Genomic DNA, 66305 nt, shown 5'->3' with positions numbered 1-66305 from the left:
GCTTGACCTTCTTTTATCCATTGAATTACTTATTTTTTGATTATGCCTCAGTACTGTGATTCATGTATGTGATTCTAGACTCAAATAGAAAAATTGATATGTAGTGAGAATATTATAACATATCAATTTATGCAATTATTCATTTATGTTATTATTTTTTTATATAATTAATAATTAGGGCCTTTTATATATATGCATTCAATCTAAATCATGCAAAATATAGATTAGTCAATAACTAGCTATACTATGCAAATTCTTATGATTATTTACGGATTTAATCCTCCTTTTTGAGCTAAAAATGCTCCTAATCTTGTGAATTTATTGCATATTCAACTAAAAAGGGATGATATGGAATAAAGATGGTAGAATTGAACCAAAAATGGATATTGAAGGCATCAAAAAGGGAAGAGAAGATTTCAAGGCAGCTTTGCAGGATTCACTAAATGTGCCCACGTTTAGTGATTTGATCAACACAGATGAAGAAATGAAAAACGCGATTTTCGCAAGAGAAAAAAAGAATGATTTGCTGAATTTGGGAAAGGACTCCTTTAAAGACGTGATTGATGATTTATTAATATTTTTTAAATCAATCATGTACTTATTCCCCCCTACGTCTAGATTCGTAGGAGACTTTTATTATAAATAGTGGGGGTCTCTCCACTTGCAGAAAAACTTTGAATTGAAGAGACTACTTTGAATTCAATATACAACTTCATTTTCATATTCTCTCTTTAGTTTTAATTCTTTGCCCAAGGTTAATGGAATTCCACTTCTTAGTGTGTTCTTCCATTAACATATCCGGCTAAATTCTTTATTTTTCGGTTAAGGTTACGATAATTGCTTGATTCGTAATTTTTGTGAGATCTAATTTGCTCTTTTCACACTTGTTAAATAAGTATTCATGTTATTTTCTGTGCCGTTATTAAAAACATCTGATTTATGAATAATGTGGCCAATTGTTCATCATCAAGAATGTTTGGTTAGATAATTGAACTTTACAAATCCGTGTAATTATTTATTTAGTTCAAGACTAGTAGCACCGTAGCGTAATTAATTATGTGAAAGTAGTTAGTTATGTTATGGGTAATGTATGATCTAATTTAAATGAATTATCCTCGTACGAATTTGTTAATTAGAATCAGGTCTTTCTAATTCTTAATACTATTAATAGATTAAATCTTGTGGACGTTCCTAGGGTTGTCTGTTAATTAGGGATCTAGCCAACGGTCATACATTGGCTGACGAAAAGGTAAGAAAATGTAAGGTTGTTAGGTCGTACCAACAACCATAACTGATTTATTTATTTATACAAGTGTTATTTTTGCATCAATGATCAACTCACAAGAATCAAGCATGATCTTGACCTTAACCTGAAAAGCTCTCTCTCATATTCTCTTTAGGTAATTTTAATTGTTTTGTAGTTTATTTTAGTTTGTAATTGTTACTCTCTATCATCAAACATCTCCCCCCACTATTTTCTTTTTCTTAAAGAAATCGACTTAAATCGGTCCCTAGGGAATCGATCCTACTCCCACTTTTGTAAGTGTTGTAGAAATTATTTTTGGTGATTTTGGCACCCATCAAATCCATACACTTGTGAAACCACAAAAAATAATTCCTACAACACTTGCGAAAGTGGGAGTAGGGTCGATTCCACAGGAACTGGTTTAAATCGATTACTTAAAAAAAAACAAAATAGTGGGGGGAGTGTTTGATGATAGAGAGTGATAATTACAAACTAAAATAAACTAGAAATCAATTAAAATTACCTGGCAAGAATATGAGAGAGAGCTTTTCCGATTAAGGTCAGGATCATGCTTAATTCTTGTGAGTTGATCATTAACGCAAAAATAATACTTGTATAAACAAATAAATCGTTATGGTTGTTGGTACGACCTAACAGTCTTACCTTTTCTTACCTTTTCGTCAGCCAAGGTACGAACGTTGGCTAGATCCCTAATTAACATACAACCCTGGGAACGTCCACAAGATTTAATCTATTAACAGTATTAAGAATTAGAAAGACCTGATTCTAATCAACAAATTCCTACGAGGATAATTTATTTAAATTAGATCATGCATTCCTCATAACATAACTAACTACTTTGACATAATTAATTATGCTACAGTGCTACTGAGTATTGAACTAAACAAATAATTACACGGATTTGTAAGTTCAATTAGCTAAGCAAACCTTCTTAATAATGAACAATTGACCACATTATTCATGAATCAGATGTTTTCAATACGGCACAGGGAATAAGATGAATACTTATTTAACAAGTGTAAAAAGAGCAGATTAGATCTCACAACAATTTATGAATCAAGTAATTACCGTAACCTTAATCGAAAAATAAAGAGTTTAGCCGGACTTAATGGAAGAACACACTAAGAAGTGGAATTCCATTAACCTTGGGCAAAGAATTAAAACTAAAGAGAGAATATGAAAATGAAGTTGTATATTGAATTCAAAGTAGTCTCTTCAATTCAAAGTTTTCCTACAAATGGAGACCCCCTCTATTTATAATAAAAGTCTCCTATGAATCTAGACGTGGAGGGGATAAGTACATGATTGGTTCTAAAAATGTTAATAAATTATCAATCACGTCTTTAAAGGAGTCCTTTCGAAAATTCAGCAAATCATTCTTCTTTTCTCTTGCGAAAATCGTGTTTTTCCATTTTTCATCCGTGTTGACCAAATCACTAAGCGTGGGCCCGTTTAGTCAATCCCGCAAAGCTGCCTTGAAATATTCTCTTCTCTTTTTGATGCCTTCAATATCCGTTTTTGGCTCGATTCTACTATCTTTGTCCCATATCATCCCTTTTTAGCTGAATATGCAATAAATTCACAAGATTAGGAGTATTTTTTGGCTAAAAAAGGAGTATTTTTGCGTAGTTATCAAATACCCCCACACTTAGCTTTTTGCTTGTCCTCAAGCAAAATCAAAATCAATTATGCATTCAAAATCCCTCCAAACTTGAATATTCTCAAGGCAAATTGTAATTACGTGCGAAGTAAATGACCTATTTTATGGAAAGGATAATTCAACATGTATCCAAATAAGTTTTCACATAATAACTATTATAAAAATCAATCATATAGAACTAGTGGACTATTTTCTCTCCACTTTCCATTCTCTCAAGTGTATGTATGGTTCAAGTGTTTCTCTCGACACTTACTATGACAATATTTCACCATAAGCTTGCCTATACACCACATTTCCACCACTTTAAAATATGCGCATACATGGATCAAAAGGATTTTGATTTTGGTTGTAATGGGGCAACGGTTTGGGGGTAGGATAAAAGGATAATGAGGTTAAATTCCAAAAAATCAATTAGAGTACCAAAAAATTTGAGTGAACAATAATTCGAAGCTCTCAAAGTTTACTCATTTACCCTAAAAGTTTTTCGACAATTTATTGAACTATGCCTTTTTTATTTCTTTTGGAGAGTTAATACATTTTTTTTTTATCTTTTTCTCTTTTTCTTTTTGTTTCATTTTTTTTATGGCAAGAAAATTGCTTCATTTTTTTTTCTCTTTTTTGCCACTTGGTTTTTTTTTTCTTTTCTTTTCTTTTTTTCCTCTCCATTTTTTTTGTGTGATAGGCATAGAACAAGAAAATTGATGTCGGCTCCCACAAAGTGATGAAGACCACAATTTGGAACCCCCACAATTATTTTGAGATATCATGAAGATTACAATGGTCATTTCCCATTTTGAGAACTTTTTCTTTTGAATGTAAACCCATTTCTCTTGATGCTCTAATAATTCTTGGAAGGGTCAAAATCAAGGGTTTAAACAAACGACGGAATATGTTTGTGTATAATGGCTTGTATCAACAAAATAGGTCAAAAGGGCTCAAACGAGTTCTCTAAAGTTTAAATGTGGTGTGGTGGTTAATGAAGGTCGAAAGTGATTTCTAATGTCTTTATCATATCCAAATAAAAATGCACATTTATGTGGCTTCGATGTGGTTCAAGGCAAATTCTAGGAAGACAAAGTCATAGAAGTATTTTTCTCTCAAGAAAGAATGAAATTTAACATGAATATATTAAGCTCAAAATCTCACGAGATGTGTTTTAGTCCACTAATCCTATATCAAAAGATTTCAGCTCAAGTCATTTTGGTAAAAGTAAGTTTCAACTTGTGAATTATCCTTAAATATAGAACATGCATTCTTTTGCACATAACGTCATTAAGCCAAGAATAGTCCTAGATTGAAAGGGTTTCATCATGCCAAAAATTTTCCACAAAAATTCGATGAAAATTTCCTCATTTCAAGTCAACTTAAAAAAGAAAAGGAAGAGTTTTAACTAAGTTCGTCCCTCAAAACTTTCATCAAGTATTTCCACCAAGCATATCAAAGTTTTTCATCAAGCACAAAAATCCTGCCAAGCACATTCAACAAGCACAAAAGAAAATCATCCACCACCAAACATCAACGAAAAATTATCAAGTATAAGCTCAACAACCACACCCCATACTTAAAATTCACATTGTCCTCAATGTAAACATTGACATGCAACTCAAAGATATATAAAATTAAAATTGAGAGGGTTAAGGAAACGTCCCTGAGTGCATGCCATCAAGTGGTCAAGGTGTTGGTGGATTGTCATTTCGTCTCGCCAACGGTGGAATGGTGGAAGCTTTGGAGAGATTTCTTGGCGGCGGGTGAGAGCAACTGTGAGAGAGAAGGAATTTTGGTCAAAGCAATTGATAGAGATGAAGACTTAGTTAAGGGTTTTGCCCCACTTTCCCCTTTTTATTTTGATATATATTTTTTTTTCAATTTTTTTTTATTAATGAAAAGATAAATACATAAAAGTAGGTGTGTGGAAGTGTTTTTGATAGCCTACTTTGTCTCACTAAACGTGGGCATGCTTAATAACAAATCTATTGTTGCGGGTGAGCTAGACAGATTAGGATGATCCTTTAGACGTGGGCACGCTTAATGAAATCAACAAATTTATTCAATTTGGGATTTCAGACAGATTTGAATGCTTCATTAAATGTGGGCACGCTTTGCAAAATTCAATAAAAACACTAATATTGAAATGAAATGAATCGAAAAAGAGGAGAAGGGATAGAAATTCATCGCAGTGCACCAAAGATGGTGTGGACCGAGGAAAACATTGAGGTTCATGAGAGAATTCTTCCTCGAACTTATTTTGTCATGAAAAGCTTTGTTCTTATAAGTTCTCAGACTAGATGTGGAGTTTTTATAACCATCGAATTTAGTTTTTTCTTGCACCAATGGACTAATGAAGTCTTTCAATTTGCATTTGCTGGTGCACAGCTCCTTGAGGAACTTTGCATAGTGAGGTATTCTTTTGATTGCATGGATCAATGGAATGTGTACCACCACTTTGCTAACAGTTCAAGTATTTCCTTCTTCCCCCCATCCTCCTTTTTGGCAAATCTTTCTAGCAATGGAGATTTGGCTATTAACACCTTGTGATGTTCATTGTCGGTTGTTTTGGGCTTGTTGGTTTGCTTTTGAGAAATTTTTATCTTTTGATCTGGTTCACCTTGCTGGACATATTAACACCTTAGTGTCGTTTTTGTTCATATTTGGTTGCAACTCTTTTTCACTATGAAAGACAAAAACACTAGCATTTTGTTTGGGGTCAATAACAGACTGGGAAGGTAATTTACCTTGAGATTTCAATTTACTAACATATGATGCCAGTTGACTGATTTGGTCTAGATTCTGAATGCTCATTTGGGTCTGCTGTTGGTACTGTTGGGTCTGCTGTTGGATTTGCTTCTGGTTGTTCACGAGTATCTTCATCATATCTTCGAGAGACGGACTTGGCTTAGAATCGGATTAAGGTGGAGTCCAGGTTTGAGATCGACAAATGTAGCTAAGACTGGGGTAATCTGTCCATCCTGGATCTGACACGTTGAAATGAGGATGATATTCTCTTTATGGTGGTCCAAAAAGTCCTCCAATAATATTGGCATGCTCGATGGTTTCTTCTTGAAGCATAGGGCACAAATCGGTGGGTTGTGCCATAGAATTACATATTTGACAAGCCTTCACTCGTTGGAATTCTTCTTCGGCAACTCTTTCAACAAGGGATAAAAGTTTATCTAAACGATCATAAATGGAAGATTCGTTTACCTCATTAATCGGTAGATTATCGTATCTAGTCCCAAACATTTGAGTGTTGGCCCCCATGATTGCAAATAGACTGTGTGATATGGTTCACTCTAGGTGTCCAAGATCTCTTATGCTAACTCTAGCTCGAAAGAAGTTGGTGTCTTTTGGACTTGTTGCTTGGTTTCAAAATCTCCGTCCAATCTTCTCAATCTCGAATCAGATTCAAATTCACCTGGCGAGAATATTATAGTATTAAACCAAGTAACAAAAAAAAATTAAGAAGAAATAAACTTAAAAAACGCCAGTCCCCGGCAACGACGCCAAAATTTGGTGGGTGCCGAAACCACCTCTTGATGTGTCTATAAAACATCTCAAAATTTTAAATATTAATATTTTCAGTAACAATTTTATTACCACATACTCATTAGTTATTCTAAGGTTCTATTTACTTTGATGTATTAGTTTAAATAAGAAAAATAGTATAGCTTAGTATAGTGTTTACTTTGAGGTATGGGAGCCCGATATTAGACCATGGACCTTGTACTAATCACTGTTCTAACTATATAACTCATCGCACTTGGGGAGATGTGATGTGTAATACTGATGACCACAACCAATCTGGTAAGTATGTGGTTTTTCAATTTTGTGCACAAATACTTTTGCTTTTAATACATCTCAAAGAGTTCAATAGTAATTTCTCCATGCTACCCATGTGTATCAATCAAGAAACACATGACTAAATTTTATCTTGATGCATTAATACATCTAAATAAACAACTTATAAGTAATTCAAGGGCCTTTTATCATTTATTTAATTAAGGATAATCTTATCACTCATTTAATCGAATACTCGAAGTAAATTATGTAATCTTAGATTGGATTTTGCGGAGATGAAGCTTCATTCATAATATTAGACCATCTAATATGACAACCGCAAAATGTGATCTTTTCTCTGTCCACATCGATATCATAATATTGCAAGAACTTTTTATAAGAGTAAGGGATATATCAGAATGCAGTTGCCCATACCAAGAACATGCGTACATTGTGGCGCCAAATTATTTCAAGGTGAAACATCTCAACCTTTTGATCATAATAGAATGATAGCATTGCATCCAACCGAATTGTAATCATTGTTTAATAACAATCGGCGAAAGGGTGACATTTCAGACAATACTATCGAGCTTACAACCGTGTACTCTCTTTCACATCTAGGGGTGTTTATATTGATGAAAATTTAGCACATGCTGGTCAAGGAGTATATGCATTTCGTGCCCATGGTTTAATATATCATTGGATGGAAAGTTTTCTCCCAACTTTAAATTATAGATCGAGATATATGCAAATGTGGATAGAAGATACTAAGCATGAAATAGGCGATTGACTCTTAGAAAATTAAGAATTGGATAGAAATATAACAATGAAGCTACAGAGGGTTCTGAAGCAATGTAGTCCCTTTGTTCGTATATTTCGACAAGGTCAACATTCATATTTACCTAAGTGCAGATTCGTCATCAAACAATAAACACCTAATTAACATCAATATGCTCTTCCTACAACATCTCAAGTTGCTGCAATTATTGTTGATGGCGAAGGAATAGAAAATTTGAATAATCGGGACATTGCGATCGAAGCAATGGATAGACGTCTTTTGAATATTAAAGATGTTGTTGGCTATTATGATCCTTTGCAATATCCTTTACTTCTTCCTCATGGTATATATGGTTGGGATATTAACTATTACTGAAAGATATTTAACATGTTGAGACTTTTATGCATATATATTCCAAATTTGATATATGCTTAAATTTTAATAATTTAACTTAATTTAAAAAGTAAATTTAGAATCAATTCTAACCATTTATAGAATTAAATATTTAATATCTTAGATTCGTGAGAATGACACTTCTTTGATACTTCAAGGATGTTGTTTGTTGCAACAGTATGTGGTGGACAATTATGTAAAAATTAAAACTCAGATGCTTAGATAGATAAATCAAGATCAACACATATCCGGGTAGAATTTTACCAAGGCCTTCAAGATTATTTATATAGTGGTGAAACTAATGCAGGTACAACTTTGCTACTTTCTCCATTTGAATTTAATGATTGGTAATGTTACTAAAAAGTAATAAGTATTTACTAATTTAAGTAATGGGGTTTATAAAATAGTGCTCTCATCATCTTTTATTAGAAGTCCACGTGATATGTATCAACGATATCAAATGCCATGGCTTTGATGAAAGTATATCAAAAGCTAGATTTAATGCTCAGTATGACATGTAATCCAAATTGGGTGGAGATGAAAAGGGAGTTGAAGAGAGGACAAATCCCACAAGATCACCCAAATTTGAAAACAAGAGTATTTCGAGGAAAATTTAAAGAATTTAAAAAGGGTATAGTGGATAGAGGTGTTCTGGGAAAGGTCCGTACTGATATGTATTGTAGCACCCCCTTCGCTACAAGGGCTATATCTTCCCTAAACGTCTTAGTTAAAGTAATCCCTGTGTTCATATATATAAATTTGCATTTAATCATCTAATCAATTCGCATACGTAATCCCAACACGTCATAGCAGGTATTAACAACTTACAACATTATATATAAATCAAACACCACAAGTAGTCCACACAGTTAATCTCCACTCCTACGTTCTCTTTATACAAATAAAATACAATTTATACTCTAACTGACAAAGAGGAGAAAACAGCATACTGGCCTGACCTGCCTGAGTATAGCGTATAGAATTATTCTTCAACAATCAGACACCTCAAAATTTACTCTTGAAAGAAAATGTTAGCAGAGGGATGAGCCTGCCACTCAGTAAGCAAATAACTAGCCCTATCTATATATGCATATCAAACACAGCCCAAACAAGACAAACATGCAACACGCATGGAATAAAATCAATTTAATTCCAACATAATCAATTGTAGTACACCACATAGCTATCTCACAATAAAATAATCAATTAAACTCCATTTTTCCTAGTTTGCTTACCAGAAGGTGATATCGTGTTTTTCCCATCAACTCAATCTCACCGTCATATAAATTAAAGTGAACCCCCTTGACAGCCGGCTCATCATTCTCATTTCGCACATAGCATTTTTATTTCGCATCAAAGCTCTTTCATTGCGCACATAGCATTTTCTTTTCGCACATAGCACTTTCTTTTCGCACATAGCATTTTCAACACGTCAAGGGGTATTCACACCACAATTATATTCAATTTCCACCACTCCCTCATTTCCACATATCACCATTCTTGTGAGCAACTAGTAACGTAAAACCATATATCAATACATTCTTATTTTCAGACACCCACAACACAACATACAACAAACATGATATTTCAACGTATTTTCTCATTCCACGTACACAATATCGTTACTTAAATCAGAACATTCATCACTCATATACTTTCAGATAAATCCATGTCAGCATGAACCACAAATTCAAATGATAGTAAAATCACAAATAAAGATACATATATAGATAATACTAATTATTTACTTACCTCAACCTTACAACGTTTCTTTCTACTCAATCTCTAATTGTCAGTCCTTTCACCTCACCCCTGTATCCTATAATGAATTATATCACATACAATTAATATATTGAGAATATCATAATTTCTTTTAAATACAATATTAAATATTATTCGTATAATTTCTAATAATTCTTTAATATTCCACTTCTATCGACGTACAAATCTTTGTTTTTCCTCTTTATTAACATACCATTATTAAATATAATTCTCGGAGTATTTCTATGAACTTTCTATCAATTTCTCGCTATTATATTCTTTAATTGAACAATAATACATATAATTGCGTATTTGGTTAACATTCCGATGGAATTGTACAGATTAGCTATAGTAATATTCAAATCTAATAAATTTAATAATCTAATTTACCAACGACATCATTTTTATATCCAATTCGATATTTAATTTGACACTATTTTAAATAGCCAAACTCGTAAAATACTCCGATTAAATAATACATAACTTAGCATAAACAACATTTAATTAAACGGAGTAATTAAGAAATTAATTATACTAATTAATATGAATTAAAATAGAAATTTTCGTACCGCGGTTTTCAGTTTTTCCGCGAGAGAGAAGGGTGCAACTTTTCTTTAATTGTGTGTGAATGTGTGTGTATTATTGTGCATGTGCCCACCGCCTCACTTCATACAATATATATATATATGTTATTTATGATATATATATATATAATATGATTATTTTATTATTTTATTTATTTAATTAAACTTTTCTCAAAATACCATTTACGTCCTTTCTAATTTTCTTAATTAATATAATTTGCTCTCAAATATTATAACAAACTCCAATTTAACCCGTCCAAGCTTTATTATATTCCAATTATAGAACATAATTTATTTACTAATTAACCAAGTTTCATAAAAATTTACCAATTAATCCCCCAATTATATATTATAATTTTTGGGCCGTTACATGTATGTTATTGAGTACAAAAAACGAGCATTACCATTTGGACACTTGTTGGTCATATTTGAAAATAGTGATAAATTGCGCACTCCTGAAGACTTTGATCAAATGGCAAGTACTGAAATTCCACTAAACAAAGATGAGCCTGCATTATATGAAGCTATTATGAAGCACATGATTCATGTGCCATGTGGTCATTACAATCCTCAGTCTTCATATGTATGAAAGAAGGAAAATGTAAAAAGAAAATTTTCAAATCTAGTTGTGTCATATACTTCTCAAGTAAATAATTTATACCCACTTTATCGAAAATAAGAATGTCTACCTATTCCGTTAAATAGTACTTCTCAAATAATGGTTGATAATGGATGGGTTGTTCCCTATAACCCATGGCTTCTTTTAAATTACGATTATCATATCAATATTGAAGTTCGTGGAGGGATCAAGGGAGTAATGTACAAAGATAAATACATCCATAATGGTCTAGATAGACCAGTTATGGAATTGCACGATGGGCAAATTATGATGAAATTCAACAATTTATTGATGGTAGATGGGTATCTGCACCAGAGGAATTTTGGCATATATTTGAGTTCCCAATAAGCAAGATATATCCTTTAGTCACAAGAATGCAAATACATCTGCCGAACCAACATTAAGCTGGTTACAACACTAATGAAAAGTTAAGTGATATTTTGGCGAATGAACATAACTCCAAAACTACGTTTATGAGTTTTTCAAAATCAATTGTGATCCTGCATAAGCTGAAAAGTATTTATATGTTGAATTCTCGCTACACTTCAGATGAATCCAACATCAAAAGACTTGTGACACTTGGGTCACAAGAAGAAATGACAAAGAAGTGTCCGTTGAAATAAATTTCTCTCTCAAACAGAATTCTCTTTGCTGGAAAGTTGCCCTACTTCATCCTCCGCCTGCGGCCATCGTTGTTGGTATATCTCTCGGCAACAGCTCCCTCACTATCAGCTTCCCCTCCCTTAGGCCATTCTTTCCACCGATTTAATGCCATTTCCCTCTACCTATGTGCCCTATTGCCCCTGATTTGCCCTAATTCTGCTCGTTGCTCAGCTCATCCCCGTAGCCTTCGTCGCATGCGACTCTCCCTCCCCTCCCTCCTGCAGCTTTTTCCTATGATTTTCTGTTCTTGCTTTAGGCCTTTTACGCGGTTAGATGGAATCAATTTCCCATTTCTTCCCTATACCTACCTTTTTCACCCCTTCCCTTTCCCACCTACCGCAGGTGCCACTCCAGTGCTGGAGTTCACTTCCTACTTAGATCCCCCTACTTCAACTATTTTGTAGCTTTCGTTACACATATCAGCCTTGCCCTCATCTCCACTCCCCTCCAATGACCTGCCGACTCTAGAACTCTTCTCCCTTCCAAATCCTTCCCCCTTTGTTTTCCTCCTTTCAATTTCAGCCTTCATAAACCTCGACATTTCAAACAACTTACATTGCCTTCCTTTTCATCTCAACTGAGCCCAATGGAAAACACTAGTCCCCCTATTTCATTTGATCAGCAACCTGCTCCACCTCAACCACCTCATACCCCAACTGCCCTCCCTCCCAAAAAATCTTACGCCAACATAGTCCAGAATCCCTCTGCTTCACATTTTAATATGATCCACCTCGTGTAGCAAAAAAAAAAAATCTTTCCTGAAATAGTGAACTTCAGCTGCTGGGAACTGCTACTTTGTTCTAGGTGAGTCGGGAATGAGGTAATCCAAAGAAGAAACATGCATTCTGGCAGGAAGACTCAAGTTTGCTCTTTAGGTAAATTTTCACATGGTTTGTCTAATCTCAACTTTTTAGACTTGTTAAACTTAGACTTAGAGGTACGGTGAATGTGGGTGCTATTAATCTTAAGCATGTTTTGATTCAACTTTCACATGAAGATTTTTCTATGTTATGGTTGAGAGGAGAATGTCAATTTGATAATTTTCATATGAGAGTGTTTAAATGGACACCAAAAATTCAATCCTCAAATTGAATCCCCCATTGCTCCTGTCTGGATTAAGTTCCTTGAACTACCCAATCATCTTTTTGAGAAAAGTGCGTTATTTGGGTTGGCTAATTTAATTGGATTACTGCTCCCAGAGTTCCTGCTATTTTCATTAGGGTTGAGGATTTGACTCTGAAACAACCTATTGTCTATGAGAATTGTCCTCCATATTGCTCTTTTTGTAAACATTTGGGCCATGATGAAGCAAACTGTATCAATAAGAATAGAGGAGAACGAATCAAATTGAATGCAGGTAATGAGGAAGTTGTGATTAACAAAGGTAAAAGGCTATCTTTCTCCTCAGACAAAATACTAATGCAGAAGTAAATAGACTAAAACACAAAGAATTACCTAAACAAAATCAACAAGAGGCTAATCCTAGAAAACAGAGAAAAGAAAAGAATCTGGTGCCAGAAGTAGACCTTTATTGTGAAGATGGAAATCTAGAAAAGAATCCACACTACAAAACTTGGCCATCCACTAAAGATTGCAGCACGTATTCTCTAGAAGATTTTAATTTTGAAGACCCTTTGATATCTGACTTGCTAGAGAAGGACTGGGATGCAGATAAAAACCAGTGGTCTTTGGGGGTTCAGAGTTGACCAATAATGAAGCTACTCTCAATAATTTGGGCCTAACTTGTGATATTATCAATGAGAGCACTCCTATAGTTGGACCTTCACTCAAATAGAAGGTTTCTAGACCAAGCCTGTTGGAGTTTCCAAAACCAGAATTATTTTGAGAGGAGTGAGCAGCACTCATGCAAAGAAAGGGAGCCTCTCATTAGAAATGGAAATTGTGCAGATTCAAGATACTCAAGTAACAAATACAGTGGAGGTCCCAAACACTCAGGATTTTAGCGATGAGGAGGAAGAATCAATACCTATTTTGAACAGATTCCAAAGCTTAGAGGACAATGATGCAATGCATAATCTAGTAAAACTCAACCACCTAGAATAAATCATTCAAACTCTACATATTCAAATCTCAGTGCAGAGGTGAAAGAAAGTTCCTCTGATCCTCAAGGAAAACGACAAGACTCCTCAGAAGTTGAAGCCACTAACATTACTCCTGAACCTGCATTGCTAGACCTAGCCGCCCTGCCACAGGAGCATATTTCCACAGGTTCAACATCGAACAAGTTGAAAAGAAATAGCTCTCTGGAAGAATCTAATCTAAAAATCACAGAAAATGAAAGTAAAGGTAAAAATGAAGAAGGTAATAGTGTTTCTCATAATCTCCCAAAGAGACATACACGATCCACATCCTCATTATCTCTTCATTCTTAATGGTTAGAATTTTGATTTGGAATATTCAAGGTATTGGTAAAACTCAAAAACAAAATATTTTATTCAATATGCTTGCTGAACATAAACCTCGTATCATTATTCTGCTTGAATCGTTTGTCCAATTAGATGCTCCTTTCTTTTTTCGAAGGATTAGTTTTAACTCTATTTTCTCTAACTCCAATAACAAAATCTGGTGTTTTGCTCAGTTTGGTTTGAATGTATAGGTAGTGAAGGATAACCTTCAATATTTACATGTTAGAATTAACTCTAGATTCTTGCTTGAGAAAATTTTTTGCACTTTCATCTATGCTACATGTTACAGAACATGCCTATAGGAAGATCTCAATGATTTAGCTTCACAAACAACTCCATGGATAGTTGGAGGTGATTTCAGCACTATCCTTCACACTGAGGAGAATCAAGGGGAAACCATTAGTAGTTTGGGACCAATAGACGATTTTAGAGACATGATGTTTGAGAGTAAACTTATAGATGCTGGCTTTGAGGGTGAACCTTTCACGTTGACTAACAAGAGAGTTTGGAGGACGCTTGACAGAGTTCTTTACTCCAAGGAATGGTCTATATTCAATACTATAAGAGTTACTCATCTACCTAGAAGACTCTTTGATCAACATGCTCTACTCATCTCAACTACTAAATCAGAAAATAGATGCGCATCCTCTTTCAGATTTCAAGCAATGTGGACCATGCACCATAATTTTCTTGCAACAGCCAACTACACTTGGTGTCTTCCGATATAGGGTTCAGGAATGTATAAACTCCAGCAAAAGCTTCATAGACTGAAGGATCATCTGAAAGACTGGAATATGCAGACTTTTGGAAATGTTTTCACCCACGTTGATCAAGCAAAGTTTGCTGCTAATGAAGCCGAGAAATAATTAGATAGAAATCCCTCAAAAGCCAATCTTATTTAAATTAACAGATCTAATGCTGCTCTGGTACATGCTTTCGCACTTGAATTAGTCTTTTGGGAACAGAAAAGCAATTGCAAGTGGCTTGAAGTAGGAGAAAGGAACACCAAGTGTTTTCATTTGTTTGTTAAGAAGAAAATATTGCATGGCAGAATACACAGAGTGGTGGAAAATGATTAGGAAATCTCCAATCCACTTTTCATACCTTTTAGAAGGGGTTTCATCTTCTTTGTGCTCCACTATCTCCATAGGAAATTAGAGAATTGGTTTTTAGCATCAATAAGGACAGTGCAGCAGGTCCAGATGGTTTCTCATTAGTCATCTACCAAACCTGTTGGGATATCATGGTAAGGATGTTGTTAAGGACTTGTTTTGTGGCACCACACCACAATGCCAAAGAGTAAAAGCTACTTCTATTTCACTTATTCCAAAAAATAAATCTCCTCAATCTTGGTCAGATTTTAGACCCATCTCTGTATGAAATGTGACAAACAAAATCATTTCCAAGCTTCTCTAAGTAGTTTCATTTCTGATGACATCCTTCTAGCCCAAGAAATGATCCACTACCTTGACCAGAAAGACAACAAAAGCAATCTTGTCATCAAACTAGATATGCCAAAGCCTATGATAGAGTAGAAGTTCCTTCACTCAGTGTTGGATAAAATGGGTTTTAATTATAGATTCATTCATCTCGTCAAAAATTCTATTGAAGATTGTTGGTTCATAGTTCTTGTTAATGGAGAGCCCTCTTGCCTTTTCAAATCCTCCCAAGGCTTTAACAAGGGGATCCAATCTCTCTAGCCCAATTTATTTTAGCAGCTAAGCTGCTTTCTAGAGGGCTTGATCATCTCTTCTTCAATAATCTAGGAATTTACTATCAAGCAAGCTGCAAACTTAAAATTTCACACCTCGCTTATGTAGAATTGAGCAGGGGTTCTTACCACTCGTATGTAGTTCTTGGAATGGTTTGAAGAGTAATTAGGCCAGCAAATCACTTATTGTAAAAGCTCATTCATTCACGGGAAAAAAACCAATTTGGCTGCTTAAAGGATCAAACCCGTTACTGGCTTTTCAATGAAGAGTCCCCATCACTTATCTTGAAGCCCCGCTCTACAAAGGTAATAAAAAAGAAAGTTGTGTTTGATCCACTATTAGACGAGGTTAGAAAGAACATCACAGGGTGGGAGAATTGTTCCCTTTCCCATGGAGGGAAGCGACAACTGATTAAACGTGTTCTATCATCTATACCTGTCTACCTTTTGCAAGTTCTTAGCCCTCCTGTTGGAGTCATTAAAAAATTGGAGCAAATTTTCGTCAAAATTTTCTGGGGCTCCTCATTGAACCAAAGAAGAATTTACTAGACAAAGTACCATAATTTATTCTATCCCATCGAAGAATGAGGTCTTGGAATTAGAAATATTAGAGATGTTATTGCAGCATTCTCCCACAAACTTTGGTGGTGATTGAGATAAAATACCTCTTTGTGGGCTAACTTTATTCACAGTAAATAATGTCGAAAGTCCTCCCCTGCTATTGCCAAAGCTATCAAAGAAGATTCCAATCTTTTGCTGCCATATCAGATCAATCTCTTAAAATAACATTTTTTGGAGTTTAGGAACTGGTGATGCCTCTTTTTGGTTAAACCGGTGGCTCCCTAAAGGCATCCTTCAGAACCTCATTAATAAGCAGACTCTATCATATGTTCCGGTCAATCATTTTTTGGACTAATTTCCAATGGGACATCAACAAACTCCTTCAAGAAGTCCCACAATAGATAACTGACCTCATCATTCTTGTTCCAATTAATCCTAAACATAGAGATTTTAAGCATTAGAAGCCACCTCCTCAAGGAGCCTTTTCTACAGCCTCAGCTTGGGATCTTTGAAGAGACCATAAACCTCCAAATTTGTTGTTTATGTCCGTATGGTCTACACTTCTTGGTCCAACTATCTCTATCGTTACCTAGAGATTTATCAATGATTGGATCGTTATTGACAACAAACTGGAAAAAGAAAAGGAATTTCTCTTACTTCAAGATGTGGGTGTTATGCTAAGGAGGAAGAAAATTGTTGTTCAGCTCTTCCTACAGAGTAAAGTGGCTGTAGAAGTTTGGGGCTTCTTCGTTGAAAAGTTCCAATTGACAGTTCCTGGCACTGATAATATCTCTACTTTCTTACAAGCTTGGAAAATCAACCACCACTCTCAAGTTCACATTTGAGATATCTTGTGATCTTGATTTTGTGGAATACCTAGTCCTTCAGAAATGCTGTTAAACATGAGGGGGCTTCTTTTGAAGCTAGTGCAATCATCTTAAAAACATTCACTATACTCGGCTCCTTTAGAAGACTAAATTACTCGAGACAACTCATTGGAAAGCAGACAAATTCTCTGCCTTCTTAAAATCCCCATTCCTTCTAATAAGGTGGTCAACAAATGCAAAGGGGTGTATTGGGATAAACTGGAGAAGGATGGGTGAAACTTAATACGAATCAAGCATCTAAAGGAAATTCAGGCATCTCAGGAGCTAGAGGAATCATCAGGTTCCACAAAGGACAAACTCTTTTGGCATTCTTTGAACCGCTTGATAACATGTTTGACATAGTGGCTGAACTCAAATCTGCATTGAATAGGGATTTCATAATATTTTAATTGAAATAGATGTTCTCTCCATTCTCGAACTTGTCCCTACAGGAGCTTTGTACCTGCAATATTTTCTTATTAAGATCAGAATTCTTATGTTGCAAGTTGAAACTAAAATCTCACATATCAATAGAGAGGGTAATCAAGAAACCTATTTCTTTTTCTATCACAACAATTCCAAATCTTTGAAGTAGAGAACATAACAAGTATACACAAGGTATGATTAGACTTGATGGTAGCAAGCTTTCTTACATTAGATTCTAGCTATGGCTAGCAATGCTTGATGACTATCTTGAGCTTTCCCAAAGCCTCTTCTCTGAAGGAGATGCCCTCCTTCTTTGTAATATCTCTGTTTCAGGGGTTGTCATTTTCCAAAACTACTATTATTGCGCTTAAATGTTGGATACTAGATTTAGATTGCTTCTATTACTTTTGCTTTGGTGGAGAAGTTCTCCCCCCTTCTTTGCTCTGTTGATTCTCCAGGTTCATTCTCTTAGAATTGGGGATACTGCATTTGTATCTTTCGATACTCTTTCCCTGATTGATTGTGCTATTATTTTCTACCCCTCTGTTTGTGTGCTGCATAATTCTATTTATATGGCTTGCAGACAGGATCATTTTGATGCCCTAGAAAATGACTTGCTTGCACATTTCTCCATTTTTACCACTGGAATCATTTGACTCATGTTCCCATTTCAAACTATGGTATTGTTTTATTTTTGTGAATTTATTCCTGCAGGACACAAGTTAAGTACTTCTCCCTTTCATAGTTCAAAGGTTCTGTTGCTATGTAATTGTATAGTCTCTGTCCATGTCTTCTGCAACACACTGCTAGAATTTTTTTTTAATGCACTGTGCTGTCTTGTTCAATTATTTGGTCAGTTTTTGTTATTATGAGAAGATGTTGAGGAATTCTATCTATAATGCATTGTGTTGTTCTGGTAACATTACTTTTGTCTTCTCTTTTGAAGTCCTTTGAACTACTTTATGCGTGGTCCTTGGCTACCTTTTGTTCCTACTTTTCTATGTATATATTGTCAGGACTAATGTTGGACGCAGTTTATATGTTTTTGGCGAACTGGCAGAAACTCTTTGACTTGCCAAACACTGCAGCTCAACACCTTCACAAGTCCTGGAATTTATGTTATTCTTTTGACTATAAGGAAGTAGTACTCCTTATTTTTGCATTCTTAATAGGTTGTAAGGGAATAGTATTCCCTGTTGGGGAATTTATTTAAATAATGCAGAAAAAAAAAATTAGAGATTTGGTGTATTTTGAAAAGGTTTAAAAAAGTGAGTGGCACCGCGGTGGCTTATCGCGGTGCCACAATTTCCATTAAAAAAAAAAAAATTTCCAAGTGTCACTGCGGTGATGAACCGCGGTGACACAGAATTTAAAAAAAAACAAAAAATTTAATATGCCATCGCGATCAGCGACCGCGATGGCATGAATAAACAATTAGAAAAAACAAACAGGTGAAGAACCGTTATCTGAGATAGCGGTTCTTCACTGATATCGAAAAAAAAAAGATGGTCAAACTGCAGCCTGCAAAATTGCAGGCTGCAACAACCAGGTGCTGAGCCACCGCACTCATGCAGTGCGGTGGCTCAGCAATAATGTCTTTTGTCCTTACATTGCAGCTCACACTATTTTAAGTGTGAGCTGCAATGTAAATTTTCATAAAGTAAAGCAGCTGCCTACATTGTTGTTCTTCATCTTCCTCCTCCTCTCGGCAAAGCACCTTGTTCTTCATCTTCCTCCTCTCTGCAATTTTTCTTGTTCTTCCTCTTGGACAGTTTTTTCTTGTTCTTCCTCTCAGTTAATTTTTAAAAATATTTGAAATCAGTATGTCTAATTTTGGCCCTATTGATAACAGTGTTCTGTACGGGCAATTAAACCATCGTTCTGAAGATGTGTCTGAAAATTCGGATACAACATTATCAGTACGATGTGGTGATATAGCCTTTTTTCGTGTCCTCCAACTAGCACCCTGTTATATTCGTGTTTTGCAAGTACTCCAAAATATGGGGTTTCTTGGTGTTTTGCAGTGTGGCATGTTCAAATTGACACCCACTTAATTACTGCATTAGTAGAGAGATGGTGGAGGAATTTATCTAAATAATGCAGAAAAAAAAATTTAGAGATTTAGAGTAAGTTTGAAGTTGTTAAAAAAGTGAGTGGCACCGCGGTCGCTGACCACGGTGCCACAATTTAAAATTAAAAAAAAAAGATTTTCCTTTGTCACCGCGGTAAGCTACCGCGGTGACAAAGATTAAAAAAAAAAATATTTTAATAAGTCACCGCGGTGGCAATTAAAAAAAGAACGTATTTTCTGTGTCACCGCGGTAAGCTACCGCGGTGACACAAAATTATTAAAAAAAAATATTTTTTAATAAGCCACCGTGGTAGTGAACCGCGGTGGCATAAAATATTTTTTAAAAAAAAATAAAGAATGAGCCACTTACCGCGGTGGCATAAAATATTTTTTTAAAAAAAATAAAGAATGAGCCACTTACCACGGTGGCTCATTGTTCACGTTCTTTTTCCAGTACCTAACACCGCGCTAAGATAGCGCGGTGACCATCAACTTTTCTGCTATTTTTACCGTTGCTTTTCCAGTCTCTGACACTGCGCTAAGATAGCGCGGTGATAAATAATTTATCTGCATTATTGTCTGTGACATCGCAATTGTTTATCGCGGTTTTTTTAGCTATATATACCACACTCCATTCCCTCAGTCATTCACATTGAAAAATCGAACGTCAGCTTCAAAAAATTCAACATTCATTTCTTATTCCTTACACTCTCAAAAGCAGCCATCGAAAAATTCATACTCCACCATACCTCGCAATTCTTCTCAAATTTGTTCACTTTTTATTAGAAAATTTACAATTGAAAAGGTGTCTAGTAAGTTATTTATTAAATTTTTGTATTATTTGTTCCTTTTAAATATCTTCTTATATTAGAATTTTTTTTTATTGATGTGTATTTTATTTTGTTTTGAAAATATGGCGGAGCAAAATACCGTTGATATTGTTATATATTTTGGAGGTCAACAAATCAATTCGAATGGTTCTGTAAGTTATGATCGTCCTCCACTCGGATTCATGCAAATTTCTCATAGTACTACATTTGCTGAGTTAGAGTTAATTTTATATGAAGAAATTGGTATGGATAGGAATAATGTTAAATTGCATATATTTTTTAAATACATAACATTTAATTTTGACCAAAGGAATGAGATGTTGTTGGCAATTAAAAAGGATCGTGATATGAAATTCTTTTTAAATATGGTGAATGGATATGTGTTGATTGATATTTTTGTCGAAGCGGAGAAAGTTCTGCAAGATGCTGTACCAGATGACTCAGCTGTTGGTGATTGGGGAACGTATATGTCTATGATAACCCAAGATTTGCCGAGCTTACCAATAGTAACTCAAGAAATGGGGCAGTTTGGTATTAATGAAGATTATGCAGGCCCATCATCGTTTGCAGGCCCATCATCGTTTGTAGGCCCATCATCATATGCAGGTCCATCGTCGTATGTAGGCCCATCATCATATTCAGGTCCAGCTGCATATTCAGGTTCATCGGATTATGCATGTCCATCGGATTATGCGGATTCATCTGAATACAATGATGAAGATGCCGAGTTCGAAGCTGATAGTTTGTTGAACACTGAGCAAGCTAACTCAGAACCAGATAAGGTCGAAGTAGAAGACCAGATTGATCAGAATAATTCGATGATGGTGACGTAAGTATACCTGTTATGATGGATGTTCTTGGTGAGAATGCACAAGAGCATTTTGATTTGAACATGCTTGCCGTGCCTGACAGAATGACCCTATATCCGGTCATTCCATTTTATAACAAATGATAAAATGGGAACTAAAATCAACTTCCTTAATAATTAAACAATGTTTTTAATAACCAATTTTATATTTCTGTAATCATATTGCTATAATCATATTTCTGTAATCAAAGTATTTAATACGACAGGGGTTGTATTTTATATTAAATTTATACTAATCATACTTTGTATTTAATAATCATACTTTATATGAAATTTAATATATACACGTATATATATTTAATAATCAAACTTTGTAATTAATAATCATACTTTATATGAAATTTAATATATACACGTATATATATTTAATAATCATATTTTATATTTAATAATCATACTTTATATTATATTTAATATATACACGTATATTAAATTAAATGTAAATTGCTCTTGTGGAAAATAAAATAAAATCAGATTAAATAAAATAGAAATTTTATAGACATCTCAATTTACATATGCAATATTCTTATGCTTTCCGTATGTAGTAACCAAATCTAATAATGCCCTCTAGTGCCACAACGTGGACGTCTTCTGTTTCTTCGGGGAGGATTATCATCTCTTTGGTCACCGGGTGTGTTCACATCGGTGTTTTCGAATGGAACCGGTGATGTATCATATTGTCTTCGAATTTACGGGTTAAAATTATGTATAAATGTACCATCAAATGATGGCAGATATGGAGCATATGGAGTGTAAGCAGTCGATGGACCTGTTTTCGGGTAAAAGCTCAACGGACTAGCCTCTGTGCAAACAGTAGATGGCCCGGCCTCGACATGTACGCTCGACAGACCAGCCTCTGTGAATGCGTTGCCACGAGCTGTGTCTGCCGGTCTAACTCGAACACTTGGATACCGTGAAATAGAAAAGTTCATAATTTCACGTCTGATCGTACGCGCTTGCACTCGAGTATCTCTTAATGACTGTTGATCATCTCCGGAATTTTCACAATCAATCACTAGCTGCTCCATTCTATTATACTGGTAAACAAAATCAAATTAGCAGCAGAATTAACTAGCTAAAATAAATGAACATAAAAAAATACAAGGTGCTTACCACATATTCACAATCACGGGTGTCAGTTGGTCGATAGCCCGGCGTGTTCGTAGACAATGTGTTATGTGAAATCTGGACCCGAGTAATTTGATAATATCAGTTCATATAGTCGGGAACGGTATCACGACCACCTTCAATAATGGGTCCTTCCACGACCAGTGATTGCACATCGTTCCATTTCGCAATGTAGTCCGCGTGAAACGTTGCCCAGTCCATGTCATGACGTCCCCGCCTGTCTATTGTGTGTAAACTACGTTCACTGATTAATGGGTTTGGGGAGATGTCTTGCACATAGCCAAATTGGCGGAGAACCCTCTCCGGGTGATGCATCTCCACCAGCGAATAATTGATCAATGGGCAGCGTATATTCCATGTTGTGCGCATTGCATAATAGGGCAATGCCTGAAGCTCGAGTGCATTATTATCATACGGAGTCCAAATAAACTACAATACCATATAACACCAATCAATATACTCGGAACAAATGCATCAGTTATATTACTAAAAATAAAAAATAAATCACAACAATATACCTCATTTAATTGCATACGATCCAACACGTTTCTTATTATACGTAGAGCATTGTGTGCCGTATAAGTACGGGATATATGATACGACCACCTAAAATTAAAATTAAGAAAAGTTAGTGAAATTAAATTTTTTTATAACTATATGAATAAATAAAAATGTCCATACCGTTCAGCATATGGAGGGCTAGGCAGAATGTTGTCAGGGTCCATAATGGTCGGCACTAGAGATGAAGCTTCACTCGAGGGAGTGGGTGCAAGTTTTAATATGCGAGACCATGCCCATATCTGTAATAATTGCATGGCACCGCCAATATTTTTTTTCCCTCTTTGTGATGTACATAGCTCTCGGTAGAGATAAGCCAACACTGCAGAACCCCAATTTGAGACATATTGCTCGTGTATATTTTCCATATGGCGCAGATATAACAATGACACGGTGTTCCCCGTAGCATCAGGGCACAATACCTCACCAAGAATGCACATGGCACATATACGTGCCTCCTGTAACACAGCCTCAAACGGGCTATCATAATCACACGTATTTTCTAATAAATATTCATATAACACTGTCAGTTTTATTCTTGACCATCTAAATGCATCTTCATTTGGTATGAAACCCAACCATTGATGACAATAATTTTGCCACTGTTGGGTATTATACCTTGTATCTACCCCGGTAATAAGATTACCTTCCACCGGGAGTGTCCAGATGATGGCGATATTCTGCAGTGTCACGGTTGCTTCGCCCACCGAAAAATGAAAAGTATGTGTCTCGGGACGCCATCTCTCTACTAATGTAGTAATTAAGTGGGTGTCAATTTCAACATGCCCACACTGCAAAACACCAAAAAACCCCATATTTTGGAGTATTTGCAAAACACGAATATGACGTGGTGCTAGTTGGAGGACACGAAAAAAGGCTATATCACCACGTCGTACGGATAATGTTGTATTCGGATTTTCGGACACATCTTCAAAATGATGATTTAATTGCCCGTACAGAATACTGGTATCAATAGGGCCAAAATTAGACATACTGATTTCAAATATTTTTAAAAATTAACTGAGAGGAAGAACAAGAAAAAATTGCCCAAGAGGAAGAACAAGAAAAATTGCAGAGAGGAGGAAGATGAAGAACAGGTGCTTTGCCGAGAGGAGGAGGAAGATGAAGAAAAAAAATGTAGGCAGCTGCTTTGCTTTATGAAAATTTACATTGCAACTCACACTTAAAATAGTGTGAGCTGCAATGTGAGACAAAAGATATTATTGCTGAGCCACCGCACTGCGTGAGTGCGGTGGCTCAGCACCTGGTTGCTGCAGCCTGCAATTTTGCAGGCTGCAGTTTGACCATCTTTTCTTTTTCGGTATCAGTGAAGAACCGCTATCTTAGATCGCGGTTCTTCACCTGTTTGTTTTTTTTTAATTGTTTATTCATGCCACCGCGGTCGCTGACCGCGGTGGCATATTAAATATTTTTTTTTTCTTAAATTCTGTGTCACCGCGGTGGCACTTGAAATTTTTTTTTTTTAATGGAAATTGTGGCACCGCGGTAAGCCACCGCGGTGCCACTCACTTTTTTAAACCTTTTCAAAATACACCAAATCTCTAATTTTTTTTTCTGTATTATTTAAATAAATTCCCCTTCCTTGTTTGTCATTTTGTTGAAAATATTCAGTGTAAGGACTAGTACTTCTTATTTATGGCTTTTCTATAAATATTACGTAGTTAGTACTCCACATTGTACTCTTTAATTTATCCTAATTTTAATATAGAAGGTACTGGGACCCTGAAAAGCTGTCTCCCACCATTGGGTGGTTTAAATTAAAACAATAAAAAAAAGAAACACTTGGGTCACATGTACCATTAATTAGAAGAATATATCATATCCCCTTTGACGGGGAGAGGTTTTTCCTCCGTATTCTTCTCAATCATATTAAGGGACAAAGATCCTTTGAAGAGTTGTTGATAGTAAATGGAGTGACATATGCAACATTTAAAGAAGCTGCTCAAAGACGAGAATTGCGCTCTGTAAGGACGTTAGCTTCTTTAAGAAGATTATTTGTCTCAATAGTGGAGTGCGACAATTGTTGGACGAATTCTATCCCTACATGGTTGAAGACTATGCTTTCTCAACTTCAGTAGATACCCCTGTCCACATGAATAGATTACTACTATAGATAAGACAATTATTACATTGCTACATGAGACAACTTTTTGAATTTGATTTGTCCTCTATCAGGGAAGATAGTGACTCACCACTTTCATGGATTATTCAAGATGAGTTGCCTGTTCATATTCCAATTCAAGATTGGCAATCTATTGATAAGTTGAATGACAACAAAAAATGTGCATTTGATGCTAATAAGAGGACCATTTAAAATGACCAGTCCGTAATTTTCTTCATAGATGGAATGGGGATCTGGCAAAAGTTTTCTGTATCGTGCTATATTTGCATTTGAGGGAGAATGGTCATATTGTTATTGCAACAACACCACCTGGTATAGCAGCGACGTTGTTGCTAGGTGGAAGAATTGTACATTGACGATTTAAAATACCTCTACAACCAACAATGGATAGTTTCTGTAAAATCGACAAACAATCTATTCTGACTGAATTGATTAGGCATGCTACAGCTATAAATCCCCATGGCGAATCGCTATACCTTTGAATATGTATATAAAATATTTCGAGATATAGTAGAAAATAATTTGTTTTTTGGAGGTAAAACAATGATATTGAGTGGAGATTTTAGACAAGTATTGCCTGTTGTGAAAGGAGGATCGCTCCGTGAGCAGGTAGCCTCAAATTTTTCCAAATCCACATTTTGGATGGTGTCAATATCATAGGTTTTCAATAAAACATGCAGTAGTACCAAGACCAAGGACTTTCACAATTTTTGCTGAGACTGGGTGATGGTTTGGAACAATCATATAATGGTGATTTTGTGCAGTTGCCTCAGTCCATGGTCATACCATGGAAAGAATAATATTTTATTCACCGATTGATTGATTATATTTTTTCAAACATGATTGATCATATTAATGACACCAACTATATGGTTGGTAGGGCCATAATCACTCCAAACAATGTTGTTGTTGATAAGATCAATAAAATGCTAATTGGTTTGTTTTCTAATGAAGAAAAAGTGTACACGTCTTGGGATTCGGTAGATGATGATCAACATAATCTTTACAATACCGAGTTTTTGAACTCTCTCACACGAAGTGTTTTACTTCTGCATTGGCTCATTTCTAAAAAGGTGTTCTCCTATAATGCTTTAAGAGATATTGCATCTAAGCTTGGCCTTTGGAATGGAACTCGACTAATATCTACCAATCTCTGCACAGACTTCATAGATGCAAAGATAATGATAGGTCCCTTCATAGGTACACGATATTTCCTACACTAAATACCTTTGAAAAGTGAAGACAACTCCAAGCTACCATTTGTGTTGATACGTGCGCAATTTCCCATCAGATTAAGTTTTACTCTTATTATAAATAAAGCTCAAAACCAGACAATTCCAAATGTATGTATCTTTTTGCGTAATCATGTTTTTAGTCATAGACAATAATATGTAGCACTTTGAAGAGGAGTTTCACAACAAACAACAAAATTTTGGTCAAAAATGAAAAAATACCACCTCAAAATGGTTTTTATAGGAGGAATGTAGTCTGTAAGGATGTTATTCTACCACCCACTTAATAATCGGTATTATACATCCTCCTCTTGAGTGTGATTTTAGTTTATAATTGCATTTTTTACCTTCTGTACCAAAAATAAATTGGTACTTATATATCAAAATGAAGGAAAAGCAGATCGGCCTGAAAACGCGCTAGCGGAAGCGAGTGAAATAAAGAAGTGAGGAAAATGATATTATCAAAATTAATACGATCCAACCAAGGGGTATACCCTTGGTGTTTGCAGGCATTTGATGTAGTATGTGGATTAAGAAATTAAAACAACAAATCTAGACATACTAGGCTATCGATTAATGAACAAATGAGATGCGGTATTTAAATGAAGGTTTACCTCTTTAGTTTGCGTTTCAACCGGCAATCATATATTCAACCATTTGTTCATCCTATGCTCTAATGTAGAACCCCTCTAAAGATGATCAACACCACAACAAGGGAAGATGGCTTTGATCTCTTTGTTAGAAGAAATCAAAATCGGTTGGACGAAGATGATCATAGAGAACTATATAATTATTTAGTGTATTCTTTTTATCAAAATTCTCTAAAACTACACACTTGATCCTAGATCAGTGCGATGTAGAGAATTAAATGGATGAGAAGGAGAGAAAGAGAAAGGGCCAAAATTGCTTGTTGGAGGAGGGTTAGAGATGTGTGTTTTCTATATTATGTTATGTGTAGATGATGAGATCACACATATATATATGCTGGCAAAAAAATGCATAAACCTCCCGTGTTTTAAAAAGTCAGCAAAAAATACTCTCCTATTTTGAAAATAGCTAAAAACCCCATCCTGTTTTATTTTAGTCAAGCCACTTGCCCTTTTTTCAGATTAGTACTAACGGCATTACATTTTTCCCCTGTCTGACTATTATACCCCTTGAATTACAGACTTTTGACCACTACAATCAAAGAGTATACCGAAGAGAGAGAAAAGAAGTTACAAAGAGAAGAAAGAAATTACGAAGAGTAGAAAAATTAAGGTTTCTTGGTATGAGATTGAGAGGGCAAAATCAAAGGAATTTGATCGAAAAACTTGATTTTGTTTACCCTAAATAGGACCAAAAACAACAATTACGGTTCGTAGGTTAGATTTGGGGTTTGTGTTCGAGGAGAAAGTGGAACTGCATAGAGGCTGTTCCTGTTCTTGAAGAAGAATTTATAAGTTTTTATTTTTAAGTTGTTTTGAGAAAAATGTTGTGCTTCTTGTAAGAGTTTTGTGGTTTTTGTTTGAAAACATGTAGGTTTTTTTTTATATTTGATATGGTTACTATTGTTTACTGTTTATTGTTTTTTATTTTATTTTATGTGTATTTTGTTATTTACAGGTTTTGAAATATTTTTTTTGTTTTCTGATCCCCCTAGTTTTTGTGTATTACTGTTTTTGGTCCTGCCCAATTTTTGTGTATTACAATTTCTAATTGTTTGTTTTTGTATTTTCTTTTACTACTAACAAATGTTTAGATATGCTTTATTGTTAAATTTCTGGTGTTAATCATAGAAATATTTACAATTTTTTTAGTAATTCATTATTAATTTTATGTGTTATGGCTAATTAGTTTCTTAATTAATTTGCAAAGAATAGTTTTGGGAAACTATGCAGACTTTTTTGTATGGCTAGGTGGGATTATAGAGTGGGTACCAACCATTAGGTATGTTGGGGGTATAAGGTCTTTTTTCCAGGAGTTGATAAAGAAAGATTATTTTATGATAACCTAATAACAATATACACTAAAGCTGGGGGTAAGGGTAGTAATGTAGTAATCTATTATTTACTTCCTTAACAAACATTACAAATGTCTATAAAGATTGTAGAAGGGGATGAGGGTATTAGAGAGTTATTAAGAAGCCATAAAGGCTGCAATGTTATATCAATTTTTTACATTAAAGAAAAAGCAGGCCCCTTATTATCTATAGATGCTAGTGATAATATTCTTAAATATAAAGAACTTGTGCCACTTCTATAGTATAGTGTTGAGGGTGCAGGGAATGAGGAATGGATTGAGGCTGAGAATGAGAGTATAGGGATTAAGGAAGGGGTTGGGAATGAGGGTGTAGGGGTTGAGGAAGGGGTTGAAGAAGGGGCTAAGGCTGAGAATGAGGGTGTAGGGTTTGAGAAAGGGGTTGAGAATGAGGGGGTAGAAGTTGAGGCTAGGAATGTTGAGGAAGGGGCTGAGGTTGAGAATAAGGGTGCAGAGGCTGAGGCTGGGAATGTTGAGGAAGAGGCTGAGGTTGTAGAGTGTGAGGAAGTAGGGGATGGGACAGGGGTGGAAACTAGGATTGATGCATAGGTTCAAACTGGGGTTGAGGGTGAGGTAGGAGCTGGGGTTGAGAATGAAGTGAAAAATTATGAGCCAGGATCAAATTCTGATTTATCATTAGTTCCTGATTGCCCTTCATGGATGTTAGAGGACTTAGAGGGTCCTTGGGATGATGATATCTTCACTAGTAGGACTGGAAACTATATAAGAACAATGGTAAAAACTCTAAGGTCTATAATGAGAGAAAGAGGAAAAAAAAGAAACCAAGAGTAACAAAATGAGAGGGGTGAAGGGAGTAATAGGGGAGATAGACAGTGGTTTAGTGATTGTGAGGATGAAGCGTTAAAATCTACTAGGGGTTCTGATGATGAGGGGGATGGGTGTCCAGTGTGGGATGAGAAGATGAATATGGGTGAAGTAAACTTGGTAGTGGGTATGAAGTTTGAGTCAAAAGCGAAATTTAGAGATGTGATGAGGGATTAGGCTGTGAGCAGGGGGTGGGATTTGAAGTTGGTGAAAAATAAAAAACACTTGATACTTGCAACTTGTAAAAAAGAGTGTAAGTGGAAGTTGAGGGCATCAACAATCATGAAATGCACAACATTTCAGATAAAGTCTATTAAGGGAGAACATACTTGTGCACATAAAATTGAAAATAAGGGTGCCAATTACATGTACAATGGTAAAAGACTTGAAAGCTTTGTAAGAGACAATCCAAATGAGTCTCTTCAATCATTGAAGAACATAATTGTAAATTGAAGTTTCAACTTATAAAGTGTATAGAGCCAAAAAAATATGCTCTTGAATTGATAAGAGGTGATGTGAAAGAGCAATATGCAAGACTTTATGACTACTGCTATACAATAGTGAAAATAGTCCTGGGAGCTCCCTAATAATGAAGCTGAACAAAGAAGTTAATCCACCTGTTTTACGAAGAATGTATTTTTGCTTAGAGGGATGAAAGATGGTTTCATTGAGTGGTGTAGACCATTAATTGGATTGGATGGGTGTTGTCTAAAGGGGTCATTTAAAAGGCAGTTGTTGGTTGCTATTGGGAGGGATCCGAATGACGACATTTATCCAATTGTTGTTGCATATGTAGATGTTGAGAAATATGATAGTTGGGAATGGTTTTTGAACCTTCTACTAAGGGATATAGGGTCACAAAATGAGAGGGGATGGGCCTTTTATTTCAAATAGGCAGAAGGGGTAACTAGAGGTTATTGTTGAATTGGCACTTGGAGCTGAACATAGATTCTGTTTGAGGCACATGTACCATAATTTTAAAAGAAAATTTTAAAGGCGAGAACTAAAAAAGATGTTTTGGAAAGCTGCTTCAACTTATAGTGTTAACTAACATTTGAAAATAATGGCTGAATTTCAAAGAATATATCCAAAAAAGGGTGTGGAACAAACACCATATGAATGGTTGGCTGAAATACCTCCAGTGTATAGGGCAAGGTGCTTCTTTCCAACTAAGACAAGATGTCATGTGCTAGTGAATAATAAGAATGACTCCTTCAATTATATTATCATGGAGGCAAGAGAATTACCAATAATTGAGATGTTTGAATGGATAAGGAAGAAGTTCATGGCAAGAATTCAAGTCAAAATAGAGGGGATGGAAAAATATGAGGGGTTCTGTGCTCAAATATTATGAAGAAGACTCAAATGCAAAGGGTACAGAGTAGAAACTGCTTTCCTTCTTGGGCAAGGGAAGACAAATATGAGGTAATGCGTTTTATTCAAAACCACATAGTCTACCTCAAGGAGAAATTTTGCAATTGTGGCATGTTTTAACTTGTGGGATATCCTTGCTGTCATGCCATTTCTACAATTGATTATCATAAGCTGAAAATGGAGGATATAATTGATGAATGCTTCAAAAAGGAAGTATATTTGAAGGTTTACAACCACATGATCCATCTAGTGTTAGGGATGCATGATTTCGGAGATTCAAAAATAGGAATTGTGAATCCTCCTGATGTTATAATCATGACGAGAAGGCCAAAAAAATGTAGAAGGAAGAATGCAAATAATGTGAGGGAAACAGCTTCAAAAAGAGGTCTTACCTATACTTGTGCCCTTTGAATGAGAAAACGGTCACAATAAAAGAAGTTGCACAAATTTTTCCTGAAAGGGTACTGCGAGGTGCGAGTGGATCGGCTCAAAAATGTGCAAGCAAAAGCGATTAAAATAAATTGCTTAAATTAAAATGAAATCGGAATGAAACCGTAATTCCAAGGAGTGTATCTTTGGAGTTCCTGGGTGTTCGATGTACTTAATAAAATTAAATGACAATAAAATTAATGGGGCTATGGCTAGAATGAAAAACAAGAGGAACAAAAAACGTAAATCAAGAATTACCCCTTTCTTTGATTTACTACGAACCACATTCATTTTGATCCGTTCACACAAGGCTTCAAATTAGAAGTGCTCTAAAGTTGCGTCCACACCACACCGGAATTGGATCCCTCAATTCTTTTTGCTAGAAGAAAATTAGGGTCACAAACACACCAATTGTGTATGCAAGAGAGGTATTTGGCCAAGTGGTGGAGTTAGTGGAGAGGAAATTATTTTCTTCTGTGTATTCATTCATTAGTCATTCCAAATGACTAATACACTTATATATATTTTGAATGGATGTAGTAAAACATGTCTAGGTTCATTTAACCATCAATAAGGGAATAAGATTCTTTATTCAAAATAAGGGATGACTAATATGCCACTTTCTAAAAGTGAATTTGTTAGTCAATAACTTCCTTTTCTGACAATTTCTACAAACTTAATTAAATCGGCTTGGGCCGATTTTAATTAATTAAAATACAAGACCCAATTAATTAAATCTAATTTAATTAAAGCTCACTTAATTAAGTCCATCATATATTTAATCCAATTAAATATATGAGCCCAATAACCTTTTATTAAATAATATGTCCAACTTATTGAATAATAAGGATAAGCCCAATATAAATTAATCCAATCAATCTATCCTTGGGCTTATCCATCCAATAGATCCCTCGAATATATAAGTAATCCTATTACTTACGGAATTAATTTCCCGTCCCTTCTCGGTGATTTGCATGTGACTCTTTAGGTTTACCTTTCAGCTAGACTTGGGCTAGTGTTCAACACTATTATTAATTAAATCTAATTTAATTAATAATTCTAGATTAATTCTTGATCAAGAAAGCCCATGACCATGGGTGGTCGTTTAGCAACGATCCATGGCACTAGAGACTAGGCGAATTTTAATACCGTCTACCATTTCCGGTCTTAGTCTAGGGTACGGAATTGGGCATCGATTCCCATCCTGGACTAGGCATCTAGGCTTAATAATTGAGATCGCGGTACGCCAAATTGCTCGACATAGAAACCTCTTCTCATATTCAACCAACAATTGTGGCCACAACTTGATAGAGCGTAGACACATCTCCAAGTGCATAAGAGATATCTCTGTCACGTTTTAATAGGGGACAGATCCTCTTCTTGGAACTCACCATTTTCGCTACATACTTTGACTGTACTAGACAAGACCTATGATGACCATATTTTGGACACGATCACCTCTCACTCTAATCTAAGATACAGTCATCGCATCCACGTGACTGTCGTGATTCCTCAAGTTTAAGGAGTACTCTCGTACTATTGGAGCTGAGGACTCAAGTCATACCAACCAAGCCCCCAAGGCTTTCATACGATGAACCTCGCGAGTCAGTTCAGCCGATTCGACACCTAGCCAATCGACCCATTAAGATCGCATAGACGTCTCACGTCTCTCACCGATCAAACATGACACTCATCAAAGGAATGTGACTTTTTTAATGCAAGTCTCAGTAAGACTTTTGATGCCTAATCTCGAGGTCCTCGACTTGGAATATTTCAGACCCAACCCTAAACAGTTTGTTGCATGACCGTCATCCAATTCGCAGTCCAACTGTTGCATGAATGTTAAAATGGTGTGTGGGCATCTATTGTGACGTCCAAGCAGTGCTTGACGTAATTTAATAAGCACAACAAATACGTGTGCCGACGATGAATTCTTACCACATTCATTAGGACAACATTGCTTAAATAAAGATTCAAAGCCTCCAATCTAATTGGCTTTTGGTCACCCATTCCAGCACCCCCACCCCAATTCCAAATTTAAACAAGTATTTTCTTAACCGTCAATTACTCATTTATTATCTAATAGATATTATTTAATAGCTTTCAGTCATTCATATTCTTTTTCTAACTTAAATTATTTCTTTGCAAAATCTCAACGAAGGCAGACAAAGATCCAACACCTCACATGGTGTATCAGGATCAAGAAAACCTAGTACCCTACCCCTTCTATCTTTTGATGAGAATGAGACAATACAATCAGAGGTAAATACTATTTTAATATCATTTTTTGACTACTTTAAATCACTTTTTAACTTTTTGTCTTACACTGCAGGTACCTCTAGTTTTCCCAACCATCTCGGATTCACAGCCTCAAATTCCAATTCAGCCCCATGTTCTAGTTCAACCCCATTTTCCACTTCAGCCCCATGTTCCAACTCATGATCCACCACCTCAAACAGCCCCAAGAAAACCTTTCAAAGTAAGTAATTTTATCATATCAACCATGCTAATACTTATGAGGTTTTTATAATGAAAAAATTTACTCTATAGATACCTCAGCAAGGCAGCAAGACACATTAGATGAGACTACAACTAGAGGATTTAATGTGCATAACCCATCGCATGAGCAGGTATACAGCTTGTTGCCTTAATAACTGATATTACTAGTCTATCTATTCACACCACTGTCTCATTTGTTGTGTTTTAATCTGTTCATTCAGAGAAGCTACTCAATAGCATGTCCAACAACAACACCAAAATCCTCAGGAGTTCATTAGGTAATTTTATAAATAATCCATTGAGTATATAACCTTATAACATTATTACTATGAGTTAAAATAATTTCATGTAACTACAACAACAACCTAAAGCTTTCAAAAAGCAGAAAAAACCCATTTCTTTTTCAAGTAAATTGCTTAAGAGACAACAAGAAGATGCTCCAGATCAGTTCTCCCAATTCAAGAGAAAATATTGTGTAGAGAGAAATCCATCTATTTTATAATTGATCAAGGGTTTGGCCAACTCACATAGGCCAAAACAAACCAAAAAAAACGATAAAAATACTTGAGGAAATGTATGAGTTACCATTGTGGTTCAGCTTTTGTCTATTTATCCAGATTAGCTGCTCCGAAACTAATCAGGTTTTCTATTTTGGGATGTCTACCGATAGATTTTGCAAACTGATTGTTTCAAATTAGGTTGAAATTTTTATAGTTTTTCAATGTATAGTTGTTGGCATGAAAATCTAATTGCTTTGGATTTTGCTGTTTTTGAATTTTGGATGGAAAATGTGGTGATGAATTTTGCTGTTTTTTAATTCTAGGTTCATTAACAAATTTACTAAATATTACATTAACAAATTCACTTAATATTACATTAACAAATTCATTCAAATAATACAACAATCATGCAAAATTAAATAGCTACAACTAGCGCCTTTAACATTTTCTGATTGCCCCCCTAACCGCTTCACTTTGCGAGTGAGGTCTTTGCATATAGAGTTCAGTTAAGAAAATCTCTCTTGCATACCTCTTAAATTTGATTCCACCTCTTCTTCCAATTCTGGCATTTGGAGATTTTGTGAATCTCTAGGGGGGACACTAATTGACTTCAACCAACTAAAATAATTGCATTGTCCAGCTCTGTTATTTGAGAACAATTTTCCTTCACTTTCTTTTATTGGAACAACAACTTTGATAGTTTCATTTCTTTGACAAAAGCACTTTGAATATTCATATATCAAATCCATAATTTCTTCTCTTTTTGAAGTGAATTTCCCAGGATAGTTCATTCTACACATAAATATTCCAAAAAATAAATAATTTTATATAATTAATTTATAAAAATTAAAATGGAGAAATGAAATAAAAGAAAAAAAAAACAACTTAATACATGCTTTTGAAGGGGGAGAAATGACAAAAAAAAAAAAAAAAGTGAAAAAGACCTTAGTCCCTTATATAGAGCCATAAGGAGGTATTTTAGTCCAAAATAATCAAAAGTTTGGACCTAAACCGCAGAAAGATAACGAAACGCACCATCCGCGCGTTTCTGCCACTTTTCATTAATTCTTTTACAAAACAAGAGGAGATTTTTTAACCTATTTCTAAAACATAAGGGGATTTTTAATTTTTTCAACAAAACACAGGAAGTAAAATGCATTTTAGCCTATATATGCTTTGTACGGAAATATGAAAATGTGTCTAGATACATTCTACTTACCTACATGCCAACCCATTTATTATGTTATGATCCAATCATGCCATATAAAAAAGCGCTCTAGAAATGGTCAAATTTGCACTTTCCAAAAGTGCAACTTAATCAACCCTAATTCCAACAATAAAAGTCAACCCTTTGGCTAATGAGCCTTAATTTAATGGATTGAGTTTTATTTTAATTAAATTCAAAAACATTCAAGGCCCAATAAATTTAATTAAAATCCAATTTAATAAAATTTAAATTAAATTAAATCTAATGTCATTTAATCTAATAAAACAGACAAGCCCAAAACATCTCTAATTAATAAATGTGGCATGATTTTGTTATCAATCACTATTATCGAAAGTGGTGTGCGAATGTCCGTGAATACAAGTATGCGAGCCGGTCAACTGATAGGTAATTCTATTGTGTAAATTACATTATATCATACAAATTATACATTATAATGTTTAACATATTTCATTTTTTTTCAACGCAGAAAAAAGGAAAATGTTGCATGATTTTGTTTCAATGTTTATATTTGTGTTTTTGTAAATATTTTTAAATTTACATATCTTGAATCACATAATTATTTGAATGATATATGTATATATATTTGATTTTTTTATTGTACTTTATGTTATGTACTAAAATATTATTAATTTTACAAAATATTTTCTTCATGGAAATAGTATGTTAAGCACACGCGTTACGTGTCTCTACCACTAGTTCAAATAAAAAACCTTTTAATAATTCAAATTCCATTCAATTAATAGCAATAATAATGTTTCAACAAAATTTACAGAGAAACACACAAAAATGTGTTCAACAATTTATAAAATGAATACAAATGTACAATTTATAACAACAATATAAAATGCTTTAATTTGTTCCCCACAGTTTATAAAATAAATAATTTTATAAATTCATCTGGTTGAAAATTAACAATCATCTTTTTTTTTTTATAAAACAAAATCATAATTTACAAAACCCCAAATCCAATCTTCCCCTTCTAGGTTCTAGCGCAATTTACAAAACCCGAGCCAACTATTTTTTATTCAATTTCAATTGAGATTTGAGGGTTTTCGTCTATCCCGTCACGTTACTTGTAACTATCATGGGAAAATTGTTAGAATAGGTGACCTGAAAGTCAATTGGAGACTTGCATTAAGAATTGCATTCATTTGATGAGTGTCGTGTTTCATCAGCGACAGACGTAGGACGTCTATGTAATCTTAATGAATCGATTGACTAGGTGTCGAATTGACTGAACTGACTCGAGGGAAATGTCATATGGAAGCCTTGCAGGCTTGGTCGGTATGACTGCAGTCTAAATTGTCTAAGTGTTAGAATTTTTAGTTCATAGAGATTTTCCCAATCAGTCAATACCTCTTATCCATGAGAGACTAAATACTTATCTCATTTGGTTGTGGAAGAGAATGTTAGTATAAAATTTTAAATTTTCTTCAATAAATTCAAGGTTTTTGTTCAACCTATTTATCCAAAAAATTTAAGTCTCTATTTTGAAAGTACTTTTACGCCCTAAGGTAGGAAACGAAATAGGGTTATGTTTTTTGTTGATAAATGGCCAAGCAACTACAGACCATCTGTAGCAGTAGTGTGGTTGATGATTTTCGTAAAATCAAGGACTCGGAATACCCGGTGGCAAGGTGGTCAAACCAAAGTATGAATTTATGGTGATTTAATTTTATTTCATATGTATGTTGGGACTGATCAATGAAGTACTACTTCTACTATGAAAAAAAAAATATTTAGGAGCAAAATTGATACTATTTTAAAGGTCAGGGCGCTAAAATAAATATAAGGTACACGAAGTGCAAATCTCGACAAAATACAACATCAAAATTGGCTATTTAAGAAAACATGGTATAGAACTTGCAAGACCCCCTATACTGTGGTACCTAAATCGCATTTTTCTCAAAATACTAGATAGTTAATAGTTGAGGTACTGTGGAAGTAATCCTGATTATTACTTTTTCAATAACCTTAATTTGTTTTCACATTTTCCCAAGTTATGAAATGAAAAATATTATGATTGATGAGGTCACAAATCGGTAACCAAAATCGAGCCCAGTTCTTAGCCCATCAGACCTAAAGTATAAAACAGGTAAGGGGGGGATAGACATGCCTGCAAACGACGGCCCAAAAGGTGTGAGGCTCATAGGAAGAACTTGTTGTCTGGAGGCCCACGAAGCGCAAAACACTCTTAGGCAGGTAGCCCAGGCAAAAGGAGGCCATGAAGGGCAGGACATTTTGAGGAAACCTAGGGGGATAGACTCTTGGGACAGAGGGACTTCTCTCCTCCCTAGTAAAGTCCCTTGACAAAGTTGGACTTGCTACAAACCCTCCAGCTAATAAGATTAGCCTAATAAGGAAGCTTATCCATTAGAAACGGTTTACCTAACCCCTGCAGAGGCCAGATTCCCTCACTTTTGGGAGACTTTGGCTACAAAACCAAGTTTAGGCCCTCAAAGAGGGGGACGTGTTTTTTACATAGCAGCACTCTCACCCTCTACATTCACTATCACTCTCGAATTTTCATGATAGCTTTCTACTTTATTCTTGTGTTGACCTTTAATTCAATATTCTTATCCCAATACCTCTTACTAACTTGGCCATTCGAGTGTTAGCATCTCTTTTGAAGGCCCCCGTTCCTAGAATTCCAAAAAACTTGCCCCATCGAAGATCTAAAGTCCATACTCGACTAGACCCGTGCTTTTTTGCACATATCAAGTGGAATCGCTTGTGTGAACACAAAACTAAGACGTGAGGACTAATGGAAACACCTAGTAATATTACGAACAAGCAGAAGGCTTTGGAAACACCCGAAAATACTTAGGCTCTCCAGGTGGTGGTAAGCGCACACCTAGCCACACTGGGGGACCAGCGACTGCCGGATCCTCCAAGTTGACTGACCCCTTAACGGAGCCCCCGAGAGACAACACTTCTTTAGACACATCCTTAGGAGCATTGTCTCCTAGACTAATAGGAACCACACAATATATTATGAATTTGGTTGTATGAGAACAAATATTAGCCGCAGTGGTAACCACTCGTGGTGGCCCCAACGATGGTAGACAATTAGGAGAAGGAGATGCCCCTAGCTGGAAGGACCAACGGCCCTGGGGGTGCAAGGCCAGCCCTTGCAGCCCCCTGAAGAGGTCCTTCCTCAATGCCTCACCCCCCTGGAGTGCCTTTAGAAGGGGCTCCAAGACGTCTAGTATTTGTTCAATATGTGACCAAAAAGCCAATTGGATTGGTTATATTTCATTCGTCAATCTTTATTGAAATAATGCTGAATTGGTGAATACAGTAAGAATTCATCAAGTTGGCATTATATTTTGTAATGTTTACCATCTTTATTGAATGTGGTTTCAATATCACAACAAAATGCCCACAGGTCGAAAGGTTAAACCCGTGGGTTGGCTGCCATAGGTTTGGAAACTATGAAACCAACTGCTGAAGGTCGATTTCAAACATTCCAAGTCGAGGACCTCAAGATGGGGCATCAAGGGTCCTATAGAGACTTACACTAAGTATTGCAGCCATGTTTTGTTGGTGGGAGACATAGGTCGTCTATGTAGTTTTAGTGGGTTTAGTTGGCAAGATAATGGACTGACTGAACTGATGCGTGAGAATTGTCATATAGAAGCCTTGAGGACTTAGTCAGTATGACTGGGATTCTCGATTTCGATAGTACGAGATTAGTCCTCGAACTTGAGGAATCATGCCTCACGTGCATATGAAGACTATATCTTGGATATAGCGAGCGGTGGTTGTGTCATGAGGCATGGTCATCCTAAGCCTTATTCCATACAGTCGGAGTATGTAGCAAGGATGGTGGATTCCAAGATAGAATCTGGCCCTGTCATTATCATGATAACAGTATCTTCTATACGCTCTGACACCTGTTTATGCCCTCAAAATCTGTGGCCATGGTAACTGAATGAACGGGATAAGTTTCTCGGTTCAATTAGTAGGGTAAATGAGGACTCGAGTTATAAGTATAGATGCCTAGTCAAAGATGAGAACCAACGCCCAATTCCATGCCCTAACTGAAGCCGACAGACGGTTGAGCTTAAGACCGTACTCGTATAGAATTTAGAGCCTAAAATTTAAATAATTAAAATTTTAAGTTAGCCATTAAAATTAATTAGATTAATTTCATTGGGCTTGGTCCAATTTATAAATTGAAAGTGAGAAAATGGGCTTGGATCTTTTAATTCGAAACACTACCAAGAACATTCCAAAGAACCTCCTAAAGCCAATTAAAGATATGGAGTTTAATAATGGACTTGTAATTAAATTAGATTCAGTTAAATTCCATTAGACATGGGTTTGATTTAGTTTTAATTGAGCATGATCCATTAAACACAAGTCCAAGATCTATATGTGTGTATATGACTAGGTCGTATATATATATATGTATCACACGTAAAATCCTAGCCGACGAGAGCATACACACAACACACACTAAATCTCTACACTCGATTTTCTCTTTTCCTTCTCTCTCCATCTTTTTTCTGTGGTCTTGGAGATCAAGAAAAATCAAGAAGATTACAATATTAACTCAATAGCGTTCCTTTTATCTCTTGCTCTTCTTTGGTTTTTCTTGCTAGCACGAGAAAGCCATATCCTCCTAGTGGGAGCGTAGATCTTTGGAGGATCTCTACGTAGAGATTTACATCTGAGGAAGGGAGAATGCTTGAAGCCAGTTCAAGAAATCAACGAGGGTAATATATTCGGTTTATTTTCTCACTTCTTTCTTGTCATTCTTGGCCTATGTATGCAATTAGATTTTTTATTAATTTTGATTTTTCTCCCAGACTGATATGCTTCCTACAAGTGGTATTTTTCTCCAAGACTGATTTTTGGTTCGGTGTTTAGGCCTTGAATCCAACATGTTTTATGTGTTTCGACATGTAAACATGTTTAATCTACTTTGGAAGCATGAGATTTGGTGATTAATTGAATATCTAGATATAAGATTTTATGTGTTTAACTTTGCATTTAATTTGGACATGAGAAATTTATGATTTGGGATTTTCTAAAATATAGTGAATTTCTTGTTCTTTCAGAAAATTGCAGGAAAAAAGGGAGTTTCAGAAAAAAAATTTAAAAAAAAGAAAAGAAACATAGCAGACCTTTTGCTGCCTGTAGGCTAGCGCTAGCAAGCATGCACGCCTGGGCGAGAGCACTGCATGCACAACCTTCCCAGTACGCCTGCTGGCAGGCGTGCCTGAATGCACTCCATTTTGCATGATAACACAATTTCGAAATCTCTATACTCTTCTACACTCTCTTCCTCAACTGTCACCTAACTGAAGGTTTGCCCCTACGTATAGTGCCGCAGTACACTCAATTCAACATGAACACGCAGGTTGGAAGGCTGTACATTCTTTTTGTACTCTCTTCACAACATTCTCAACTAGTGGGTAGCAAACTATGCTCCAAGTTTTTTCAAGTGCGCCTCTCATAGCTCTATTGTCCCTCAAAACAGTGCCTTAAATACTCCCGTTTGATTTGAAATGAATGAAGTGCGGAGTCTATGCGCACGCTTCGCCCTCGCTCCCCCACTCGAGGTGTTGCCTTCCTCAGCAAACATGCAACCCGCCATTACGGTTAACCACATTCAGACCAACTCGAAAGCACTTGGGTCTTTGCCCAAATTGTCGAAACCACATCGTCTGTGGACTGGACTTCTCTCCAGAAAGTCCTCTCTTTACTCAGCATGAAGATGGGACCATTTAGAATTTTTGTTCTCAATCTAATCTCACCTGTCGCTCATGGTGCCAATGGAGCCCGATGCTCCCCTCACTTCTCTACAGGGTTGTCCCCCTCGAAAATCCTTATATCAAAGAGCCCATATATGGTACCAGGATCCCCTCGAAGAACAATCACAATTCAGCTCAACCTGTTCTCCTGATGAGCACCCAACACGGCTTAGTGGGCTGCCCCCACTCAAGCTCTAGACAAGTTGCCACTTTTCTTGTATTTTTTGATTCTTATGCCCCCTGGTTCTCGAAGAGTGTCGTCTTTCTCTAGACGCACCATCATCTTCCCAAAAGAACTCCATCTAACATTTTTGCTCTGCCAAACACAATTGTTTGGATCTCATACACTAACAGCTGTCCCGCAAAAGGGGTCTAAATGTTCGCTTCTCGCAATACCAAGGGTGGTTTGTTCAACACCTCACATTCAACTGTGCTTCGGCACCTCAACAATAAGCTTATCCTTCCCTGATGGAAGGTTCCTCAAACTTAAAGCGACACTTCATCCACTAATCTCAACTTAAGGTGATATTCGTCCACTAATTGGCCTCATTGCCTTCATCGTCGCCTAACTTGCGGCAGTTCTACATGCATGATTGCTTAATTGCACAAACGTAGCCTCGCCGTCCACCCAACTCATCGGCTTGTTCTCCTCTTGCTCAAGTAAGTCAAGATGAATTCTGAAATTTGATTATCATTCACCTAAAAAAAATGATTTTGGAACATGGTTGAAAGCTCAAGGAAATATATGCGGCGCTCGCACAACTGCCAACTAACAACAACAAAGTTGGACTATAGCTGCTCACTCTCTGAAGCAGCACAAACACACACAAAAGGACGCTACCAAATATATTCTCTACGTCAGAATCCCAAAAATCATTCCATCTCACAATCGGCTTACTAAAGCATTTTAAAGCCTAAGACAACAAGCCTATACATCTGTGTTGCGATTTGGTCTAATCTTGTCTTAAATTACAGTCTCAACCCATCTCGACTTTGGCGTAGAGCTCTTGTGCCAATCCACATCTTGAACTAGGCACAACTCCCATTTGGGAGCCTGGGATTATCTAGGCTTTGATACCAACTGTCACGGGCGGACTCTTTTGTCTAGCAGCAGAATGTATTTTTCACCTTGCGGCGTCTCAGGTTGCATCTAACCTTAGATCAGCTTTCGTACATCTTGAGTCTAATTGACACTGAAACTCGCTAGCACGACATCTAAATGCCTCCTTGTGTGGCACCTCATGCCCATGCACTCGCCTATCCAAAATGTCCATGTTCGTCGAGGCTCCAGGCTTGCACGCCTTTTTGTGTTTTCATGTTCGGTCCCAACTAACTAGTCTACCGCCGTGCATCTCGCCCACAATTTAGGATCCTACTAATGCATTCCTCGATAGCAATGAGCCTCCTTGCTTCGCCTCAGCATCATGTGCTCCACATGCGCCCGCAACTCCCATTCCATGTCCGACGCTCAGTCTGTGTATCCTTGGTGCATGCTTCGTGATGGTAGTCTTATATGCCTTGCTTGAGTAGGATCACATCATAAGATTGAGGTCCATTCGATATGCCAACATCTCGCATTGATCCCACACGGCATGTCCGACATGCCTTCTTGCCTTTCAGCTTGACTTTTCAAATTACCTACAGTGCAACGTCGTCCCACGACCATTCATCAAAGCTAACGGACTCCCGCGCACGGCTAGCACCCAATAGCGCATGCCACGAGTTAGTTCACAAGGCATTAGAGTGTTTGCATAGATCACTCATTCAGCCTAAGGGTGTAGCCTCTGATTTTCCGTAGCCCGTGGGGCAACCTTGCGCTCACATGGAACCTCTTGGCTGCTTTTGTACCCAACATAAGTCATCCTGGCCCTACACTGGCCATCAGTTCCCATACCTTTTGGGGATTCTAAATAGTTTCCATCCTGGCCCTACTCTTCAAGGCCCTTACGTGCCCCCAAGAGAATGCTCATTTAGTGCCTCGCTGGACGGGGAGGGCTGGCTGGAGCTCACAAATCTTGCTCACCTTATAATAAGCTTAAAAACAAATTTTCTTGTTCCAGCCGTAGACATTGAAAGGCCAAATAGAACACCTTTTTCTCATCCCCCTTGTCCGATGTTCAAATCAGCTGCTTGAAGTATTGTGTAGCTTACGACTCCTATATCACAACTTTAGCATTTTAGCCCTACCTGATCATCCATCGTTGAGGAATTGCCTTCACTGTCCCACCACTACACTGACAGAGTGCGAACATCATCGTCGTTTCCTACTCAATTAGAACCGTCTAACTCTGAAACATCTTGTAGATGTAACCAACACAGCAAGGATCTCTCCATTGAACAGTTTTGCAAATATCCAAAGATAAAGCACTCTGCTTCACTCATTTATCTCCTGCTCGTGCACAAGGTGGTGCTTGACCGTTGCTCTTATATCTCTGTACCCAAACATCCATAGAATGACTTCATACTTGGCGGATAACATCCTCACACATCAAGTTCCCACACGAATAGTATGGCAATCCCCAATCGATAAAAGTCTCTTCTCAATAGCCGTTGATGCACCTGAGTGCTTACTGACATCCTCTAGCCACCCGCATGTCTTCTTCAAGTTACTGCCGACCATCTTGGCTGAGTTGCGGTCAACCACACAAAGGCAGGACTTGAAGTCCAAAAGGGAGGCTTTCATAATCCCCTAGAGGGAGATAGGGACGCCACTGTCAAAGAAGACTTTTTCTAAGGGAAAGAAGGAACTCCCTCACCTGTAGAGACCTCCTATCTAAGAATGAGTAGGCGGTCTCCTCCTCCTTAGAGTAGGGGGGACTAAATCATAAGGTCACAAAGCCCAAAATCAAGCCCATTTCTCAGCCCATCAGGCCTAAAGCATAAAACAAGTACGGAGGGGGCCCATATGCCTGCCTCCTAGCGGCAAACCCAAAGGGTGTGAGGCTCACGGGAAGTGTGACATCCGTAAAATTGTTCATGTAATTTGGAGACTAATTGATAATTATTAAAAATTTAGATTTAATTAGTAAATAAATTATAGATTGAATTTGGGATATAATAAAATTTGAACGAATTAAATTGGAGTTCGTAATAATATTTGGGGGCAAATTATATTAATTAAGAAAATTAGGAAGGACGTACCAGTAATTATTAAATAGAATTTTAAAAAAAAGGGTGGGCAGTGACATGTGTTGCCACCGCCTGACCAATCATTAAATAGATATATATGTGTGTGTGTGTGTTAATTGAAAGAATATTGACAATTTAACACACAGACACTCACATTTACACATACACACTTTCGGGGAAAAGGACAGAGGTATGAAATCTGATTTTAATTTATATTAATTTATATAATTATATTATTTAATTAGTCCATTTATTAAATATTGTTTATATTGAGCAATATACTATTTAACCAGAATATTTTACGGGTTTGACTATTTAAATTAGTGTCGTATTAAATATCACATTTGATATAAAAATGATGTAGTTGGTTAATTAAATTATTTGATTTTTTAGATTTAATTATTATTGTAGCTAATTAACACAATTCCATCGGAATGATTAACCAAATATGTAATTCTATGTATTGTTGCTTAATTAAATTATATAGCAATGATTAATTGATAGAAAATTCATAGAAATATTTGAAAAATTATATTTAAAGAATATTATGTTATTAAGAATGGAATATGAGGTTTTAATGATAATCTCATTTACGGATATTATTAAAAATGATAGTTATAAATATATAAGGGGTTTGATTATATGAATTCTTATGAATTAGTTGATAAATTAAATATATGTTTTAAGAAGTTTAGAAAGTGTAGTTATCTAAAATAAAATGGATCATGGGTTTGGACTTTAATATAAATAAAATATTAAAAGATTGGGGAAAATATACGAACATATATAATATTTTATTTAGAGCTTATGATATTCTATATATATTAATTATACATATAATATTCTATTATAGGACGTGACGATAAAGTAGAGGGTTGAGCAGTCTCTCGTGGAATCGAAGTATTTTGGGATTTAAGGTAAGTATAGCTAATTGAATTTATATATATAATTATATGTGTAGCATTGTATATATTATATATATTGATTTCTTAGATGTGATTATGAACCTGAATTTATATTTATATACGTGGATTTCGTATATTGATTGTTTATATAATTAGTCGTGGATTATTTGTTAGAATTACCATAATATCGGTGACATTGTTACTATGTGTTATGTGATTATAATGTAGGGATATGTGGAATATGATTATGTGATTATTGTATAATTGATTGTTGTATGAAATCAAATTGGGAGTTATTATTGAGGAAATAATTATTATAAAGAATAGAATTATGATTGTGAATTGAAATAAAAGATGATACTTACCTAATTGGGAGCACAGTCAATGATTTATGATAATGTGACTGATGATGACGTGATTGATGATGTGATATGAAAAATATATGAATTAAGCTAGGTACCATGGCGCGTAGGTTACTGGGGTATTTCAGGCAGCGGGGAATATCCTGTGCTGTTAGCTACACACTGGGGTGGTGTGGGGATACCATGCTTGTTGTGATGTCCTGTGCTGATATTGCTACACACTGGAGTAGAGAGTGTGTGGATATCACATACAATGCGTATCCTGTGCTATATATGATATGATAATGAGATGATGATAGCCGGCGAAACCATTGATTGATGTACTCCAATTAGAGTAAGTAGGGCCCTTAGTTAATAAACAATAACGTCAAATATTATGTCTTGGGTTGATTTACAGTTGTGGGTATGTATTACTGCTTATATCAGATGTTGCTATATGACGAATGACTGTTAGTCGATGTGACTTCATGTACTTGTATTGTTGCCTGTGTATATATAGACTGATTAGCTATACATATTGAGTAGGCAGCTCATTTCTTGCCACGTAGTTTTCAGGAAATAGGTCACAATGACTAGCCACATCGGACTTTGAGCCGTACAGTGGTCTTTATTAGGTGGGTCAGCCGTCACATCTAAAGCCGGAATTTTTGGCTGTTGGGTTGTTAAATATTTTAGTCTTTTATCAGGTTTGTGTTTAAAATTGTGGTAGTACTTTCCTTGAGGTTATGTACATGAGGACATCCAGTGAGGGTAAATATAAATTTTTAGTGGTATCTATTATCTTTTGTGATATATATATTATATTGATAAATACAATTTATTTTAGGGGTTGAAAAGGATTTACTTATAGATTGAGTTCTAATTAAGAAAATAACGAAATAGTGATAATTAAACGTAGTGAGTAGGGGGTGCTACAGAAAGAACTTCTTGTTTGGAGGCCTGAGGAGCCCAAATTACTCTTAGGCGAGTAGCCCAGGCAAAAGTAGGGCAGGATATTTCAACGAAACCGAGTAGGATAGATTCTAGGATGAAGGGACTCCTCTCCTCCCTCGTAAAGTCCCTTGATCGAGCTGGACTTCCTCAAAACCCTTCGACTAACAAGATCAACTTGCTAAAAAATCTTATCCATTAGAAATCTTTTATCCAACCCCTGCATGAGGCCAGACTCCCTCACTCCTGGGGAACTTTGGCTACTTGACTGGACCCGTACATTTTTGTACTCATTAATACTACTACTCAATTTTGTTTGGTAGTGGAAAAAATAATAATACTAGGATCAATTTTAATTCGAGTAAACATATTCAATTCAACTTTCAAGAGATACAAAAGCAAAAATATCTTAGGATCATAAATCAAAATGGTACATTATATGAACATCCCTTCATATTATGTCAAAACATACAAATACTTCCTACCCTATGCAAAATTATAATTCCAATTCCACAGTGGTGTTAGTGATGAGTGTCAGATCCACTAAAAATATTTTTCTACTAAAAACTTGTGAAAGCGATGAGTAGGGTCGAATACACAGAAATTAGGTTCAAATTAATTCCTTTTAATAAAAATAAAAATAAAAGATAGGGGGAATTTTGATTAAAAATCTAGATTTAAAATTGAAGAGATGAAAAGAGTTTTTCAAAGAGGAGTGAATATGAGAGAAATATTCCAACACAAGATCATCGTTAATTCCAAGGTTGATCACAAATGCAAGGATGACAATCATTAATGATTGATAAATGAGTTATGGTTATTGGTATGACCTAACAACCTCATATTTTCTTACCTTTTCGATAATCAAGGAACGTCGGTCGACTAAATCCCTAATCAGTAAACAATCTTGGGAACGTCGTCAAGATTTAATTTATTGATAATATTAAGAACTAGAAAGGCCCAATTCTAACAATAAGTTCCTATGATGATTTATTTAAGTTAGATTGTGCATTCCTTACAACATAATCAAAAACTTGTTCATAATCAATTATGTTGTGGTACCAATAATCATTGAATTAAACAAAAAATTATGGATTTGCAAATTCAATTGGTTAGGCAAATTATTCTTGAAAATGAACAATAGGCCCTATCATTCATAAATCAGACTATTTGTAATAAAAACACAGAGAAAAACACCAATAAAATGAATGAGAGTAAAAAGTATAAATTAGATCTCACGAAGCATAGGAATTAAGCATTCACCAAGTCTTTAACCGGAATGAGAGAATTTAGCTAGACATGCTCATGAAAGAACGCATGAATAGGGAAGTTAGAATTATCATAAAAACGATGAAAATAATTGAAGAGAAGGCTGAAAATCCAATAGTCCAAAAATGTATCCATTTTGAATTACATCACATATATATATATGCTACTAGTTACCTTATTTTACTAGTACTAAAAAAATAGTTTCCTAACAAGACTAAAAACACTAGAGGAATTAATACTATAGTCCTAAAGACATTCCTTCAGCAAAAGTGATTTTCCTTCCGAGCTTTATATAAACTATGGCGTATCCCTTAGCCTGTCGAGGGAGAAACCAACTAATAATCACATTGTTCTACTGTATTACGCTTTACTTAATGAAACTTACATTTACCCAAAAAAAAAAAAATGATTTTCCTTCATCAGAAAGACATTCCTTCAGCAAAAGTGATTTTCCTTCATAAAAAAGACATTCCAATCAGCTTCAATTTTTTGCCAAATTCGAGTCTTTGAGCCTTTTTTTTTTCAACCACGATTCTGCCAGTTAGGTGTGGGCTCGCCAAACTTTTTCTTCTATTCTATCCATTTTTTTGTTTTTGACCCCTTACTTCTCTTTCATCCCATTCTTCCTTAATAGATTAATGCAGTAATATAACATTTTATTAGGAGCATTTTAGTAGCAAAACGATGGCAAAATATCAATAAAAAATGACATAAAATGCACCCTCATCAAATATCCCCACACTTAACCCTTTGCTCGTCCTCGATGCAAAGAAATAAGGATAAAAAAGGTTCAAGAATTTCATTTCAAACTTCATGGATCACAGACGAAAGTGTTCAAGCAAAAATCTAGTTAAGCGTTCAAAGAATGACACACAGCATGATAAAAGACAACTCAACAAGTTTCAAACAAATTTTCACAAGATGATTTTTATCAAGAATTAAGCATGGAAACAAGTGGACTATTCTCTCATATATCCCAATCTCTCAAGTGTTTTTGTCTAAGTGCTATGCTCAAATGTTTGCTATGAAAATGCTTCACCAAAGGTTTGATTATGCACCAAAATCTCCATCACTTATAAATATGCACATACGTGAATTAAGAGGTCTTATATTTTGGTTGTAATGGGGCTTTGGTTTGGCGGTAGGAAGAATTAGAAAAAATGAGGTAAAAATGCAAGGAACTAAATTAGAGCAGCAAATAATAGATGTAAGAATTCAAGCTTTTCAAAATAATTCATCTCATGTTCTAACTCCATGCCCAATTTCTCATGACTTGAACTATGCCTTATTTTAGGGAGAGAATGCTCTTTTTTATCTTCTTTTTCTCTTTTTTTTTTCTTTTTTTCTTGTCTTTCTTTAATTTTTCTTTTCTCTTTTTTTTTTTGGAAGGCATTTTTCTTTTCTTTCTTTTTGGCATATTTTTCTCTCTTTCTTTGTCTATTTTGCAATTAAGCATAGAACAAGATCACCATATGACATGCTAGCTCATAAACTTCCTTGGCACAAAATATAATCAAAATAATTGAGACATCCCCACACTTAATGTCAAAACCCATACTTATAGTACATCCTTGTTTCCTTAATGCTCTACGAGTTCTTAGAAGGGCCAAGCAAGGGTAATAAAAGAACGATCGAGTTTGTTTATAATTGAGGTTTCATGTCAAAGAATTAAGGCTTATAAGGCTCAAATGTGCTTACTAAAGGGAATTTCATGTGGGTGGTCATTTAGGCCAAAGGAGTTTTTATCCTAGTGCCTTTATCGTTTTCAAGTGTATGCAGAAAGATGTGGCATCAACATGGTTCAAAGGAAGTTCCCGGAAGACATAATCATGAAGCATTATCTCCCGAGAGAAGAAAAAATTGCAGATTTTCATAAGTGTATAAGCTCAAAATTCCTCCCAAGGTAGTTTATGTCCACCAATTTTTCACATTCAATTTTCAAGTCAAAAATCACCATTTTGCAAAAATAAGTTCTTAGACGTAAGTTGTCAAAAATTATTAGATGCACATTCCTATCACACATCACCAAATTATTGCTTGATTAGCCTAAATATTTGATCATGAAGCTAGCATGAGGACAAGAATAAAAAAATTGGATTCTCATAATCACTCAACAAACATGGAAGGGGTAGCAAGCATCAATTAAAAAATTATTCTTCAAGATAGCAAAAGGAGTTCATTCTTTCCAAGACATCAATATTCCAACAATTAATCCACCAAGACTCATGTTTCTATCAGAACAAGCATCAAAACACCCCCCCCATTAATTCCACATTATCTTCAATGTGGCATGCATGCATATCTAGGATGATGAAATAAAAGGGAAAGGAAATAGAACGTCCCTGATTGCATGACGTCTGGCGATCGGTCAAGGTGTCGGGGGGTGCCGCGGTGTGAGGCCGATGTGCTCGAAGAGACCCATGAGATTGTCTTCATTGCGGGCCATGCGATGGGCTATGTCTGTCAAAGCGCGATCCTTTGATGTGCGGGGATGGCTATCTTGATTGCTGTTATCATCCTCAGCCTCCTCAGAACTGCAAGAGTTGTCCTCATCAGAATTGGGAAGAGGGCGGGATGAGGAAGCGTCGAGTGATGGTGGACCTGCAGGAATAAACTTATAAGTATTGCTACGTGGCATGACGAGGCCCGTTCGCACCAAACAGGCCAAGTCAAGCGGCTCCAAAGGGCAAGCAACACGCATGTTATGACAATTAAGATCAAGCACTCCAAGGTTAATCGCAAGAAGCGTAATGTAAGGGCTAAGTATGAGGGGTCGGTTCTTGTTTAGGGTGGACTGGAGTTGGGCAGCCAATGAAAAGCTTATATTCACTTTTATGCCCCGCAGCATACACAACAAAAAGAAAAACTCAATTTTCGTGCAAATACCCGAATTATCCCGACACCCTGAGAAATTAAAAGCTAAGAAGCGGTAGTCAAATTTGAGTACAGGATCTTTCAAAAAGGAAGCCTTGACCGACTGGGGTACTAGAGAATGGTGTCAACAGACAATTGCTTCCACAGTTGAGTATGATTATAGTCATCACGAAAATCAGAGAGAGAAGTTTGATACTCGTGCTGCTGTGAGATTGTCGAGTTAGTGAATCCTAGGGCGATGTTCAAATCGGTGAGAGATAAAGACAATGCCTACCTAATAATCAGAATTTAAGCACTTGCGGGATTTTTAAAGTGAGACCCGGTGGAATTGAAAATTCAAATGTGGTGTAAAACTCATGAACAAGTTCGGTATAGGCATCCACATTGCATTACAAAAACATCTCCGTCCAATATTGTCAAGCAGTAGACTGAAGTTGTCTGAAATATTCAAAGCAGTAATTGTGGGAGGTTGGAGAACCTTGCGAGATCTGATAGCAACATACTTGTCACAAGTAGCGCGAGAGGCGAATGTAAGATTGCCGCAAGGGATTCAGGGGCAAGTGATGGCGGTGGCTCGCGAACTCCGGGACTGGTTTTGAGAAGAAGACCCAGCAGATTTAGTCTTTTTTTTGCTACTCATATCTGTTAGAAGAAATAAAATTGGAATATGAGAAATATAAAAGGAGAAAAAGTGGGCGGTTTAACAAGAAGATAGAAAAAGAAAAATAAAAGAGAAGAAGGGGATAAATGTGTCTGGGTGGTGTAGTTGGTTATCACGCTAGTCTCACACACTAGAGGTCCCCGGTTCGAACCCAGGCTTAGACATTATTACCCATATTTTTTTAGCTCGCTCTGTTAGTTTTTGTGTGTTATATAGACTTTGGCATATCCCTTGGCAGGTCGAGGGAGACGCCACTCATTGAGCACTGTTGTATTGTATGATTGTACTATTTATTTAATAAAAATTACATTTACCTAAAAAAAAAAATAGAAGAAGCGGATGGGTGAAAAGAGAAAAGAGAAAGAAAGAAGAAAGAAAAAGAAAATAGAAGAAAAAAGTTGGAAAAGAAGGGTGGAGGCAAGTGGCGGTCGATAGTGGTCGACACTGTCGCCATTGTCCGACAGCACTAAAGAGAGCAATGGTGAGTGGCGGTGAGTTGGCAACAAGGAAACGAACGGTGGCAAAGGAGCATCAGGCTCGGGTGAAGGACAGAGAGGAAGAGGTGGCGGTGATGACGGCGGCAAAGCTACGCGCGGCTGGGTGATGGCGTTGACGGCATAGAGGAGCAACGAAAAAGTGGAGTTGGTGCGGCAGCGAAGGTGGATCTAATGAGGAGAAAGAGTGACGGAGGTGGAGAGAAGGGCGGTGGTGGCGGAACGGGTTCTGGCGGTGGAGCACTGACGGCTGGCGTGCGTTAGGCTTGAAATGGTAGAAGTGGCTACAAGAAATTTTGACAATGAGGTGAGAATTGAACATTTAGGGTTTTAATAACTTGTTTTTGATTTTTTTTATTTTTATCCTTTTTTTTTATTATTAATAAATAATGTAAATAATAAAAAACAAAAAAAAAGTGTGAGTGTGTTTTGACAGATTAGGTGTTGGAGTTAGGCGTGGGCACGCCTAACTCAAGTTAACAAAAATGCTTTGGAACAGATTAGGTGGCAGGGTTATGTGTGGGCACGTCTAACTCCCAACAGATTAGATGACTGAATTAGGAGTGGGCACGCCTAACTGTAGGTTGTTTTATGTTCACATTGACCTATAAAAATCAATGTTGGCAACACCACAACATTCATAAGAAGTTGCGTTAGAGAAAAAAAAATTGAGGAAGGGGAAAAGGACTTGGGCTACCTCCCAAGAAGTGCCTTTCTTTAACGTCTTTGGCTAGATGGGATGGCATTTTTTAGGTGATGGTGGGTTCTAGGAATTGTATCTTTTCCACCAAGGTAGAGTCGAAACCTTCGTAGAACGGTTTAAGCCTATGCTCGTTCTCCTTGAACATCTTTTGAGTTGTTGGACTTTTGATTTCAAATGCACCATGAGGGAAAATATGAGTCACAACAAAAGGTCCAATCTACCAAGATCGTAGCTTACCCAGGAAAAGTTTATGTTTGGAACGAAAAAGCAAGACTTTTTGTCCAACAACAAAAACTTTTCTTGAGATGGTATAATCATGGAAAGCTTTGGTCTTGTCTTTGTAGATCCTTGAGTTCTCATAAGCTTCATTTCGAATTTCCTCAAGCTCTTGTAGTTGCAGTTTTCTTTGACACCCCTGTCTCATCCATTGTCATGTTGAGTTGTTTGATTGCCCAAAAAACCCTATGTTCAAGCTCAATAGGAAGATGACAAGGCTTACCAAAAACCAAATTGTACGGGGAAATACCTATTGGAATCTTGCATGTCGTGCGGTAGGCCTATAACGCATCATCCAAGCGAATACTCCAATCTTTTTGACTAGGATTAACTGTCTTTTCAAGTATGGACTTGATCTCACGATTGGAAACCTCGGCTTGACCATTTGTTTGAGGGTGGTAGGCAGTGGAGACTCGATCAGTCACATTGTACTTTTTGAACAAAGCACTTACCATCTTGTTGCAAAAGTGAGTTCCTCAACCACTAATGATGGCTCTAGGCATCCCATAGCGAGAAAAGATGTTAGTCTTCACAAAATTTATGTCAATTTTAGCATCATCCATATGTGTAGCTTTCGCTTCAACTCACTTAGACACAGAATCTATCCCAAGAATGATGTAAGATTTTCCAAAAGGTGAAGGAAATAGTCCCATGAAATCAATTCCCCATACATAAAAAACTCCGCACACAAGTACAGGGGCTAGGGGCATTTGATTACGGGGGCCGAGATTTCCCTTCTTTTGGAAATTCTTACAAGATTTGCAGAATAGATAAGAATCCTTAAATAAATTTGGGCAAAATAAACCACATTCCAACACTTTTAATGTTGTTCGTTTAGAACCAAAATGCTCCCCAAAAGCATGAGAATGACAAAATTCAAGAATAGATATAAATTTGGGGTATGCACCTTCTTATGATTTGATCCAAGCAATACTTCCAAAAATATGGATCATCCCACACATAGTACTTTGCATCATTTCTAATTTTTTTCCTCTTTGCTCTATATAAATTAATAGGCAAAGTGTGAGTAGCGAGGAAATTTATTAAATCAGCGTATCATGGGGTTGTTCCTTGTGCGGCGAGGAGGTGTTCATCCAAAAATTCATCTTTCATGGGGGGTAAGTCACCTTCGATTACTAACCGGCTGAGATGGTCGGCAACAAGACTTTTCGCCCCCTTCTTGTCCTTGATAGTAGTCAAACTCTTGTAGCTAGAGTATCCACCGTATGAGCCTTGGTTTTGCGTCTTTCTTTGACAAGAGATACTTGAGTGTTGGATGATCAGGGTAAACAATTACTTTAGTACCAAGAAAATAAGGACGAAATTTTTCCAAAGCAAAAACAACAGCCAAGAGTTCTTTTTATGTGGTGGTTTAATTGCTTCCAGTTCCATTAACATCCTTGACACATAGTAGATAACATGGGGGTACTTTCCAACTCTTTTGCCTAGAACAACACCAATGGGATGGTTGCTTGCATCACCCATGATCTCGAATGGTAGTTCTCGATTTGGAGGTTGGATTATCAGTGCAGAGGTCAACGAGGCTTTTAATTTGTTGAATGGTAGTTTGCATGCTTCATCAAACTCAAAAGCCTCATCTTTTTGCAACAACTTGCATAGGGGTTAAGCAATTTTAGAGAAGTCTTTAATAAATCGTCTATAGAAAATCCTGCATGATCAAGAAAAGAACGATCTCCCATATACTAACGGGGTAAGGCAAGGATTTTATAACGTCTATTTTAGCTTGATCAACCTCTATCCCCCTCGAAGACACGATATGTCCTAAAATCAAACCTTCGTCAACCATAAAATAGCATTTTTATAATTACCTCTATGAGCCTTTCAAGAACTTTAGCCAATTTTCCCAAGCAATCACTAAAAGAATGACCATAACAGTAAAATCATCCATGAATACCTTTATGAATTGTTCCACATAGTCAGAAAAAATGCTCTCCATACATCTTTAGATTGTGACGGGTGCATTTTGCAAATCGAAGGGCATCGGTCGGTAGGCAAATGTGCCAAAGGGATATGTGAATGTTTGTTTTGTCTTTGTCTGAGGGTGCAACGGGTATTTGACGAAAACTTGAGTAGCCATCAAAACAACAGTAATGAGAACGCCTGACTAATCTCTCTAGCATTTGATCAATAAAAGGGAGTGGAAGTGATCCTTTCTAGTGGATGCATTGAGCTTCTTATAATCTATCAACACACGCTAACCATTTTGAACATGAGTGGGCACTGAATTTCCAACAAAATTTTCGATAACCGTGATAGCCGTTTTCTTAGGCACAACTTCAGTAGGACTTACCCATTCACTATCAGAAATAGGAAAGATCATACCTGCATCAAGAAGTTTCAAGATTTCTTTCTTTACCACTTCCATCATGGGCAGGTTCAATCGACGTTATGCCGCTTGTGATGGTTTGGCTCCCTCTACATGTAGGATCCTATGCATGCATGTGGAAGGACTTAAGCCCTTAATGTCGCCTATGGTCCACCAATGGCCTCTAGGAACTCTCGAAGTACACAGATTAACTTCTCCTGTTCAAAGTAGAAAGCTTACTAGAGATAATTACCGGTAACGTGTCATTCTCTCTTAAAAGAAACACTTGAGATGCTTGGGTAAATCCTTCAACTCCAAAGTAGGGTCTGCAAGATAGAAGGGACAAGTTTAATTCAATCAAAGCAAGATTTAAGGCTAAGGGTTGAAGGGCTTCTAATTCGAAGACGCTCTCCCTAATGCTTGAATCAAGTGTTCAGAAATCTTCCAAAATTTCTAGTTGTGTGGGTGTGAGGCTTCATTCTAGTGCCAATTTAGTGTGATCCTCACTATCATAAGTTGTCAATACCTGCATAATAGGGTCAAGTAGATCCAAAAAGAGAGCAGTTGGTACATTACTAGGATATCGCATGGATTTATATATATCGAATCTTATAACTTCACCATCAAATTCTGTAGTGAGGGTAGCATTATGGATATCTATTTTTGTTCTAGCAGTTTTAAGAAATGATCTTCCTAGCAAAATAGATGTAAAATTGGGGAAGTTGTCTTCCCTCATATCTATCACAAAGAAATCAGCGACAAAGACCAATTCATTAACTTGCACTAAAACATCCTCAAGAACTCCCTCGGGGTAATCAATAGGGCAATCGGTGACTTGGATCACAAAACCCAATTTTTTTAATGGACACAGAGAGGTATTTGCAAAAAGTTTCGAAATTTTTCCTTTCTTCTTCCTCTTTTTTAGCTTTGGCACACCTTTTCGGGGAGGGTGATTTGGTCACCAGCATCTTAGAAATGTCATCCATGACTTGGTTGGGGTTTTTAGCTTGTTTGGATCTTTATTTTGCATGCCCACGCCTAGTGCTGATTTCGGATTGTATCTCTTTTTAACTGTGTAAAACAATAGCACTAGCATTTTCCTTAGGATAAATGATAGTTTGGGAGGACAACTTACCTTGGGACTCTAAACGACTGATAGATGAGGCCAATTGATTCATTTCAGACTCCAAGTTTTGAATGCTTATATGAGTGTAGGACTCCAAATTTTGGATGTTTGTACGAGTCTCCTATTGAAATTGTTGAGTGTTAGCAACAAGTATTTTCATCATGTCCTCTAGAGATGTACCTGAGTTGGACTTAGATTGAGGAGGCAGTAGTGGTTGTTGGTATGGAGGTCTTTGAAAATTTTTACATTGATTGTAAGATCTCAAATTCGGTGGTCCCTCCATCGGGGGTTATATGTGTTTGAAAATGGGTCATATTTCTTATATTGTTGCACGGAATATCCACCGATGATGTCGGCATGTTTGGTTGGTTCTTCATGAAGTGTGCGGCAAGCATTAATAAAATGTCCCAAAGATGTACATATTTGCGAAAGCCTTGACTTGTTGAGTGCTTCCCACTATAACCTTTTCGAAAAGAGAGGTAAGTTTGTCTACACGTTCATCAATTCAAGTGCTTACTTCGTTTACTTTTCATGGTGGGTTGTCATTCCTATTACTAAATTGTTGATTAGCCGCCATGGTTATGATCAGTTTGCGTGCTTTGGTAGAGGTTTTTTCATACAAAGCACCTCCATTGGCCCCATCCACCAAGTTTCTATTTGCCTTAGACAATTCCTCATAAAAGTATTAAATTAAAAGATGGTGGGGAATTTGGTGATGGGGGCAACTATCCACTAACTGCTTGAATTTTTCCAAATACTCATGGAGACTTTCACCGGAAAATTGGCGTATTCCATTGATTTCCTTCCGGATGTTTGTAGTTCTTGAAGCGGGAAAATGGTTCTTAAGAAATTCTTTTGTGAGCTCATTCCAAGTAGCAATAGACCTCGATGGTAAGGAGTAGAGCGAATCTTTTACTTTATTGCCCAAGGAGATTGGAAATGCTCTTAACTTGACTTGCTCTTCAGTGAGTTCCAAGAAAATGATCCGTCCCCTGTCAAAACGTGACAGAGGTATCTCCTATTCACTAGGAGATGCGTCTACACTCTATAAAATTGTGGCCACAGTCATTGGTCGAATGGGAAGAAGATGTTCTTATATCGAATAATTTGGCGTGACACAATCTCAAATATTAAGCATAGACGCCTAGTCTAGGATGAGAACTAACGCCCAATTCCATGCCCTAGACTAAGGCCGGGAGACGGTAGACAGAAGGACCGTACCCGCATGGACTCGAGAGCCTAAAAGTTCACATGGAAATTCGCATAGTCTTTAATATCATGGACAATTACTAGACGGCCACCCATGGTGACAGGCTTTCTTGGTCAAGCGTTGATCAAGAATTATTAGTTAAATTGGATTTAATGAATAATAGTGTTGGACACTACCCCAAGTCTAGTTGAAAGGTGAACCTAAAGAGTCACACACAAATCACCGAGAAGGGACGAGGAATATTGGAAATTAATCCTATAAGTAATTGGATTACTTATATATAGGAGGGATCCATTGGACGGATAAACCCAAGGACAAACTGATTGGGAATACCATTTCAGCCTACAGTTCCCACTGATGGTGCTCTAGTCCTCCGTAGGTCGACCAGGAAATTGCGACCACCTGATAGGTATGGATTCTTGGGACTAACTAGTCAATTGGATAATGATCGAAAAACATACAGAGAAGCAAGGTCGGACATAGATTGGGATATAAACATGCTAGACAAATGGCTAGATGATGAAACAAAAGCATAGAAACAAAACATGAAACTTTAGTTTTTTGTTTCTATAGCAACTTGGGTTGTTCCCTTTACGTTCTCTCATTCCGTTCACTTCAAAATTCAAATTAGAATTCCTCTATGTTGTGCACACCACAAAATAAAATTGATATAGTTCTTTTTCTATTGCTAGATAGTACAAAGAACAAGAAGAAAAACAACTCCAAACTAACACTATTGTTTAGTGCTTTTGGATTGTTTTATCAAATTCAATATAGAATAAAACTGGGAATAGCTTAGAGAGAGAAAAGGAGCAAATTTCGGCTCATTTGATGGTTATGTTGGATATTTGTATAGTTTTGTATATTACTTACAATTGAATTCAAAATTCAATAATTACCAAATTTGCCTTCAAGACAACCTATACACACATGCATATAACTTCCAACCATGATGGAATAACCACTTCATCATGTTCATCAGGGTGAGGAGTTTCAACTCTTTCTTGACTTGCTCCAACCTCTCTCAAATGGGCCTAGACTTCAAGTATGCACCGGGCTTCATTTAATTTTGATTTAATGAAATTAAATCAAGCCCAACCAAAGTCCATTGGACATAATTAATTAAATTAATTTTATCGCAACTAAGTTTAGAGATTCATTTAATTTAATTAAATAAATTTAGGTCCAAACGCTAATTAATTGATCCAATCAATTAATTAAGCCAAACTTAATAAATTAATCTAATTAATTTAAAGGTGTTAAGTCCAAAATTAATTAATCCAATTAATTAATTCTTGAGCTATCCATCAAATAGATTATTCAATAAATAATCCAGTCATTTACATATATTCTTCTTGAATTATATTAAATAAATGATTCAGTCATTTGTATATTCTCCTTGAATTAATTTAAGCCAAGTAAATTAATTTGTTTCTTCTCGAATTAATTTCAAATTAAATCCACCAATTCCATAGTAATTTGTGTGTGACTCATTAGGTTCACCCTCGGTTAGACTTGAATATTGTGTCCAATTCAAATAATTAATTAAATTAACAAATAATTAATTAAATCTAATTTAATTAATTATTTTCAATTATACATTAATCAGAAACTCCCATCATCATGGGTGGCCATCTAACAACGGTTCATGGCACTAGAGACTAGGTGAATGTTGGCGTGAACATTTAGGTTCTCGAGTTCTATACAGGTACAGTCATTTCGTTTACCATCTCCTGCCCTTAGTCTAAGGTATGGAATTGGGTGTCGGTTTTCATCCTGGACCAAGCAACTATGCTGAATACTTGAGATGCATTTATTCTATTGATCGACAAAGGAAACTATTTTCTATTAGACCAATCACTATGACCATAGACTTAGTGAGTCTAAACCATTTTAGAGCGCATAAGAGACATATCCATGATATACTGATAGGGGACGGATTCTATCTTGCAATCCACCGTCGTTAATATATAATCCGACTACACTGGACAAGGCTTATAATGACCACATCGAAGACACAGTCATCTCTCACCAGATCCAAGATATAGCCATCATATGCATGCGACTGTCATGATTCCTCAAGTCCAAGGACTAATCATGTACTATTGGAGCTGGGAATTCAAGTCATAACGACCAAGCCTCCAAGGCTTCCATATGACGATTCACACGAGTCAGTTCAATCAGTTAACAACCTAATCAACTAACCCACTAAAATTATATAAACATCCTATATCTGTTGCCGATGAAATACGACACTCATCCAATGAATGCAATACTTAGTGTAAGTCTGTATAGGAATCTCAATGCCCAGTCTCGAGGTCCTCGACTTAGAATATTTTAGACCAATCTTTAGAAATTTGTTGCGTAGCTTCCATTCAATGCGCAATCCAACTACATGGGTTATTCAATTGGTCTGTGGGCATTTTGTGACTTTAAAACACCCTTCAACATAAATGGTAAGCACAACAAACACATGGTGCCACAGATGAATGCTTACTATATTCATCAAGATAATATAACATTTATAAAGATTGCTAAATGGTTCCCAAAACCGTCAATCTAATTCACTTTCTGGTCACCATTTCTAACAGTCCTCCTACTAGACCTAAAGCCAATCACCCATATCCCTCAAGACCTATTTGAGTGAGCAATTTGCGATACCTGCTAGGTCCCACGGGTCTACCATATTTTATGTCGAAATGAAGCGGTCGAACTGCACGTCAACTCTTCATACCATCGTTCCAAACTGATGGTGGCGTCCAAGAATATTTCCTAGATCTGTAATGAGATTTCGGCCCTTTTGCTTGTGGCATTGCCTTTTTGTTATCCTCCAGGGAACTATTGGCTTGGCCGTGCTAGGCTCCACATTCAACCATTGGATGTGGGTTTTCATCTAAAACACTTCCTGAGCAACTATTAAAGTCACTATATATTCGACTACCATGGTGAAAACCATTATGGCATCCCACTTGAAACCATTCCAAGCTACCACATCACCATTAAGTCTGAATATACATTCAAATTTAGACTAGTCACCATTCACATATAATTGGAAGTTAGTATGGCCATAGCGTTCCAAAACTAACTCTCCATTGACTTGCATCAAGAACGCTTCTTTAATCCTTATTCAACTACTGAAGAGTAATCTTAACTGCTATGCAGTGCCTTCTCGATAGATTCTCAATATCCATCATTATGCTCAAAGCACAAAGAACATTAAACCAAGTGCATCGGACCACATAACCATATTGTCAACGACAAAAGATATAGGGATGTTAAACATCTTTCTAAGCTCTTCATAGGTCTATGAAGACTGAGTCTTGGACAGCTTAACCCTATGATTAGGGAAGGAATCTAATTCTTTATTGGAGAATTGCATGAATAATGTTTGTGCTTCAGTGTTTTCTAGCATCTTTATATCATTCCAAATGAGTAAGATGTTTACACCTGAAACACTAGGAACGTAACTAAGCTCCCAGACCTTCCAACTCATCTTGACCTGAGTCATACCCTGTACAACCTTATCTAAACGAAAATTCCAGATATAAAAAGATTAAAACCTAGTTTGTATTCCATGTTGAATCTCATGGCTCTAAGCCATTCATCCAACTCGATGTCCTACATCGCTTCTCGTTATTGTTTTTGGATCATAATCCAATTGACTAGTCAGACTCAGAAACCTATACCTATTAGGTAACTAAGGTGTTCTAGTCATCCCTCGGGAGGCTGGAATATAGTGAGTTAGTGGAAGAATTCAATTACAAATGATGTTTGCTACAGTTGACTGAGGTGTCTCTCAACTTGATTCCTCAAGGAACTACTTCTCACGTCAATTATCCAATGAAATCCAATTTCCCTTAAGATAACAAATAAACCTGTACAAACCTAGTTTGCCTCCCACTAGTCCCTTAATGTGTATAGGATCATCCCATATACTAAAGTTCGTTGTGGAAACAAGCTTGCCATGCCACATCGGCCAAGGTAGTTTAGTGAAAAGAACAATCAAACCAAGTCCAACAAAGTTCAATACCTCCCTTATCAGAGACACCGTTCAATTGTGGCATTCCAAAAAAAAAACTCCACTGAGTGAGAATTCCATTCTCGTCAGATACTTCAAGAACCCCAACTAAATACACACTACCTCGATCCAATTGAAGGATTTAAGTTTGCAACCAGTTTGGTTCTCCACTTGAAGTCTAATTCTCCGAACCTTCCAAAGGTCTTTAGACTTGTGAACCCCCTTCTGGCTCTATGTATTCAATGACTCATAGATGTCTAATTGGATCCAATCCAATAGACTATTGGCAAGCACACTTTGTCCTACAAAGTGCTTCTCAGTCCTCATCTTGCCTAGGAAGGACTTGCAAGCTTGTAGACTCAACTTGTCTATTTCTAAACTCATTGAATTCACCAACTTCCTTATCCTAACTAGAGAAATGTGACCTAACTTCGCATGCCAGATCATGAGTTTATATTGATTATCTATTTTAACCATTTGTTTTTTGAGCACTCAAAATCCAATTATGATATAGTATGGAAATAACTACGTAACCAACCTAGCAGATAAGAATAACCATTCTTTGTCAAAAGAGACCATGCTTATTGAGAAACGACATTCCCTTCAATGATCACATCATGGCGGAAGAACTCCCTGTTCATTTCGGAGCATTTTCACACCTACCTGCTTATGATGGTACTACTGATCTGGCTGAACATATCCGTAAATGCAGCCTTGCTACACAAGTATATTGATGGTATTAAATGGTTTGACCAGCTTCCAGCTAGATTAGTTAGATCTTTTGGCAGAATTTAGCTTCCTTTTCCAACACCAATTAGCTAGAAGTAAGAAGTACCGAAGCTATCAATCTTTTCGGAATCAAGCAGGAAGAGAAGGAAACTGTAAGAGCTTATGTCCAACACTTTAATGTAGCTATTCTGGAGGTCCCAATAGCTCACGAAGAGGTGCTTGTCAGTGCATTTACTCGAGGACTTTGTGGACGTTGTCAGGATAGATGACCAGAAAGTCGATTAGATTAGCCTGAATGTATCTATTTGTATAATACTAGATATTACGCAATTATTATTTAGTGAATAAAATGAGTATTCATTTATTGACTTCTTTATTTGTTGTTCTCATTCTGTATGTTTACATCTACTTGAACATCACAACAAAATCCAAAGACCACTTAACAACCATGTAGTTGGGCCGCGCATTAGATGACAGTCATGAAATCAACCGTTGATGGGTTGAGTTTGTAACATTCCAAGTTGAGGACCTCGAGATTGGGCATCGAGTGTCCTATGGAAACTTGCACTTAAGAGTCGCATTCATTCGATGAGTGTCACATTTCACCGGTGACAGACGAGGTGCGTCTATGCAGTCTTAGTGGATTGATTGGCTCTATGTCGAATCGACTGAACTAACTAGCAGATATCGTCAAATGCAATCCTTGGATGCTTGATCCGTATGACTAGGATCCCTGGTATCGATAGTACGGGAGTACTCCTCGAACTTGAGAAATTATGGCAGTCGCGTGCATAAGATTGTTATATCTTGGATGTGCACAAGAGGTGATTGTGTTAAAGACATAATCATCATAAGCCGCGTCCAGTGTGGTCGGAATATTTAGCGAGGACGGTGAGTTCCAAGAAGAGGATCCATCTCCTATCAGTATATAATGGAGGTATCTCCTATGCAATTGGAGACGCAGTCATGCCTTATGAAACCTTTGGCCACAATAGTTTATTGAATAGGAAAAGAGATTCCTATGTCGATCAATTAAGCGTGATGTGGTCTTAAGTATTAAAGCATGGATGTCTAGTCCAGGATGGGAACTGACATCAAATTTCATACCCTAGACTATGGCCGAGAGATGGTAGACGGAAGGACTGTACCTGTATGTATTCTAGAGCCTAATAGTTCACACGGACATTTACCTAGTCTCTAGTGAAATGGACCATTGCTAGACGACCACCCATGGTAACGAGGTTTATTGATCAAGGATTATTTAGAAATTATTAATTAAATTAGATTAAATTAATAATAGTATTGGACACTAGCTCAAGTTAGCTGAAAGATAAAACCTAAAGAGACGCACAAATCACTGAGAAAGGATAAAGAATTAATTTAGAATTAATTTCATAAGTAATTAGATTACCTACAAATGAGAGATCCATTAGATGGAAAGACCCAAGGATAAATTAATGGTATTAATTTATATTGTGCTTGTCCTTATTATTTAATAAGTAGAATTTTATTAATTAATAAGGACAATATTGGCTTTTATATTTAATTAGATTAAATACATGTTGAGTTCAATTAGGTGAATTTTATTTAAATTAGATCTAATTAAATCCATTCTGCCTTGAATTTTATTTGATAAAGTTGGCCAACTTCCTTTAATTCAGCCCATGTGAAATTCTATGGAAACAAAAAATTAACCGACAATTTGTACTTTTGGAAAGTACAATTTTGATCATTAATGGGATCCTCTTTATTTAGAATGAAAAAGAAAATACCTTGTAGATGAAAGAATGTATCTAAGCACATTCTTATTCGTTAATACAAGATATATTAAATATAACAAGTCACGGATGTAAAAAGATATATATATTTTTAAAATATGCTCAAGTCGTGGAATGCAACCAAGACTTGAATTTTATTTATTCTTGTAATTTTTGTTTAATTAATTTTATATAAATTAATTATATAAAATTAATTTATAACAACATATTAATGTTTAAAAAATCATAATATTAAAATTATATTAATTTAAAAAAATACAATTAAGTATACAAATATAATAATGTATATATTTTATACAATTGTAAAAAATATAAGAACTATACAATTGAAAATATCATAAATGTCCACCCGTTCCACAATTGCATCCGTTACGTTGACGCTGAGGTCTTCTTATTTCCTTGCCCACATTTTGCATTGGCTCATCTCGCGCCTCATTATCCTCACCATTATGATTAATGTCGAACTGACTTGATGTTGTTACAGAACTAGACCAAACATTATCACAATATGCACTAAATGATGGAAACGTAATTGGTGAATATTGTATCCTGGTGCATATGGTTGATTAATACCAACACCGAGGTGATGATGTACTTAGGTTGGCATATATGGAGCCGATTGAAACCAATCATCTTGAGGCGGTTGAGACATGTAGTAATCTTGAGGCGGTTGGGGCACCTAATAATCCTGAGGTGTATATACTGTAGAAGGACCAGCTATATCTATCACAATATCATGACGTTCAAAAGAACCAATAGATATTCAGCTAGAACTTCTTCTTTGCCTAATTTTGTTTCTCTTCTATTGGAAATGGGTGGCCTTTGTACAATCATGTCATATCGTCTTTGCTATCTAGTGATGTATTGTGTGTGCTGTAGATATCAATCTGTGCCCTATGATTTTTTCTGAAGATTTGATGGAGGCTCATATTCCGAGTGTCCGTTGCTTCTGGATTATTTTGTCTCATCTCGATTTGACGAAGAAATATGCAATATTACATTTGTATACTTAATTATATTTTTTTAAATTAATACAATTTTAATATTAGGGTTTTTTGGACTTTAATATGTTGTTAAAAATTAATTTTATATAATTAGTTTATATAAAATATAATTAAAAAAATTAAAAGAGTTGTGGTTGCAATCCACGACCTGTGCATTTTCTATAAAAAAAATAATTTTTTTATTCGAGTCGCGGATTACTTATAATTATATTATATAATTTATTTAAATTATATTTATATAATTTATTTGTTTTTTAATAATAAAAAAATAATTAACCCATATATATGGTGTATAATTATTTGGAAAATTATTATAACACATTATTACACTACACAAAGAAGAATTCAGTCCTCCTTTCCTACTCCATTCGGCCGCCCACTCTCTCTATTATCTTCTCTTCTAGCAAGGAGTTCAAGAAATACTAATTTCCGGTATGGTGTGGACGTACTTAGAGGGTTGCAACCTCGGGTGAACATTTTGTCTAAGTAAACGATTGTTAAAAGGTATAATCTTTACGCTTTTACTTTTGTCATTTTATACCAGAGTCTCGTATGATTTTATTTTATGACTCTTTCATTCCATACTACATCGAACGCTTGGAAACTCCAAGGGTACACCCTGTGGTCCGTTGGTATATTTTTATTTTCTAAGTATTTAGATTTTCGCTTTCGCTCGCACGCCCTCGGGCCAATCCGCTTGTCCCTTCAAGTGCTATTAGAGCCCGATTCAATGAAGAGATTGTTGGTTTTGTGTGATTAGCATGTTAACGTAACTTTTTCGGCTTTAGAAGCATGTTTTATTGCTTTTCTTATTGGCAATTATATTTAGAAAATAACTTGTTCAAATTTTGCAATGGATTGGATGATTCAAGTATTTTAAAATATTTTTATTTTCTGGAAATACTTATATTTTAATTTGGTGAAACAAAAAAAAAAGAATTTTCTTTAAATTGCAGCAGCAGCGCTGCCGGCAGCACTGCATGGTGCGCGCATGCAACGCGCTCACAGGCACGCGCATGCAATGCGCTCACAGGCAGCATGCACGAGGCCGAGAGCACAGGTAAGAGCCTGCGTATGCCCTGACCAATGCGCATGCCCGCGCGGGTTGCAGACCGACTGCCGGCGATTGGGCCATTTTTCGTCAAATTTTATGAAAATGAGGTTTTCTAGATTTTTTTGATATTATTAATTTTGTTGTTTTAACTTTAGAATGCATTAAATTTTTCTAAAATTAAATTACAAGATTAATTTGGTGTAATGTGTGCATTGAATGCACATGGTTTTAGGATCATCCTTTTAATTGTGAATTTTGAACTTGTGTTTTCTTTATTTGATTTATTTTTATGATATTAGATATCTTGGTCTATATTTTTACATGGAATGTATGTTATGTGATGATGGATGATCATAGAGCCCTTGACAACTTGTATCCGATGGGAGGGCTCGTATCCTTTTTAATTTTTTCTTGTCTCCCATTCTTTTATTTTTTGCCTTGGAATAATAAGGCTTGCTATTCTGTTCATTGTGTACTCACTCCCTCATACTTCTGACCGGGG

At 36.2% G+C, this 66305-nt stretch overlaps 1 protein-coding gene, 1 long non-coding RNA gene, 1 other non-coding gene and 2 pseudogenes across 5 annotated transcripts; 4 read left to right on the top strand and 1 right to left on the bottom strand.

Moving 5' to 3' along the window:
- The first annotated feature begins 7120 nt into the window (after positions 1-7120).
- LOC148786893 (uncharacterized) lies at positions 7121-10806 on the top strand (annotated as a pseudogene).
- Positions 10807-11173: 367 nt separating this feature from the next.
- On the top strand, positions 11174-35560 carry LOC105171217 (uncharacterized). 3 transcript variants are annotated; one of them, XR_016067316.1, is made up of 5 exons: positions 11269-12374; positions 33132-33228; positions 33299-33445; positions 33517-33596; positions 33687-35560. XR_016067316.1 is itself a non-coding variant. In XM_088884744.1 (5 exons), exons 1-4 carry the CDS (start codon positions 12338-12340, stop codon positions 33544-33546), a joined length of 315 nt encoding a protein of 104 aa, XP_088740870.1. In that variant the 5' UTR covers positions 11270-12337; the 3' UTR covers positions 33547-33596; positions 33687-35560. The 3 variants fall into 3 exon arrangements, 1 of the variants encoding a protein (XP_088740870.1); XM_088884744.1 differs by having other exon boundaries at positions 11270-12374; positions 33128-33228; XR_002287816.2 differs by lacking the exons at positions 33132-33228; positions 33299-33445; positions 33517-33596; positions 33687-35560 and adding an exon at positions 18204-18409 and having other exon boundaries at positions 11174-12374.
- On the top strand, positions 23846-25965 carry LOC148786892 (uncharacterized; annotated as a pseudogene).
- Positions 35561-47654: 12094 nt separating the features above from the next.
- On the bottom strand, positions 47655-51065 carry LOC148786891 (uncharacterized). The gene is made up of 2 exons (XR_016067461.1): positions 50928-51065; positions 47655-50151 (listed from the first exon to the last, which is right to left on the bottom strand). It is a non-coding gene; the product is annotated as an uncharacterized LOC148786891 (long non-coding RNA).
- A 110-nt stretch (positions 51066-51175) lies between these two features.
- Positions 51176-51249, top strand: TRNAV-CAC (transfer RNA valine (anticodon CAC)). Its single transcript has one exon. It is a non-coding gene; the product is annotated as a tRNA-Val (tRNA).
- Positions 51250-66305: the final 15056 nt, after the last annotated feature.

Source organism: Sesamum indicum, linkage group LG9, assembly GCF_026168435.1.
Source record: "Sesamum indicum cultivar Baizhima isolate 11 linkage group LG9, ASM2616843v1, whole genome shotgun sequence".
Lineage (NCBI taxonomy): Eukaryota > Viridiplantae > Streptophyta > Magnoliopsida > Lamiales > Pedaliaceae > Sesamum > Sesamum indicum.
Note: the sequence above shows the minus strand (reverse complement) of the source record. Positions and strands in the feature narration are given on the sequence as shown.

Bases quoted from the DNA above. Each gene is read 5' to 3' on its own strand.
- LOC105171217 (XM_088884744.1), top strand. From the start codon at position 12,338: ATGCATTCTGGCAGGAAGACTCAAGTTTGCTCTTTAG. The intron at 12,375-33,127 runs GTAAATTTTCAC...ATCTCAACGAAG, and splicing joins GACTCAAGTTTGCTCTTTAG to GCAGACAAAGATCCAACACC. The intron at 33,446-33,516 runs GTAAGTAATTTT...TTTACTCTATAG, and splicing joins CCCCAAGAAAACCTTTCAAA to ATACCTCAGCAAGGCAGCAA.